Below are 72,089 nucleotides of genomic sequence, written 5' to 3'. Positions count from 1 at the left end.
GAAACCGGATAATCACTGAAGCTGGGGAGCCCTTCAAATAGGAAGATACGTTTGCTAATGAAGCATTACATGATCTATGAAGCAAGACCTCCTTGCACACTAAGGACCCACTTAAAGCCTTCTCACAGTCTATACCACTCAAAAAATCTTCTGTGTCCCTATTTCTAAACCTATATCTGTACGGTAACTCCCAGGTTTCCTGTATGTGCCCTTCACCCAACGCTTCATATCTGCCTAACTGGTGGTATCTAAGGCAGTTCTGGAACTGGAATGTTGTGACTGGCAGCGTGATATAGCCATTAGGCATTAACCATTCCGTAGACTGTGACTCTGCTACTGTGACTCTGCTACTGCTTCTCTAATTTTTCAATGAGCAGCATTGCGTACTTTGCATCTCTGCATGCCATGGTCAATTGTCTGACGGTCAGATTATAAGCCGAAAACAGATTTGTGCTGTTAATGTACCACCATGGCATGTGGCCAGAATGCAGTGATTGTAGCATCCAGCTTAAAAGCATAATGGAAAGCAATTGAGATTGCCCATATTATATAATAGACAAATCCTATTCCATTATGTCAATTGCTGAGGACACAATGTTGCCCAGTGAATAAATATGTGACGAAAGTGTGGTAATTCCTTTGTCTACTACAGCTAAGGCCTTTTCTAGGTTAATTCTATCAATCTCACGCAATCTCTCAGCAGCTTCCTGTTGGGAGACTTTCTACAGTTCATTGTAGATGGCATATAAGAAGCATTTTTCACACGGTTTCTTGGGACCTAACAAGAAATCCCTAAGATCCATGTTATCAGACAGAAGGGACAAGTGTTGTTTTACCTGTAATAGTGTTGAGGTTCTTAGCCATTCTAGACATAACTTCCCAACACTATAAGAAGTCACTACCCTTGGGTCGTCTATGTGTACATAGCGTGGGTCTTGCCTATGGATTCCAAACCCTTCGGTGGTACCCTTGAATCTCAGTTGACACATATTTGTGTCGAGAGGTCAAATCAACCATACCTTCCAATTGGGACTGATGAGGACCTCCTCACTTATCAGTGTATCACTCGATAAACCTTCAACAGGTGTGGGCGACGGGGTGCGTGGTGTTTTCAGGTCTTTTATTTTTACAAACCTGTAACAGGTAGTCTTTTGCACTGTTCTGTTCAGGAGTATTATCTGTAATGATGTGAGGGAAGCTCTAAATAAAGCCTCTGTTCCGTGAACCTGCTATTCTTTTGTCCCCCATATGGATTTTGTGTCTATTGTATCCTTCCAATAGTTGAAACATTGCATAGACGGTTGGGAGATAAAAGGTGCTGAATATATAAGCTTGGTGTTTGTCAGCATAATTTTCTTTGCAGCTGCACTCGTTTGTGCAAGCTTATAGCAATATGATGTTGAGTCTGATGTATTGAACCCTAAAAAGTATGAACATTTCTGTGCGAATGTGGCAGAACTACCTTTTGGTGGTGCCGGGCAATGTTTCCATTGATGGTAAGGGTTAACAGTGCGCGGGACATTTGCTTTGTGCAAAAAGTGAGGACCATAATGTTGGTAACAGTACATGGTATCAAAATCAGGTGTATCTTCATACAATTCCCTGTAAGAAAATGCAGCAGACAGTTCTAAATCTGAGAGCATAGTATTTACAGTTTCAATGTCCCAATCATCAGAGAGTGTACTCGGGGTAATTAAATCATTCAACGATATTTTAAATACATGTGGAATTTTCAAATGTTTACTTAGGACCAAATACATAATATGAAACCCTATCCCAAACTACATCATCAGGTACTGGAACTACTGAATGTTCACTAGGGACAAGTCTCTCTGTTCACGGTGTGATGATGTATGTGGTTTCAGGACCAAGTTCACAGATTGTACTGTAGAGCGGTGTGGGAGGTAAAGCCCATTCAGTAGTAGGTAAAAGACAGTTACTATACCAATCCAAATTAACAGGAACAGGATTTCTAATGCAAACAAAAGATGCAACCAAGGGGACACACCGTAAGTCTTTTTCAGCCAGAGATGGAATTGTCAAATTTTATCTTTTTTGAAAATGGGTGGTGTTTGCTCAGGTTAACTTGGATCTGAAGAAAAGTCATTGAAGTTGATGAAGTAGCCAGATGCAGTTCAATCTATCTTTGGCAGCTCTGCAGGGTTTGTGGAACTGGGAGGAGTTTCCTGTGAAGGCATATTGATGTAGTGGTCATTATTGGGACGAATTTCAATGTGCGTTTCAGTTGTATTTGGATGATGTTCAATTTCAACTAGTGTAATTCGTACTCTTATTTGATACACCTGCATTTTGGTCAGGGGAGTCTTGAAACATTATTAGTCTTTCCATCTGAACTTCCTGTATAGTAGCAAGAGGAGATCTGGGGCTACCCAGGATTCCACGCTGTCTACTGTTGAGAATCAGCCACATAGTGTGGTTTGATCAGATCAATGGAGACAAATCTTCTTTCTTTTTTGTCGGCAAGAGGCGGAAGAAGTACTGTTCCTGTTAATTTGACTGCCAGGAAAAGGTTCAGATTAGGGCAGGCAGAGAACTCTGCTCTGCCAGCAGAATGTGCAAAGTTTTGCCTACTCCGTGCTCCGTTGAGAATGAGGAGTTTAGGCAAAACTCTGACTCTGCAGTGGAGTGGAGTTAGCCAGCCCCCCATCAAAAAAAGGCTCCCCACCTTCACCCTCTAATAAAAAAATATTAAAATACAAATTTAAAAAGAAAAAAGGCAGTTGCCTGTACTGTGGCATCTTCAGGCTGGGCAGTTCCTGCAAGACGTACGCCGGACGTAGGGGTTGCGGGAGAGAGACCACGGAGAGGAGGAGGAGGGCAGGTCAAAGACGCCACAGTACAGGTAAGTGCCTTTTTTCTTTTTTAATTTGTGTTTTAAAATTTTTTGTTAGGGGGTGGAGGCGAGGAGCGAAATGGAGCGTAGTTCCACTGAATTTTTTCCCAACTATGTGGAACTCCGCGTCCTACGCCAACTCCTCCCGGGGTTAGTACAGATGTTCTGTAAAATGGCCCAAACTCCTTATTGTCCATGGTCTTTTCTCTGACCAGGTCTACAATCTTCGCAACCCAGGCAGGTCTTCCCAGAATCTGTTTCACTTTCCCAGTGGCGGTGCATTTTACTTGGACGGTGCTTTGTAATGCACAGAATTCAAAGAGTTCCTGTGAAACAGCCAAATGATCATTCAATTGAAATGGTTTTACATCTGCTACCGTGCTGGCACAATCACGGTTAGGTACCCACATTCTTGTTCCAAACAGAATCTTATAGGGGGTTCGTCCTCCCAAGAATTTTCTTGGCATGTTGTTAAGTGCTATACAACAACAAAGACCTGGCAACAAAGAAGGCACTATCTGAACAATATTTTTATATATATGTGAATACGTGGGATTGCTGGTAGGGTAATGTATAAATCTATTACTCCTACGTCAGTAGTTCTTATCATGAACTATCATTAAATCCCCAGTGCCATACAACTTGATACTTAATAATTCCCAATATGTGAAAAAAACCAGCCACAAATTAAAGTCACTCAGCCAGCACCAAGATAATGACTTATAAAAGTGATAAGGTGCAAGAAATGTATTAAACAAATATGAAAAAATGTGAGAGAAAATGAGAAAGTATCTCACGTGTGCAACACCAGAGGAGCTGCTGGCAGGTTCTCACCACTTTGCTCACGATTTTATCATCATTGATATCTTTCTCATAAAAAACTTTATGTGTCCAAATTAAGAAAGTGTGAAAAAAGAAGCAAACCCCAAAACAATACAAAAAGACCTGTGAAGTCTCAAATAAAATTAGGTCTAACTCACGTGTATACTTCCAACTTCTTTATTTCATTACGTGAGATATCCCAAGGTTAAAAACACAGTCATGTCGTATAACCACATTCAGGAATGGCCAACATGTTTCATTGCCTTTTTAGAATAACGGCAAATTCATCGGGGCATAAAGGGTCTGCATTCACTTTCCCTGGACATTTCTGTTAAAGAAAGAGTGACTGCAAATATGCAAAGAGAAATACAAAAAAGCAAGGCTGGTAAATTCATGAGAGACAACACCCCTCTCCTTCTTCAAATTCAAGACAGGTAATCTGAGTTAAAAACAAGGAAAGGCACTGACCACCTGACTTAAGCCATAGACGTCAATTACCTAATGAGAGCCACGGGCCCGCATACCAGCTCTCAATTAGTTATGGGAGTCTGTGCCTTTTGCACTGTTCATCCCAAATGTAAGCACGTCTGTTGCTCACACCTTCATCTGAAGAGACAGACACATAAAATCAGTACATTCAGATAACATGCCAGAATCATCTAGCTATGTCCGTTCGGACCAGTGTAACCTACAGTATACTGATACCCAGGGGCAGGATCTAAAAAACTTCAACATCTTTCAGTACATTGCCCTCCAATGCACATTAGAAATCCTCACACACATTTTTTCGTATTTGTTTCATACATTTCTTGCACCTCATCACTTTTATAAGTCATTATCTTGGTGCTGGCTGAGTGACTTTTATTTGTGGCTGTTTTTTTTCACATATTAGGAATTATTAAGTATCAAGTTGTATGGCACTGGGGATTTAATGATAGTTCATGATAAGAACTACTGACGTAGGAGTAATAGATTTATACATTACCCTACTAGCAATCCCACGTATTCACATATATATAAAACTATTGTTCAGATAGTGCCTTCTTTGTTGCCAGGTCTTTGTTGTTGTATTTCAGATTGAGTGTAGGGTGGTCTGGCGCATATTTTCCCTCTTCAACTCCTTTTTGAATTATAGTATTGTACGGCGGCTCAGCCGTGAGAGTTTTTGACCCTTTTTGAGTTTTTAAATAAAGATTCATGAGAGCTTCTACCCCTTCAGTCTTCTAGATTATAGACTGGGTGAGTCACTATTTGGAGCAAATCCGAAAGGCAATGTGGATCCTCGCACTCCTGGTAAACAAGGTGATTGCGTTTGAAATTGATTTAGGGTGCCTGGTAAGTAACACCCTCCTGGGCGTAAGGGCGAGAAAATGACAGTTGAAAAAGCGTTATCTCCCACGGGAGTAACGTCTCTTACTCAGCACTCCGTTGTTATGTGGTTTCAACTAATTGTATATCGATGGTACACTTTGTGTTTATGAACACTTTCTTTTATTCTTTTGATTCATTTGATCACTTTAGCGATTATTTTCCCATAATGTTTATGCTATTGCATTCATAGCATTCCAAGAACATTGTATTTTTTCAAAAATAATCATCATATTTCTGCCCTATGCATTTCGGGCAAGCCCTTCGTCAGGGGACTTGAATTCTGAAAGCATTAAACAAATTACCAATCACATAATGCTGTACATGTAAAGCTTCAAACAACATATACAAAAGTACTATCATAATGGTGATGTGTAAAATCTCGGCGGGGTTGTCATAAGTGAAAAAGAGGAAAGAAAGAAGGTTGTCGGAAGGGGAAGTGATAGAATGTGAAAAACGGGTGAAACGGGTTTATATATTGGTGATGGTGTAACAGAGTGAACATACACGACGTTGATTGAAAATGGTGACACATCGTGAATTATTAAGTCTTACGTGCGGAGTCTTGGAAAGAAGGTGATACTGGCCAAACGTGAAATAACGGTGCAACACAGAGCGTGAGTGAATACACAAAAGACTAAAGCGGATTCTGACCTTTTCAGTTGGTTCTATCAATGTCCGAGATGACTATCATGAATCACGAGTTTTAATCACATGAATAATAATGGAAGTTTAAGATTCTCGTTTCTATAACAAAAAGAAATCGTAAACATACTCATGAGTATTCCAAGCGAAAAAACGCTTGTACTTACATTGTATCAAATCAGCATTGTTCCGACGTTCTGTCATGAACGCTTACCAGAATTCTAAATGTAGTTCGGGTGCCCGTGCATTGAAATGTGATGATATCCTGAGTGCTGGGAAATACAAACAGAGTGCAGTCACGTGGTGATAGACTAAGAAAACAGACTGAAATCGCGATCTAACAAAAAATAAGTGGAATCTAACTATATTCCAAAAAATGTCATGTGAATAGCATTATCAAAATTCACTGGTAAGATTTCTGATTGATTGAAAAAATCCGGTATAAAGAAAAGGTTCCGCCAAAGTGTTATTGCGTGATTTGGGAATTCAAAACGTCGAAAACGTGTTATAAAGTGGGTCCCGATAAAAATGAGAGATAAGCGAGTAAAAATGATGTGTTTGATGCTTATAGACTGTTGACATCAGAAACGGTATAGCAGTGGTGAAAGAAACATGTCTGTGAGAAATGTGTAGAAATGAATCTGAAAAGTTGGTGTCAATAAAGTTGGTTGTGAAAAAAATTGGTCGTGAAGGTGAATCTGATAATCACTATAGTTCAACGCACAAAATTAATAAATGCAGTGATAAACGAAACTTAATGGTGTCAATACAGTTCAAAAGAAGATGAATAAAATAAAACTCTTCATGGAAAAAATAATGAATTATACAGGATAATAATAGTGCATATAAATTCTTTGCTGTGTAGTTAGTTAGAGTTTACAAAAAACAATTGAAATCCAATCGTTCGTTAAGTCCTTTAAGCTGAAGAGTATTAAGGTGGGTAATCCAAAATATCTCTCTCCGTAAAAGATGTTGGGAATTGTCTCTTCCTGGAAGGATAGGTACATTCTCCAATATGCAGAAACGCAGTTGGCTCGGATTGTGGTGCTGTTGGTTGAAATGTGTGGCTACTGTGGATTTCGTGTTTTTCAATCTGATGTTGCTCTTGTGCTCAATAATTCGAGTCTTTATTTTTCGCTGAGTCTTTCCCACGTAAGTGCGGCCACATGGGCATTTCAACATATATACAACGTAACTGCTGTCGAAGGTACCTGTGACTCGTAATTTTATGATGGATCCTTTAGTGGGGTGTAAAATTTGGTTACCCCTGATTATGGCGTTGCAATTACTGCAGTTATAACATGGTAACGTGCCACGATATTTGATTTCAGATACATCTTCCTTGGGTTGTAGTAATTCCTTGAAGTTACGGGTGCGTTGATACGCAAATCTAGGAGTGTTAGAAAAGATTCCTTTAAATCTTCTTCAAGTGCTAGTAGTGGCCAGTGTTTTAAAATGATTCTTTTGACATTGTGACTTCTTGTAGAGAATTTAGAAATAAAGACTGCTCTTTGTTCTTTGTCTTTGATTTGTGGAATCAACAACTGTTTTCTTTCCAGTTTCCGGACCCATTCCATAGCTTCATTAAGCGTGGTGTCGGGATATCCTCTTTCTTTGAATTTGTTGATGACGTTCGTTTGAGATTCATTGTAATAGTTCTGTGTGGATGAAATTCTTTTGATACGAAGCAATTGGGAGTAGGGTAGATGCTGTTTTAGTGATGGTTGGTGAAAACTGGTGAAATGAAGAAAGTTGTTTCTGTCAGTCGGTTTGGTGAATACTTTGGTGTCCAATTGTCCATCATTGTTCAAAACGAGTACATCCAAAAATGATATTTCCTGTTTGTTGATGTTAAATGTGAAACTTATTCTGTCATTCACTAGATTCAATTCTTCAATTGCTGTTGTCAGAGCTAATTCTGTACCTTTCCAAAGTACAAGAATGTCATCTATATACCGTTTATATAGAATCAGGTCGTTCTTCCAATGTGGGTTATCCAAAATATGATCCAATTCAAATTTGTACATGAATAAGTTCGCGTATGCCGGTGCGGCACAATTGCCCATAGAAGTTCCTGATGATTGAACAAAAAAATGATCACCCCATTTAAAATAACTGTGATATAAGGTGAAGTGTAGTAATTCCATCAAGAATACTTTGAACATTTCTTCTTCGTCACTTGATGTTAAAAAGAATTCCACGGCTGTTAAACCCATGTCATGGGGTATAGATGTATACAGTGATTTAACATCAATGGTACATAATGTCATATCCTCTGTGAACAGTGATTGGTGTGTCTCCAAGGTGTTGAGAAAGTGAGTAGTGTCCTTGATATAAGTACTCATCTTTTGAACGAAGGGTTGAAGATGCCTGTCTAGGAATTTTCCAACTGGTTCGTGAATCGAATTGATAGTGGACACAATAGGGCGAAACGGTGGTGTGTTGGCGTTTTTATGGATTTTTGGAATCATATAAATATATGGAATTGCTGCATTGACTTTGATTAAATAATCTTTTTATTTGGTGCCAATGATTCCTTGATCTACCGCTGTTTCGATTATCCGACTGAGGATGTGCTTGAATTCGTTGGTTGGGTCCGTATCAAGTTTAAGGTAAATGTTGGTATCATTGATGTGTTCATTGACATTTTAGGAATAGAATTCCGTATCCATAATCTGTATCATTATTTGGAGCCCCAGCGTGCTCTACTTTTACCTGTTGAGGCAGTGTTGTGGATGCAAAGGATCAGCTTCAGAGGATACAAGATGATTTGAATGAATATAAGAACTATATGGTTAATCAAAAGATCAAAGGATTGAGGAGAAATTTAGAAAGATATTCGCATGAGTGGGCCTTTCCCTATACTGAGGACAAGTATTACCAGCAAGGTAGTGAACAGTTGCCACAGAATAGATATCAGTGGGGGGTCAAGTACAAGCTAGATGTACCCCTCAAAACTGGACATTTGACAATACATCAAGTGAGGAGGAAGAGGGGGCACAGGCATCTGAACAAGGGAGGGTAAGATTTAACCCCCAGGTGCAGTCAAATCAGGATTTGGGAGGATTGTTACGTTCTTTTTTAGCCCAAACCCAAAGAGGAAACAGAGGGGGAGGTACGAGGTGCAGAGGTCGAGCTCGTCAGAATCAGTCACAGACATGGCAATCTTTCTCCCCTCGGGTAACCAGGAGCAGGGGCGGGATGCCAACGTAAATAATATTGTAGTTAACCTCTCGGATTACCATCTAACGGTAGATGAACTGAGAGTGCTAAATAAAGGTTTGGGATATGTCCCTACCCCACGTCATGATTCATTCAAGTGTAGAATGGAGTTACAAGAAGTGATGAGAAAAATAAAAATAAGAACGTTTTTTGCTCAAAAAGATTCTGAACCCCCATCAATTTTCTCAACTAACCTCCACCGACCCTCACATTTTTGTCCCCCAAGTAATGTAGTTGGCCCAGAAGTTGCTGTTTTTGAGAGGAAGGTTCTGGATGAGATTAAGACACTTGAGGAAACACAGCAGCAGCTAACCTTCAGTAATATGAGTAAGGGTGATTGGCATGCGATTAAATCCCTACAAGAAAATGCCTCTCTAATAATACAATCGGCAGATAAGGGTGGAGCTGTAGTCCTAATGAACACCGTGGACTATTAAAGAGAAGTAAGGAGGCTTCTAGATGATAAAAAAGAACTGCCAGCCCTTGTCCAGAGATCCTGTTGCTGAGCTCCTAGGGATGATTACAACGATGGTAGGACAAGCCAGAGAGAAGAACTGGATTACAAGCAAGGAGGCAGAGTTTTTGGTTAATACTAAACCTAGGACACCGGCATTTTACATCTTGACGAAAATTCATAAGATGCAACGTCCTCCCCAGGCCGCCCGAAAGTTTCGGGGATCTCCTCTGTGCTTGAACCGTTATCCCTGTTCGCTGATTTCTTTTTAAGAGAGTCAGTGCTGAAACAGAGGTCCTATGTTCAGGATACAACGGATATTTTGAACATCATCCAAGATATGGATTTCGATTCGTCACAACAGTTGTTAGTGACGATCGATATTGAATCCCTGTACACGAGTATCCCCCAAGATGCAACGCTGGTGGCAGCAGCATGCGCTCTTGGGGGACAGGATTGGTTTTATGACACGCCCCAATCCTTTGTGATGCAATGTATCGAGATTGCATTAACTCGCAATTATTTTTCTTAAAAGAATGATCTTTTTTTGCAGGTATCCGGTACTTCAATGGGTGCTACTTTTGCACCGAGCCTGGCCTGCATTTATGTAGGCCAGTTTGAAGAGCATCACTTATACCATCCATCAAATCCCTTCCAGAGGCATACTAGTCTCTGGAAGCGGTATATTGCTTATATTTTGTGTGTGTGGACAGGGACTCAGAGTCATCTTTCTAAATTCCTGGAATGGTTGAATGATCGTGATGACTGTTTAAAATTAACTTGGAGCATAAGTACTGAAAAAGTGACTTATCTGCATCTGGACATGAGTGTAATTGATAACAAATTAAGTTATAGTGTTCATCAGAAACCCACAAATAAAAATTCATTATTACACTACCAGTCATTCCATCCCAGAGCCTTGAGGGATAATCTCCCGGTAGGGCAGTTTCTGCGTTACCGAAGGAACTGCTCTTCCACAGTTGATTTTTTGCAACAGTCTGAGAGTCTAACTGAGAGACTAGTACAGCGTGCATATCCGAGAAGAATTGTCAATAGAGCTCGCAAGAGAGCACATAACACTCCACGGGAGGCCTTATTGGAAAGGAATATAAAAGACAAAAATGAGTGCCTGCCCGTTGTTTTGACTTTTGACCCTTTGGCGACTAAAATCCGTCAGGTGTTTAGGAAACACTGGTCATTGCTCTCTACCAATGAGAATCAAATGCCCCTACCCAGGTTTGTTTTCAAACGGGCTCAAAATCTCAAGGACAGTCTTGTCCACACAAAGCCCACATTACAAGCAACGAATACATCCATTCCACCTGGGCATTACCCGTGTGGTGGCTGCTCAGTGTGTGAACTTACTGAAAAGACAACAAGTGTTCAGTTGCAAAATGAGAGAAGGTGCTACCTGAATAGGTTCAGCAATTGTAATTCAACTAATATCATCTACAGATTAACATGTCCATGTGGGCTACATTACATCGGCCTTACAACGAGAAAAATTAAAGTGAGGATACAAGAACACCTAAGCACCATAAAGAATGGGAAGCTAACCACGAGGCTGGTTCAACACTATAAAGACAACCAACACAACTACAAGGCAGTGAAGTGGGTGGTGTTGGAAAAGTGATGGGTGATCTGAACTATATTGAGAGAACACTTGCAATGAAAGAGGCATGCTGGATTTATTCAGAAAAGGTTGATCAAATTGGTCTTAATGATCAAATTGAATGGAATAAGATCTCCAGATAAATAATGATAGCTGATACAGGGTTCTCGTCTGTATATACATCTATTTTGGTATATACATCAATAGAGTTTGGTTGGTCAATACTGTGTTCTTTTGATTTTGGATAAATAATTTGTGCTTCCTTGTGGATATAGCATTCAGAGATTTAGCATCATAATTCCTTCTGGCCGTGACAATGTGCAGAATTAGCCCTCCAAATATATAGAAATTGTGACTTCCCAATAAATAAAAAAGCTGTCATTGTAGTTGGCTTGCAGCATTTTTAATACGCTAATTTCTTATTATAAGTTTGGTGGCGTCACAAGTGCATTTACATGCTGTACTTGAATAGTAATATCTTTAAACGGGATAGGAGTCCGATCCGTTCAAGATGGCCGCCGAATTGGCCTGTTGCAGAATAGTGCCTTACAGCCTCTGTTTCAACATGCCCCCGGAAGTGTAGGATACGCGCTTCCAGTTTAAATTGAAGACGCGTACTGAGACGCGTTGTTGCCGGGATGAGTGACGGTGCATACTAAGAGCGCTAACGGTGAGAGTGGGGTGAATAATTGAGCTGGAATGAAGTCAAAGGCTGTTCAATTGGCATATATGTTTTTCTACCATGAAACGATAGATGAGATTGGATTTTGAATATGGGCACATTGTGTGAATGCATGTTCTGGCGAGGGATTTCTAATGTGCATTGGAGGGCTATGTACTGAAAGATGTTGAAGTTTTTTAGATCCTGCCCCTGGGTATCAGTATACTGTAGATTCCACTGGTCCGAACGGACGTAGCTAGATGATTCTGGCATGTTATATGAATGTACTGATTTTATGTGTCTGTCTCTTCAGATGAAGGTGTGAGCAACAGACGTGCTTACATTGGGGATGAACAGTGCAAAAGGCACAGACTCCCATAACTAATTGAGAGCTGGTATGCAGGCTTGTGGCTCTCATTAGGTAATTGACGTCAACGTCAGGTGGTCAGTGCCTTTCCTTGTTTTTAACTCAGATTACCTGTCTTGAATTTGAAGAAGGAGAGGGGTGTTGTCTCTCATGAATTTACCAGCCTTGCTTTTTTGTATTTCTCTTTGTATATTTGCAGTCACTCTTTCTTAAACAGAAAAGTCCAGGGAAAGTGAATGCAGACCCTTTATGCCCTGATGAATTTCTAAATTATTCTAAAAAAGCAATGAAACATGTTGGCCATTCCTGAATGTGGTTATACGACATGACTGTGTTTTTAACCTTGGGATAACTCACATAATGAAATAAAGAAGTTGGAAGTATACACGTAAGTTAGACCTAATTTTATTTGAGACTTCACAGGTCTTTTTGTATTGTTTTGGGGTTTGCTTCTTTTTTCACACTTTTTTCACACTTTCTTAATTTGGACACATAAAGTTTTTTATGAGAAAGATATCAATGATGATAAAATCATGAGCAAACTGGTGAGAACCTGCCAGCAGCTCCTCTGGTGTTGCACACGTGAGATACTTTCTCATTTTCTCTCACATTTTTTCATATTTGTTTCATAAATTTCTTGCACCTTATCACTTTTATAAGTCATCATCTTGGTGCTGGCTGAGTGACTTTAATTTGTGGCTGTTTTTTTCACATTTTGGGAATTATTAAGTATCAAGTTGTATGGCACTGGGGATTTAATGATAGTTCCTGATAAGAACTACTGACGTAGGAGTAATAGATTTATACATTACCCTACCAGCAATCTCACGTATTCACATATATATAAAAGAATTGTTCAGATAGTGCCTTCTCTGTTGCCAGGTCTTTGTTGTTGTATTTCAGATTGAGTGAAGGGTGGCCTGGCGCATATTTTCCCTCTTCAACTCCTTTTTGAATTATAATGTTGTTAAGTGCCCTCTGGACCTCATATAGTTGATTGACCAAACTGCTACCCGCACCTAATACCCTTGCTGTTAAGGATTGCGTCAGGTCCCGTTTTTTATTCTTCACCGCCGAATTTCCCTCAAGATGGTAAGGGGAGGAGTACCACAAGGCCACACCAATACTTCCCATGGCTTCCTTGTAAGCCTGTGAGCTAAACGCAGGGCCACGATGGGAATGTAAAGTGTCAATTGCTTATGTCCTGATGAAGACTCGCAAATCCTTTATAACAGTTTGGGCATCAGCCGAGGGCTGAGGACAATCCCACAAGAATCTAGAGCATGAATCCACTGCCACCAAGATTTACTTGTAGGCCCCATCTGAATTTAAGGGGCCGTAGTGGACCAAACAGACACATGCGAGAGGTCTGTCTGAAATTAGTAAAGGTGTTTGTGGAGGCTGTGCTACGGTGGAACCTTTCACCTGCTGACAGTTGTCGCACTTTATGGCATAACACTGGGTTTGTTTAGACACACTTACCCACCAATATCGCCGCTTCAGTAATTAAATTGCAAAAGTGACTCTTGCTTGTACTGAGCCCAAACTCTCATGTGCATATAGAATCAAAACTCATCTGCGATCCATGTTTGGTATAAGTCTATTCCCCACTCCTGAAATTTCAGAATATGGTGTATTTTGCGCATCTAATTTATAGGAGTACTTGAGTGGAAAGCCCTTTGGCATGGCAGAGCCATTTTTCGAGGTATTGACAGCTATCAGTATGTCTCCATCTATTCTTGTGCGAGAATGCAAGTGATTGCAGCAACAGTAGCAGTTCGCACTGTCGCCTTGGCGGCTTCATCAGTCAGTAAATTCCCTTCAACGTGTACGCCAACACACTGATGACTCAAGGTGTGAGTAGCTTGAGCCCGTGGCAGGCATTCCTTCAGTTTTGCCACTTGTTCCCATAAAAATGTATGCTTAATTGTGCAACCCTTGGAATCTCTAAATCCATTCTGGCCCCAGTTATGAAGATGTTCATTATAAGACTCTACACAGTAGAACGAATGGCACACTATCAGTACGGAAAATTCCCGATCCGTATATTGTAGTGCTAGTATCAGGGAGTTCAGTTTTGCCAGCTGCGCTATAAGGGGAATAACCTTTACAACGCAACTATTACAACGCACTACACTTACAACGCAATTTTTACAACGCAACATCCACTACAACGCATTCCATTACATCGCATGACACTACAACGCATTTTTAAAAACTACCTTTACAACGCATTCCATTACATCGCATAATATTACATTAAAACCCCTACACTATCCAACACTTACCCTACTGTTGCACCCCCTGGAGTTAGAATAGTAATTTTTACCCCCATACTATCCAACACTTACCCTACTGTTGCACCCCCTGGAGTTAGAATAGTAATTTTTACCCCCATACTATCCAACACTTACCCTACTGTTGCACCCCCTGGAGTTAGAATAGTAATTTTTACCCCTATACTATCCAACACTTACCCTACTGTTGCACCCCCTGGAGTTAGAATAGTAATTTTTACCCCTATACTATCCAACACTTACCCTACTGTTGCACCCCGTGGAGTTAGAATAGTAATTTTTACCCCTATACTATCCAACACTTACCTTACTGTTGCACCCCCTGGAGTAAGAATAGTAATTTTTACCCCTATACTATCCAATACTTATCTTAAATGCAATGTAATATTATGCGTTGTAACGGTATGCGTTGTAAAGGTAGTATGCGATGTAATGGAATGCGTTGTATAGGTAGTTTTTAAAAATGCGTTGTAGTGTCATGCGATGTAATGGAATGCGTTGTAGTGGATGTTGTGTTGTAAAAAATGCGTTGTAAGTGCCTGCGTTGTAAAAGTATGTGTTGTAACGACATACATCCGCGCTATAAAATCTTCTAGAGATTGTGTAGTTGTATTGCTGGGATGGAACTTACCATCCCGCATATGTCCCTTCACTATGGCACATGCTGCACTATACTCTTGTTTACTTCCCATGGCAGGGTTAGGAGAACCATCAGTGTAAATGATGTACTCATATTTTTCTAAACGCAAGTTTAATTCGGGAGAGGGTATTCTTGTTCGAACTGCAGGAATGCTTGTGTCTTCAGTGTAGGATCATATTTGTAATCTAGGTCTGTTGCAGTGAGACAATTAGTCCATTGGCTCCATCGTGGATGCAGTGCTTTGGCATTTGGAATGCTAGCTCTGGTAACAGCTTCTAAAGTTGGTACCAGGGTTGCAATGATTATGCGTTTCCCCTGTGCTAGTGCTTTTTCTCTTACTACAGCAGTCTGTACTGCTGTCAGTATTTCTTCTGTGGCCGGAAATCGCATTTCAGCATTTGTGTATAAATGTGATTTGTAAGCAATTAGGACTGTCACACCTTCATTGAAAGTGATGTATGTATATCCTGATAAACCCAGGAAAATCCAGATCACCAAGTTGGTAGAATTGACACGTGTGTGCAAATGTGTTGATGCTATCATGTCAGCCTGAAGACAACGGAGACTATTTGTTTGTTCCTGCGTTCACTAATGTGCTTTGATATCAGGTCTGATTAAGTCGTATAATGGATTTACTCTTTTTGCATAATCCAGAATGTATGGTCTGCCAAAATGTGGAAATCCTAAATTGGATTGCAAACTCTTCAGAGTCTTCGGACGTTGGAGTAGCGCAAACTTTCCTAAAAAGTTGGCTGCCAGGCTCTTGCCTTCACTTGATAGCTCATATCCCAAAAATAGGACAGTGAGATGGGCACTTTTTGATTTCTTAAAACTAAATTTGTAGCCCAAATTGGCGAATCCCACAATTATGTTGTTCACTCTGTACAAGTGTTCAAGTAATTCATTGTCCGTCAGATAAATGTCATCTACATAAGACACTGCCTCCTCGTCGCATGTTTGTAATAATTCTGACACTCTTGCCAAGAATAGCCCCGGGCTTTTCTTATACCGCTGGGGCAAATGACAAAAGTGACGCTGGCATAAAATGCCATCAAATATCTGCTATCTGGAGCTATATTTTGGCAGAAGAATCCATTTGAGATATCTAATGTCATTTTGTATTTCTTCCGCACTATGTTATTCACTAATGTAGCACTATATGCATTTTACTTTGCAAATGTTTATGTGCATGTGTTTCAATGATGGCAATCTAAAACTAGCCGATATGAGTTGTCAGGTTTCATTACGGGAAACAAAGGATTGTTCATTGGGAAGGTGCAGGTCTCAATCCCACCTTGGGATTTAAGTTGGTCTAAGATTTCTTTGATCTGTCTTTTTGCATCATTTTTAATAGGGTACCGTCTCTGTGGATTTGGAGTAGATTTTAATGGGATTTTGTGGTGAGTAGACTCCACGTCCCACCCTACATGGCTGTGGTATAATGCCAGAGCTAGTGCTAGCTCCCACTCCTGCACATATGAATGTTTTAAAGATTCTGGAATAATGGTAGAGAAAGCAGGCAAAATGACACTTTCCCCTTTTGGGCAATCCATCACAAATTCTGGTGGCCAATCTTTTTCTGCTAACACGATGTCATATCCAAATGTTAAGTTATCCCAGAAGAGACCTTCAACTTTTCTTGAGATGTCCCCCTCTATTTGGAGTGTTATTTTGTACAGTCTATGTGGGACACTGACTCTTGTGTCAGTTGTTTCCACCGTGATATGTTCATTCAACACTGCTGTCACCAGAAAATCCTTCAGGTTCTGGCGAGCTATTGTTACTTCTGCCGAGCATCGTCAGAGCCCATTCCCCGTTCAGAAGCTGAGTCCTCAGTAACCTGGGCATGGCTAATTTTTAAGCCAGCTACTTTCTTCTTTTTGAATTGAGGATTTGCTTTATGTTGTTCTTCCTGCTGTATAATGTATTCTGAAATACGATGTGTTTTAATTTTTGTCTTTGGTCGATCTTCTGTCTTTTGTTCTGATCACCCATCCCTCTCCGATTTTTTTGACGAACCCTGAAAGGAACCTACTCCTAATGTTATCACGATTCCTAAGGTTATACCTCTTTTCAGAGGACTCCCGTTGGGGAGGCCCACCCCTTGATTGTGAATTCTTTTCTGTATTGTTATTTTTGGATAGTTTGTAATCCCATTTCTTTTTAGAAGAAGAGGGTGCTTACTTCGAGTTGTCCTTGTCAGGACTAAGCCTGGGCAAAGCACTACCCTACGCTCGCGTAGTTTGCGATACTTCGCACTACGCGAATTGCACGTAGCACAGTGCAAACACGCGTAGCATAGCATAGCATAGCGTAGTGCAGCTGTCATTTTTTACTTGCTCACGGTCCTCAACATCAAGTTGGCGACCGCGAGCAAGCAAAATGACATCCCTGTGAGACTTTTTCCTCGTTCGTAATCAGCAACATCAAGTTGCCGATCGTGAGCGTGGAAAATAAACCTCCCTGCGAGATTCTCAACGCGGGGAGGTCAGGTTTCTCATTGCGAGTGGTCGCGTATGCTCGCGACCTCTTGCGATGAGAAACTACCAGTCCGCCTTGAGAAAGCTGCTGCACGAGTAAAAATCTACTCGAGCGGCAGAAAACGACAGCTCGCACTGTGCGAGGTGCCGTTTTCAATGATTGCACAGTGCGGACAAGCATTCGGCACTGTCCAATCATCCCCGAACAGGCTACTACGCAGTTTGCCTAGTGCTACGCGTAGCTCGCGTAGTGCGAAGTGCACTTCGCGTTACTACGCGTGACGCTACTTCACGAACTATGCCCAGGGTTAGTCAGGACTACACACCATTTGTGGTTTCCCTGGTTTGGCTCCCAAACTATCTCTACCTAACGCGGCATAGGTTTCTTCGATAATTTTTTTGTATAGCCGCTGCTGCCTCCCCTTTTATGTTGCTCAGCATGATTGCAGAGACTTGGGCAAAATTACCCATCAGTTTCATCCCCAAGTCCAGGGCAGGTCCTGCCTCATACTCATTCTGTATCTTTTTCAATATCTCTCGAATTAATGCTATGGAAGGGTATCTGTATTCTGATGTAAATTGCAGCAAAGATTGTTCTACAAGTAGTACAATCCTCAATCCAGGGATCCATTCCCATTGGCAAGCAAATTATTAGCTTTCCATATTTTTCCTGCAGACCCGTATAAGGAAATACTGCTTCCAGCTGTGCAATTTTTGTGTGCTATCCAGAACAGAATTTGCTCTTGTTTGGAGGGGATTTCCCCCATTGCTGATTTTAGTGGCTGGGAGTTAATTATAGGTGTGATATGATGTGGACCAACTGGAGCATTTCTCGCAGGTTGGACTGTTAATGTTCGCATGACAAACTGAAAAATGTGTCTGTATAGCCGGACTATGTCTTTGTATATTGTACGGACTTCATCCACTGGTAGTGTATCTATCTCAGGATGTGGAGTGTATGTCACTAAGACCAGCCAGGTCACTCCTTCTATGCTGAGTGGACCCAGTCTTACGACAGATATTGTGTGTGCGAGGGTACCTTTAACCAAGTTTCTGTGTTGCTAGTAAGTAACCGGACTTCAATGTCTTCATACGGAATGTATGCTTCTGGTGGTTCAACTACAATGTATGTGTGAAACAGTTTAGTCTATGTATCTGCTGTCGGGAACAGAACCCAAGAATAGAATACCTCTAATCCGAACACCATATGTGCCTCAATCACAAAGGTAACACAGCCACCTGTTGTGAGCACGCTGTGGTCTAACAACTTTATAGTTACTGCATGTCTGCAGTTTTCTGTAATGTTGAAAGCGTTTTCAAAATTGTCTTCCCCCGAACCCGAACCACTTCCGTTGTCCGGCATTATCAAAAGAAGAAGAATAAAAAGATTTAGTAATTAAGGGTTTTGCAAAATGTGGGATCCTTTTATCCTTACAAGCTTGTTTAAACCTTCAGCCAATGCAGAGGGTATATCTGCTCAGCTGAGGCGGTTCTCCCTTCCCACTTCAGAAATCTCTGAAGAGTATGAGTACAGCTTTCTGAAAAAGCACGGCTGACCTACTCATATTTTAACTGATAATAAGAACCAAACCAACATTTGAGCGCCATGTCATGAAGTTCCTAGGAATCCCCAGGACCTGCGTGTTTTAAATAACCTAAACTGGGGGCTTGGTGTCCAAACTGCTTCCTGACACCCCCACAGGATATGTCAGTTGGTAGACCAGCTAGCTCTACAGTGCCACTACCATCCCCGTGTATCTTACAGTGGTGTGGGTAGTTTCTGGCAACCACTGAACATGACAACCCTGATTCCTCAGGGATCGTGGAAAACAGTACAGTACCTTTCACTTAGTAACTCGTGCTTACTTATTCTCAAAAAATACACAGGATAGCAATTAGGACATTTCAATAAGAATTTCTTGGCCCAGCATCAGTCTTGTGTAAAACATATTTGCTGAGACAATCATGAGACAGAAGCATACAAAAGAAATCGTAAGTACTAATTTATTAAACAGTAGATACATTTCTACCATAGTGCTAAAAAGATGAACATATACAGTTCAGATAAGACAGTAGCACTTGCATACTCCTATAATGCGCGCCCTAAATAATTTGCCTAAATGTACCTAGCCTAGATATGTAGGTGTAGCATGTACATGTGTATAGATATATGTATACGTGTAGCCAAGAATCACCTAGGGAAGAACCAACCCCCTCACTTGATGGTAGAGAATGAAGGACCACTTCTCTGTTCCAAGGATGACACCCCGCAAGGGATGTCAGACCGCTGCATGTCTCAGATTCAGCATTCAGGACCCCATGTCAGCGTGGAAGGAATTATCCTCTAATTTGCAGGGGGAATAAGGGTCTTATATACTAGAGTGGTCAATCCACGGTTTCTTCTAATATTTATGTTTTGAAAACAATCATAAATGTTTTGAAAACAATCATAAATGTTTTGAAAACAATCATAAATATTTTTCTAAACAATTCGATTACGAACAGCGTGTCTTTTGGCCAAGGATGAAAAAAGTGATGACCTTTATACAGAATAATTATGCAGTGTCTTAGGATATGTTTATGTGCACTAGGTACAGAGATTATGATGAAATACTAAGAGCTTGGTGTCCAAGAGACATGAGCAAACCCCTAGGTAAAAGGTCACCTATTCAGAACCGTAATAGTCAGGTGGGTGGGACAATGTATGTAAAAAGGGGTATACATGACAGGACTAGCCTACACAACATGACAGTCTGTAGAAGAAAGTTACTGGTATCTACATCAGTTTGTCCCATTGCCATAGTGATGTGTCAATCTAAGATCACCATGACACCTTGCCCTACAAAAAGCATTAGTTTTTGGTGACCACAAGGTATATAAATATCCATTTCACATGTTGGAAATTCACTACATATACTAAGAAAATAGCCATGCTATATTAAGTGAATACATGAAATGCTGTGCTGTCATGTATGCAAGCAACAACAGCAGAGGTGTCGAAAGGACAAATTTATGTGTGAGTGCCAAACATGTTGGCACTGTCACAACCTACCTAGGACTGAATATATGCCAGAGATTCTGCTAATTAAGTTATCACTTAACACATTTAGCGAGTGAAAATACCATAGAGAAGTCAAGTACATTTAAAAATACCTATCATAGTAATCTACTGCCTAGACACAAAAGTCAGCATGTAGAAGTGTCCAAACTATCAGGACATGGTCAACATTTGCAATGACACATAGAACTTGAAAAAACATGTGTAAACCAATGGTCAACAGCATCTAACACATATTATTCTAAACTTCAAGAAATGTGTATGAATTTTCCAGAATACAGAACCTACATGGACAGTTATGTCTCTGTAACAATGTGTATAATAATTTACTGCTGTATTTTTGCACTTTCAGGTGACCAAGAATATGGGTTGCAGCCATGGGCCATAATCTCATACGCCCACCCCCAGAGGGAGGCTGAAAAAAGGTATAATATGGTACACAGGAAGATGAGGAATGTTGTAGAGAGGATTTTTGAAGTCCAAAAGTCCTGGTTCTGATGCCTGGATATGTCAAGGGGAAGACTGTCATTATCCCCCTCTATGTTCTGCAATATAATTCTCATTGGTGCTATATTGTTCAACATCTGTATGAAACCAAATGCCCCATGGGACTTTGAGTTACAACAAACAAATGATGGACGGAATGCTGACAATGCAGACATTCTCCCCCAGTCAAGAGATCTGGGTTAAATCCATCGTTCTTTTGCCCACTACACCACCCCAGTTTAGACAAGGCCATATGCAAATCAGTCTTGACCCTGTGCCTCATGGGAACAGTCCAGCCCGAACTGCCAAGCCATGTCTTCCCTGGACCGGAATCAAGCATCCTAGGACCGGTTTCTGGCTATCAGCCGTCATCAGCCAGGATAGCTTGACTCCAGTGGCGTAGTGAGCACGGGTCCCACGTCTGGGAATACCCATCCCACTTAGGGCGAAAAGCGTTACAACAAACAAATGATGGACGGAATGCTGACAATGCAGACATTCTCCCCCAGTCAAGAGATCTGGGTTAAATCCATCGTTCTTTTGCCCACTACACCACCCCAGTTTAGACAAGGCCATATGCAAATCAGTCTTGACCCTGTGCCTCATGGGAACAGTCCAGCCCGAACTGCCAAGCCATGTCTTCCCTGGACCGGAATCAAGCATCCTAGGACCGGTTTCTGGCTATCAGCCGTCATCAGCCAGGATAGCTTGACTCCAGTGGCGTAGTGAGCACGGGTCCCACGTCTGGGAATACCCATCCCACTTAGGGCGAAAAGCGTTACAACAAACAAATGATGGACGGAATGCTGACAATGCAGACATTCTCCCCCAGTCAAGAGATCTGGGTTAAATCCATCGTTCTTTTGCCCACTACACCACCCCAGTTTAGACAAGGCCATATGCAAATCAGTCTTGACCCTGTGCCTCATGGGAACAGTCCAGCCCGAACTGCCAAGCCATGTCTTCCCTGGACCGGAATCAAGCATCCTAGGACCGGTTTCTGGCTATCAGCCGTCATCAGCCAGGATAGCTTGACTCCAGTGGCGTAGTGAGCACGGGTCCCACGTCTGGGAATACCCATCCCACTTAGGGCGAAAAGCGTTACAACAAACAAATGATGGACGGAATGCTGACAATGCATGGGACTTTGAGCCACTACATACAGAGGAAATGAATGAGGATGACAACAATGAAGGAGACATACAGCGCATATTGGCTGGGCAATAGAGATGGGACCATATTGTAGCTAATTTCTTTAGCTAAACTACATCACCACATGGTAAAATAGACAGAAATCATGTCAACTTTTCAGCATCTAAATAAATATCTGAACTTACTCATCGTGTTGTCTCTGTGTGAAAGTCAATGTAAAAATCAAGCCACTTAAATCTTCTCAACTAGATGAAGGCCTCAACATGTAACAATCATGTTGTCTGAGTTCTTGATCAACTTGGGGCCATAACTCAAATAATTAAATTGATCAATGCAGAAAGCCAATGTGATGCAGTGAACAGTCTTGCTGTGTTATGCAGCAGTAAAGTGTGTTTCATATGGTACTCAGTGATAGATGGAACACAAATCTCCAAAAATGCCAGTATCTGAGGCAATCCCTCTTGCAGTGTGTCTCACCAATGGACTAACATGCAGAATGGCAGCACTTTGTAGGAGAAAATGTTGTTGCTGATACCATCATAGAGCATGAGTGTCAGTTGTTATGGACAACTGCCTAGTCCCAGGTGTAGATGTGAAAATGTTATATTCAAGCATCTTTATTCGATTCTTGGAATCATAAAAGCATCAATAAATACAAGGACATAATAAAGAAAAAAGAAAAAAGAAAAGTATATATATAAATGTATACAGTACATTGATCCTCGTACTGATGAGTTGCAATACAATACATAACATCTAGTTCTTTCATTAGCAGCAACATAATTAATTCCATAGAGTACAAAGGATACTTTGTCATGTGGATTACTCCGCAGTGCTTCAAAACAGAATTTTACAATTAGTATAAATATAGTTAGTTCCATAAAGTGCAAAGTGCAAAGTATTATACCTTTTGCATGACATAGTGCAAACATGTTTTTAATCTACACTGTAGATATATGCTGTCATTGACTATCAACAAATTGGCATTTTGGGTTTCATCTAGCTCTCATGAAAATAAAACATATTATTCAAATTCATAGAGTTAAAATTGTAGCCCTTTCTTCATCCTTATAAAATTAACAGCCAGTAAAAACCTACTAATATCAAATACAATAAGCCTGGAACTGTCAGTGTTTTCTAATACATAATTTCCTGCCTAGAGGTTTTATCCATTTGTTTCTGGGATTTCCATATGCAGGGCAGAAGAATAAAACATGTGCAATGTCCTCTTTACTTCCTAAATAGCACTGGGTACACCTACAATCATTTCCCCTTTCTGAGTTGTTCCCCACTTGGATGTAAAAGACTTTGCCTGGAGAGTGCCGTACCTAAATTTTAGATACAGTACCTTAGCAAGTAGGGTTCAATCTCATCTAGAAATTGTTCGAAGCAGGGGGTTATTTTGAACATCAAAAATTGGGTTGTGAGTGTACCAAATCCACAATTTAAAGTGATGATGTGCTTAATAAAATTCCAATAAATGGTCTAGATTTCCTGCTTTGAGTCAGGGGTCAGCGTACTCGGTTGTTCCCAAAACCTGCTCAGGCCCAGATCCAAAAGCCATTTACGGATATGGGCCAACCACGGAAAGGTGACATGAGTGTCAAGGGCTAATAATTCACTCAATGCTTGTCTGTAAGTATGCAGTTCCTCGGTGGTCCATATTCTTATCCAGTATGACAGGGTCATCCAAACGGCCCTTTGTCCAATTCGTTTTATGCCCAAATCAAGTATTAAGGGGATCACGGGTGTGTTTTGGGGAAGAGCAATTAACCTTCTCAATATCTTGTTTTCCCCCACAGTTAGGTTCGAAAGAAACCCCCCCCCCACATCTCTGAGCCATATAGGGCAGCAGTTTTGGCCCTGGACTTGTAAACTTCTAGGGCTGGGGTGATAGCGTTTGTCGTAGTTGCAAAAAGTTTCTTTAAGACTGGTGCAGAGTTTTGTATTAAAACTGATCTCGATTTCGTTATCTGTGGATTCCAGGAAAGTTTAGAATCGATGGTTACTCCAAGATAAACAAAATTAGAGACACGCTTTAGGATCGCTCCATCCAACTTTATATCGTTCTTAAAACACTTATGGGGCCTTATAGACATATATTTAGTTTTTACTGAGTTTATTTCCAGACCTTTTAATTTGCAATATTCGTCAAGTGAATTGAAGAGGTTTTGCAAGCCCTTTGGCGTTTGCGACAGCAAAATTGTGTCATCAGTAAATGTTAATGCACAAACATGATTCCCACCCAGTTTCGGGGAATCATGTTTGGATTTTTGCAGGAACTCAACCATGTCATTGACATATAAAAGAAAGAGAGTTGGCGCCAGGACACAGCCGCCCTGGCGCACACCTCTCTTAACTGGTATTTCGTCTGTGAGTTCACCCCCTTTGCCCCAACGCACTCTTGCAAAGTTATTCTCATGGAGCCTGACCAGCTGTACTAAAATATTTTTGGTTACCCCCTGCTGTAACAAATTTAACCATAAGAGGTCTCTGGGAATTGAATCAAATGCAGCCTTTAGATCAATAAAGGCCACATATAAATGGCCAGATCTTAGCTTTGTGTATTTCCAGGCTATAGTTACCAGTCTGAACACTTGATCTATAGTACTTGTCCTTCTTCTAAAACCTGCTTGGCATGAAGAAAGTGCATCATTTGCAGTCATCCAATCATTTAGCCTATCTAAAATCTGTTTGGCATAGACCTTTTGCAATATATCTATCAAACTGATAGGTCTATAATTAGCGGGATCGCCCCTACTGCCCTTTTTGAATATCGGGACGATCTCCGCGCCCTTCCAAGATTCGGGAATGGGCTGCCCTCTTGCGAATGCATTGCATAACAAATTGATATATGGAGCCCACACCTCAGGCGCATGTTTAAAAAGATCACCAGGTATCTTATCAGGGCCAGGGGCTTTCGATGGCTTAATAGCAGCTATGGCCAGGGTGGTATCTTCTACGCTAAATTGTAATGGTGCAATCTCATTTGATGACATGAGATCCTCAATACTACATGGATGATCTCTGGTCATTGAGGCCAATGGAGCATATAGATGGGCAAAGTGTCTATGCCAAGTACTAGGGTCCAAATTGTAATCTTGAGCCGGGTTGCTTGATTTGCTACCATTTGCAATGATTCGCCAGAACCGAAATTGATCACCTGACTTTGAGGCTGTTATCAGTTCTTCCCAACTTGCATCTTCCCAGTTTCTACGGGCTGCTTTCAAAACTTTATTGTATGTTTTTCTTACTTTCCTAATCATGATTATATCCTTGGCTTGCAAGTCCTTAATTAGGCATTGTTTGGTCGCTGCACATTCTTTATCAAACCAAAGGTTAGACGACCATATCTTATTTTTATGTTTTGTCTTTGCAGTCACCGATTTAGTTAAATGGGGTTTTATGTTTTCTACCAGTTTTTGGTGGATCTGTGTTATAGGTATTGTCGTCTCAGGGCACTCATTTGAATAGAGCGATACCAGGTCACTAAAGATGTTATAAATACAAGTGAGCGGTTCTACCTTTCCCAATATGGATGGCCATTTTACTGCCCTCCTATTATTACTCACTATGGGCTGTATAACCTCTGTGCCCAATCCAAGATGAATCAATGGGTGTAACTGAAAATATTCCCCTGTGAGATCTAGACACAGAGGGAAATGATCACTTTCCCTTCTGTTATCAACTTTAAAATCCTTGACATAAGCCCAGTGAACAGCACTTATCATAATATAGTCAATGCGAGATGAAGAAAGGCCTCTCGAAAAAGTGTTAGAACATTCAAGATCAGAGGGTGTTCTACCATTGCATGACCTTAATCCTTTCTCTACAGTAAAATTGAGTAGTTGCAATGTAGAGACAGAGCAACCCAGAGTTTTTTTCACCCTAAATGACGGGATACCCAAAGCTAGGTCTTCTTCCTCAAAGATTGCATTTAATCCCGACAAGGGTTCGTAGCAACAGTTAAAATCACCTCCAATTATGATAGGCCTATTAGATTGGATGGAATCCAGGGCTTCTTCTAGATGCTGTATTAATAGTGATTCTTTTGAACTTTCTCTTGGTCTTATGTATATATTAAATAGATATAACCAAGATTTGTTTGGAAATTTAAAACTTAAGCCCAGGATATCATCTGTGGTAGTAGGTTGTTATATGTAAAGAAGGTATACATGTATTAGGTCGAGATCCACTAACCACTACACATGTGACCCCTTTCTGGAGCAGATTGATCTAACCACCACATCTGGTCATAGTTGACAAAATACTCATTTATCATGCTTTGCAGAGACAGAGCATCCCAGAGTTTTTTTCACCCTAAATGACGGGATACCCAAAGCTAGGTCTTCTTCCTCAAAGATTGCATTTAATCCCGACAAGGGTTCGTAGCAACAGTTAAAATCACCTCCAATTATGATAGGCCTATTAGATTGGATGGAATCCAGGGCTTCTTCTAGATGCTGTATTAATAGTGATTCTTTTGAACTTTCTCTTGGTCTTATGTATATATTAAATAGATATAACCAAGATTTGTTTGGAAATTTAAAACTTAAGCCCAGGATATCATCTGTGGTAGTAGGTTGTTATATGTAAAGAAGGTATACATGTATTAGGTCGAGATCCACTAACCACTACACATGTGACCCCTTTCTGGAGCAGATTGATCTAACCACCACATCTGGCCATAGTTGACAAAATACTCATTTATCATGCTTTGCAGAGCAATGCAAAGAGGCTCAAAGGCAAAGTCCAATGTAGCAATGTGTGGCATTAACAAGAGAAATAAGTTAAAGGAGATGTTTCCCGAACATCACATCACCTCAAGAAATACAGAGATCGTAAATGTGTTAAGTGCCCATGGCAACAGCCAAGCACAAATGTATGTGCACATAAACATTCACACTGGATATGGTGCAATGAAGATGTAGAGTAAGAAATCACCCGTGTGTGTTAAGAGTACTGTACCCCTGCCCTTAGGGTAGAACTGAAAAGTTGTGTGCCTCACCAAGTCTGATATATAACCAGACATATGCCTGTTTAAAGGATTGCAGTCTGTTAGGACCAGTAAGGCAACACAAACACCTGCCTTCATTATATATGTAACATACTGTCTTTGCAAGGATTAAAACAGAGCTAGAGTGGGATGGCAGCATGTTGTGTAGATAACAGTAGTAGCGTACATTTATATTAAACCCTGTGTCACTGCAGTGTGGTATACTGGCTCACACACCTCTTCCAAGGGTCTGTTGCTGTGTGTTACACTCACCCCTGCCCAACAGCAGGTTGATCAGAACATGTGAGCATGACAAAAACACGGGCAGAATGCATGTGACTGTGCAAGGCACACACAACAACAAGGAATTTGAAATGTTACACAGTGTGCACATGGGTAATGTGTGTCCGCTTATACTTTGTGTTCCACGTGGCACACTCTTAAACAGTTCAACGGTAGTGTAGAACTAATCAGTGGTGTAGATCAATAAGTATTGTCACGCAGTGAAGCAAGCAATTTGCTGTGTTGCACTGCACTGCATGACAGGGAAAGGGCAGTAATGTGCTGTTTGTAAAATATTATTGTGTATTCCTGCTTTTTCCCCTGCACTGATGCTGTTATTGTTGCCTAACGCCAACTCAGATACCCTTGCACCATTGTGCAAGGGTGCTTGTTTTCGATGCATTAATGGTTTTCATTCATGAGGAGGCACTTTCAAGAAAATATCAAATCTTGATAGGCATATTCCTTTAGCTGTGTGTGTGGCTCAATGTGGCACACATTGAAAGACAAAGAACAAGGATAATGAATTGTATAAGTCCTTGTAACACCTCTCCTGCTAAGGTGTATCTTCCTAGCATATTCCAGGTCTACAAGGTCTTGGTAATTCTAAAATCCAAAAAATTGCTTAGGAATATCCTTGCAACACCCATAGAATGCCTTCCCAGGGCAAAGTAAGGTAACACCACACTTTTCGCTGCGTTGCCTTACTCCTAATTTATGGTGCCACTCATGGTCACCCAAAGTGGCTTGGGGTGCCATCATAAATCTCTTTTAGGACTTGCGTTGCTACTGCACAAGCTTGCGTGGTGCAAGACCTATACTACTCCTCATGTAAATAGGCCCCTAATTATCAGGGATATGAAAGAACTACCAATCACCATGCGTCACCACCTGGACACTCCAATCTGACCCTCTTACCTGCCAAGTGTGGCCACCCCAGTCCAGGAATTATGGAAGTGCTCCTAAGGTGTTTGGGGCATATTATCAAGGTCCGGCGTTAAAATTATCGCCGCTTTATCGGCAGAAAACTGCCGCTAAAACAGCGATAATGGGCTTGATAATATGCTCTATGGAATTCCAATTGAAGCCCATGTTAGATGTCCTTGACATCTAACATGGGCTTCAATTGGAATTCATCAGTATTCACTTCAGTCACAGTATCATTCATTCATATTGTCCCTAGTGTTCACTATTGCATACTTAATTTGGAGTTCTTGCTTATCGACGATACAACATTTTTCTTAGGTACTTGATGGTGTGGATATCAATAGCACAATATATCTATTCAGTGTCTATACAATAAACTTGTTTCAATCGTAGCTCTTTGTAGATGTACCAACAGTCTCTTATATTCTTGATCGTCCTGTTTCGCCTATCTACACGCATTTCAGCAACATAGCAACTACATCAGGAAAGCCGCCATCAATACTGTATCTTGTAGGTATCCTATTGTGCCAGGTTCTCATGACCAAGAGGTAATTGACGATATGCCGTGGGGTGCACCAACACATCAGTCACAACTGCAACAATGCTCCAAGGCTCTGGCACACTCAAAGGTGTTGGGTTTATGAAGAAAATTATGCAGATGCACGGATCACATCGGCTCTTATCTCTATATGAGTGCTACCCGAGGTCCATAGCCTGCATGGGCAACAAGAACCAATGTCGGCCAGGGACATGTTTGGAAGGGGTAGGGGTAAGAAATGTGCTGAGGGAGAGGTGGGGTTCTCCTCTAACTCATTGTGCACTACCTGCACATGATGCTGGTATCTAGGGGTAGAGTCAGCCAGGGGTACCTACCCAAGGACCAGAAGGACAGGTGGGAGTATGCGTGTTGGCACCTGACTTAATATTTTGGAGTGGATCGCACTGTCACCCAAATCAAACATTGATGAGCTGATGTAGTGGCATGGGAGGCTGATCTGATGCACCTGCTTGGAAGATTGGAGGCCCCATAGGTATGAATGTATGTACTATCTGCATATAGTAATGTAGTTATAGCAATCACACAAAATCTAAATATTCAAGGACCATAATTTGAAACATTGCACCATGTGGGTTGCCGTGAATAAATTGAATTTTAGAAGCCACATAAGGGCAATTTGTGTGCCTCAGAGAGGCTCCAGACAGCTAGTGTAAAGCTACACAGAGCAAATAGCTGTGTTGCCAGACCCTGGCCCAAGGGGCTGATCAATGGTTTGTGGGTGGTTGTAAACATTGAACACTCATGGAATTTTAATTATTTCCTGATTAAGCAAATGTGAATGACCAGGAAATGCTACAAAAATGCAAGAGTTCCACAGATGAAAGTTAAGAAGCAAATATATGTTCAGTCTCCATTTATGGTAAACATTCCATGTGTGCTGTATTGTGCAGCATACGTCCAGAGAAATGCAAATGTGCATGAATGTGGCCCTTACAGGACAAAACAAAACAAACCTGCTTAGAAGGCAGACACTGTTGCACCATGTTGCAAGGTAGCATGCATTGCCACTAGTCAGCACTCTGTGCACCAGTGCCATCATAACTGATATTGCCCTTACAATGTCACATACGATGCATACCTGTCCTTTCCCATCACAGCACTACTTTGGCCTGCCTAGGCCCAATGGTGCCACCCATGTGTCCTGATGCAAGGGGTGCAGACATTATGACTAGCAGTACTGAAAACATCATGTGCCTGAGGCATGCTTCAGTCATGTAATGATAGATACCTCTGACCTTCAACATACAGCCATATCAGTCCTGCAAGGTGACTAGCAGCATCACATATAAATACAATTGATACATATGTGTGTCAAGAGTATTGTACATATCTTAAACACTGGGGTGGCAGAGTAATTAATGTTGAATTTTGACCATGTGTAACTGCACTATTTACAATGCAATGCCCATATTGTTGTCTTCTAGGTGGACATCTCCCATTCTACCAGGGTAAGGTCAACCAATGCTTCCAGGACCCCAATGCAAACAATAAGTGTAATAGCACACTGATGTAGCTTATTGACATCTGTGCGTGATCCATGTCATTGGTAACATTATGAAATGAATTGGGAGGTATCAATCAGCTACATCCAACCTCCTGTCAGTGTGCCAACACAAGAGAACTTACCCACAGAATCAATCAATTGGAACTGACGAGGAGGCATGTCATTGTGAATGTTGGGAAATGTAAGCAGGCCCACAGGATATATGCATGTTTAAATCTGTGGTGATGTAGCATAGCTGTAGTGTTGAATTGTTTCGCACATGAACCATCATCTGGTGCAAAGTTTTCAGATGTACACCACAATCAAATGTGGTTGTATCACAATTGGCACAAACATTACAAATCATATTTCAACAGATTAAGCAGCAAAGTTAAATGAAGGATAAATAAAAGTTAAAGTTGTATGGCCAGGTTTATCTTGCATATGTCCATATGTGTGTATTACACAGGTGCTGATGATGGGCACTCATCATTCACAGAGGCTGCTTCCAAGTGTGAATAGCAAGGTATCATGAAATCAGATTACAAAATGTGTGTCAATATGCCACAGACATCCTATCATCATGCAGCATGTTATGCTTATACGTGCTGCATGCATTTGACCTCTCCTACATAATTCCAGTGTGACTGACCATAGGTGTGGCTAGCGATACCTACTCTTAAACACGTACAATGTTTGTTGATACATACCTGTCCCTGCAGCTGTATGTCAAATCAAAGGCCAAATTGTTACCTTATATAGAACAGTGTCAGCAGAGCAGCCATCACAATCTAAACAAATTTACTATGATAGCTGCTCTGAATGTTGTTCTGACAGGGCAAAATTGTACCCAATTGTGGATTTGGGCCATGACAGAAAACAAAAGACATGTCAACAGGAGTAAGGGTGTTATTACATTCTCATAAGGACTTAAACAGCTTCATCTACTTAACTTGCTGCGAGGTATGGCTGTTGTAATCCAGCCTCAGGGGTACTTGAACCTACTTCAGAGTAGTCCATGTCATCACTATGTGAAATGGCGTGACAGAGGAACATTTACACTGATGACCTGGAGGCAGTAATGATGAAGCCTTGCTACTCTAGGTAACCATGGTGTTATACAAATTGTCACCAGAATGCCTGGCTGATGCACATTGTGAGTGTGGATGGACATATGGCAGGGTTCTGGTCATATGAATTTGCTGGTCTGAACTTGATGGCAGCCTTATCTCTGTCCAATGTTGTGTGCATATTTAGGAGCACATTGTTCTAACGCAATTGCTGTTAAACCTATGGAGCACCAGAAGGCCTCTATGCATGTATTCAGTGTAATTGGCATGGTTTAGCCAGCTGTAAAAATGCCCCAATCTGCACATGAATTGGCATTGAAGAGACAAAATCATGCTGCGTATATCACCTTTGTTCCATTTCTGGGAGGCATTCATACAATGCTAGATATATAGTAATGTTGCTGCACTGTGTAAAGGTTCACATGCAGGAATGCATCGTGTTAGCAGCATACAGCCCATTACACTGTTCAACCTACTGGTGGCCTAAGTTAGACTGGCTAGCACCAATACAGTCAACCTACATCATAGTTCAAGAGTCCCTGCATTATGTGCCACAAAGTTATTGTACAGATGAGTTCTTCAGCATGCATACACACACTACTGAGATGCCTTGATTCATTTGAAAATGTGGTAGGACGAATGCAGCCCTGGGATAAGGAGTGCACAGAAATTTGCTAACGTAAGGTTTAACATGGTATTGATAATAATGTATACCAGAAGCTATATGTTAGATATCTGTGCATTAGCCTGAGGGTAACTTAGTGCAGTGTACCCCAGTAATGTTATGCAGGCGGTAGTCAACAACCCTCCATCCATGTATTCGCTAAGTGACACTGAGTATGTAAAGTCAGTAATGTGTGCTGCATTGTGTAACTCCAGATGAGTTATGCAATGCAGAGGTACACTACCTCGACTGGCTTACCTCATCAACATCCCCATGCATGTTGATGAGCAAGTGGCAGGCCACTTGCGTGATGCAATACCAACACCTACATTTTCAATATATGAACCATGTGTTCCACTTCCAATCAACACATCATCATGAGTGTTTTCACTGTTCAGAATGTTATGGTTGTAATCATATTGTGACTATACTTCCATTTTGTACCCCTATACTAAATGTACTGGACTCAGTTTGCCTTGTTTGAGAAGGAACTGTCTTTGTACAGAAGGTATAGTGTACATATCTCTATCTCAAATGTTGGTGTTGTCTGGACAGCTACATATGATTGTATAACGTTAGCCTACTATCGCACACATCATGTACATTTACAACTTGAGCTAATATTTTTGTCCTTTACCTACCTAGATAATATGACAGTTGACGATGAGAAAACCTTTACACTGCAGAAAGGATGCTACCACCACATCCTCCATATTGCAAAGGCTTTCAAGAAGATGGGCATTCTTTATGAAATAGCCAAGGGATTGGAGACCTGGAACTCAGGATGGCCTACATACACTACATACACTACTCAATCCGATGTTGATAAAATACTGAATGGTAACCACCAGCAGCAGCAGCTGGACCCAAAACAGGACACACCCAGACGATCTACAGCCTCACAGCTGCCAATCACACAGGCCAGGAGCCCCTTACCTCGCAGGGGATCCATTTCCAAGTACTGTATACTGAGTAACTCCGGGCAGAGCTGGCACTTCATGCTGCTCACTTAGGTTAATTACTTTCAAAATATCATGGCCATTGGTATGACATGTCCTCTTCACCTGGGAAGGTGTTGCATTGTTTCAGGTTTAGTTGTCTGGCTCTTATACAAAAAGTGGTGTGTACAATGTACAATAGATGTAATGTGTGGTTGTACTCACACTCAAAACATAGGAGGCCTCTCAGTCGCAGAGGTTCACATTTACCCAGCGTATCCCAGTGTAGCATTATTCACTATTTATCAGTTGACCAGAAGCCCTTGCATTTCATGCTTACTAATAATCAAGGTAATAAATAAGCTTGTGCATCATTGTGGGGCACAGGTATGATGCTAATTTATGAGGAGTATGAGCATGAGTATCAGGCTATTATTAGTACATCCGTGCAAATGTATATACTGTAGAAACTCTTCATTGTGAGCAATGAGGTTATCATATTAGGGTGTTCATGCTGTTGTGTTCACTGAGCTAGATATATGTGAATGAGTGGAACTGTGTTATGGACTCACATGCCTCACACATCCCCTTTATATCAGGTAAGTATTTGTGTGTTAAGAAAGAGTTCCTCACTGTGTGTCATTCCAGTAACTGCAGCTTGTTGTCACACTCTGACATTCCACTGGGAGACAACACATTCCTCAATATGCCATTGCAGTGGATGTACTTGCTGTAGGTGCATCTCCAAAGTCAGCATATGCAAGTGACTTTACCTCACTCTTCTTGAGATGCAAAGAAGTAGGTCATTATTGTACACTTCCGCCATGGGAAATGTAGTCCTTTCATCAAAAACATACATAATACTCTTTGCGGTACAGAAAAATTGGTGTTTAAGAGTGAATTTTATACAAGATTGTAGGTCCCAAACGTTGTTTATTGCATGTTTACATGTTCAATTTTCAGAAATACAAACCCTTACTGAAAACTTAGATGACCAGAGTCCATTTGGGAGACATGGCATGCGACAGGTTCAAGTGAGAAGCATTGTCATGCGACGTGTGGAGGTGAGGAGTGTTTCAGAGAGGGGATACAAATTGCCATTAGAGAAGGTATGGTTGTTTCAAAGTCCATGAGTGGATAAGATCAACATGTGAATAAACAATAAGTTCAGTATTGGGTGACACAGCAGGTAGCATGATAATAAACACAGGACCACTATGAAACTGGTCAGGAGGCACTGATAAATGTAATTGCATAGATCGCATAGATCCTCTAACATGTGACTCCCCTGTCCCCACCAGCATTCATCAGTGCCAGTAAGGCAGCCAACGTGAATCTCTAGGCACAAAATAAATGTTGCGAGCCAGAAATTACCTTTTGACTCACAAAATGCCTTTTGCAATAACTGCGAATTGGAAGAAGAGGGTGGCTTTAACAGAGCATCTCCATCCAACCTATTATTTGCAATAAGGGTCAGACTGGCCTATAGTCCAATAGAGCCCGAAGGGTTGGCCTGACAGATCAGTGTGTGGGTCGGTTTTGGGGCCTGTTTTATGGTCTGATGGGCTAACATTTGTTTCTCTGGTACTAACACAAACATTGCCTACAGCAAGCATAAATGCATGCAGTTGCCCATATGTTGTAATACACATAAACAACTTATTTTTAAAATTGCAAAACTTCCCGGATTTGTAAATTGTGGGCCACTTTTTAGTTATCTGATTCACTAATGAGAGCCACTTTCATTTTGGTGTTTTGGCCTATTTTCTGATTGAGGCTAACCCTCTTTGCAAAGGCATGTATTGGTGATTTGCAACCACAAATGAGGTTTCAAACCATTGATGGAATGCAGACATCTAAATGTAGGTCGCAGCCATTCCCAAAGTGGAAGCTGTCCATGATGGATAGTTGCCACTTTATGAATGGCAGTTGCGGACATGAGGTGGAGTCAGCAGCAGTTCTAGGGACAGATGTATGCTGTCATTGACTGAATGCCAACTCTTATTTATGATCGCAGAGCCTACACTATCAAGGGCCAGGGACTACTTTAAAAAATGTAGGCATTCAGTGAATGTGAATGGAGAGATGAAGGTCTTAACTCAATAGCAAAACTCCATCCCTAGATCCACCACAAAACAAACCTTGGCACTGTGAACTGTGACTGAATAGTACAGTAGGTGGGCTACAAAATAAAGATTGAGTCACAAAGCATTCGTGTGCAAAAGCACCAAAGGCCACATGTATGGCCATTTTGCATGCGCAAATTCGGTCGCAAACTGATTTGCGCATGCTAAAATGGCCGTTTATGAAGGAGGGTCACGTTTTACCATATAAATTCCCAACACAACATTCTGCTCTACCCAGGCAGCATGAAGCCCCCTATATAGGCCCCACCACTTAAAACCTGGAAGATGAGTTGTCTTGGCCATTTTATCTTACACAGTCACTAAGTGCAATAGTAGCTCACACCTCCCTTGATACATCTACATAGGCCAGTGCCTCATTTTAACCTCCTCAATAATAAAATCTACTAGGCCCCACTAATCTCAAACATGAATTTCTCTTGTGCACAGCATGGCGAGGCAACCTGGCCAACCACAGAAATTTTCCACAGTTACAAGAATAGCCTATAGTACACATAGACAGGACCAGCTGGTACATTCTCGTTATTTCATAAGTAGTGTTTGCCTTTCCAAGCTAGCTCAAAAGACGAAACCACGACGGCAAATTGGCATGATAGCACCTGTTTCAAAGTTCCGCTTACAGATACTTTTTCCGAGATATTTATGATAAAAATATTCTTTGTTTATAAGTTCTGGTCAAGCATTGCTAACCACCTGATCAAACACCTGGTCCACTATGATACCACTTCTGTATTCTCAGGATTTTAGCAACATAACTGTATGCTTGCGGTCAAGCACCTACGTCAATGTGGTTTAATAGTTCTGCATTAGATAGGTATAAAAGACCTGCACCCTAGTTGGTGCACAGAGCTCTTCTGCAGTGCCATGCGGGGATCCCGGCCAGCTGTATATCTTCATTGGGCCTAAAAAGCCTACTCTCAGGTGCCAGAGTCCAATCTAGATTAAAAATATAGATTAAAAATATTTTCTTCTCTTATTCTCGGTTTCTCATCCTCACCCAATTCATTGCATTTAATGTACTTTAAATATTGTGACTGATGGTTAAGTTTTCTCATGTCAGGTTTGCCTTCTAGGCACTTGAACGTTTATTAATATGTATTTTGTGCTACTATTTCTGATTGATTGTAATTGTGATTTAAATTTTCTCTCTAAACTAATGTATTTAATGAATATATATATTTTTGCTGTGTTAATGACTTAATGAATAAAAGTGCCACTTCAACGCAAGGTCTTCGTTTCACGCCCGTGTTCATTATTTTTGGGCAAACTGTGTTTGAGCTGCAGTACACCACACCAGGGGGGGTCAGAGTTACCCTTTAACAGCTGGCAACCACGAAGGTCTCATGCGGGCTGCTCTTGCCTACGGCACGGGCCTGGGACATGCCGGCAATTAGCTCCCAGACTGACTGCCCCCACCTCTCCCCACCACCGGTTGCTGGGTAAGTCAGCGACCCTTTTATTTTTCCCTTGAATTTACTCCAGTCTCTGGTGTGTGGTTGGGAGGGGTGAGCCCCCTGGAGTGCCCCTGCCTGGTCCTTGGTCCCCTGTAGCAGTCTGTTCTGCCACAACCACTATCCTCTACATCTGTGTGTGGTCACTGTTCATGTGTGGTCACGGTTCTTGTTTTTTGCTTCAAATGTTACAGTGTCGCTTTTAGTTGAATACGTCTTTTGATTGAATATGTCTTGTGGTTACATTTCTTTGTAGGTATCCCGGTTTGAGTCCGGAGGTGTTCATGGTTTGAGTCCTTGTGGGTATCCCGGTTTGAGTCCGAAGATGTTCACGGTTTGAGTCTGTGAACGTTCATGTCACATTTAATTGTGTCTTCAGGTTCAAGTCCTGATTACGGTTGTGCTGCCTTTATAAATGGTTGTGACATTATTGGTGTAATCATTGATCGACTGTCCAGGCTTGAGTCCTGAGTCCTGATTTCGGTTGCCCTGCTTCCCTTACTTCTATTAGGTTGGGTTTAAACATTTAACTTTTTACATTTTTTTTCTGTTCCTTTTTTTTTATCTTATCTGTATATTTTACAACTGATTCATCATCTTCGTGGTTGTGGTTTCCTGAAAAGGCTCCTTCTTCAATGCGTACTTTCTTCTACTGTCCTTTTTGTCCTCTCGGCTCTCATTGTTTCACGAGCTTTCCGACTGCATTCGTTTCTTCTCTTTACGACTTCGTTCTGCATGGATTGGGGGAAGTATTTTTTTCTTCCATGAAAATACTTTTTATCTGTAAACATCGTCTCTCCCTCTGACAGTCACCTTTTTTTTAACTACGTAGTTCACAGACACAAAAGGCGAAGTTTGTCATCGCTCTCTGCAGCATCCACACTCCTTTCACTCTTGTGGTTACTCTGCAGCTTCCACCCGCCCTGTGGTTTCCAGACCGGCTCCCACAGCTGCGCTGTCCTCGCTCATCCCTTTCTTCGTGTTTTCTTCTTAGTCCTCGTTCATCTCTTTCTTCTTGTTCACTTCTTTATCTACAACCCTCTTTCTACATCCTACAATATACGCTGCTCTCCCCTTCCTTACAAAGCCTCTCCCTTTTAACTTTGACCCACTTTCTGCTCTTCTGATTCCCATCCCCACCTCCGCCCTGCCCATCCTGTGGTCTCTTTCTCTCTCTCCTTTGTGCTCTCTCATTTTGGTATCTCTCTCCCTCGTCTTTTCTGATCTCTGGGGGTTTTTTTTGGCAGTGAGACTCAATATCTAGGCTGTGCAAATATTTGTGAATTTTTCTTCACAAATGCCTGATATTTATTGCTTCATCATTTATTTTTCATTTGTATATTCTGTTTAACGTTCATTGTCTTTGTTTTATGTTTTGCTCTTTTCATATCTCAGCCTCTGCCACTCCTGTTTCTGCCTTAACACTTTCACACACCCCCTAGTTGGGTGTCAAGGCCGCTAGTTAAGAAGTTGTACCTGTTGCTGCCCTTGACACTTCCACACACCCTAGTCGAGTGTCATGGCTGCTAGTTAGAAGTTGTCTGGGTTGCACTCACATGTCTCTCCACACCTTATGCCTGCAACCCCGCTAGGCAGCACCCTCTACCTCCTCGAAGTTGTTACTGCCTTGCCACTTTCCTACCCCACTAGTTGAGTGTCATGACTGCTAGGTAGAGGATGTCTGGGTTGCACTAACACCTCTCCACACCTTAGCCTTCATTTTTTCTCACATTTTTTGTCTGGCATTTGCATTATTTTCTACTGCTAGCCAAAGGGGGGAGCTTCACTGCGCCCTCCTTGACCATGATGTCCAACCACCTTCCACTTTCAATCACATAATTCCCCTTACACAACATCAGAGTGACATCCTATCTGTCATGTGGGATATCCTGGGGGTGACCTTCACACCCACCACCCAAGTTCACTTCTCTATACTCTCCTTGACTGACTTACTTCCATCCCACACACGCACGTCTCCCTCGCCATCCCCGGACACCACTCTCCCTGGTCTGCTCTGGCCTAACCACATATCTAATTCTTCCACCATGTCCACCCCCCACTCCGCTCCTTCTGAACACTCTGCTACGTCCCCAATTGTGATTATCACTGACGGGGAGTCTTCACTAGACTCCACACATTCTGTGGTTTCATCCGAAGCAGCCAGTCTCCCGCATCCTAATGCCCCTGCCTCTCCCACACTCTCCACCTCTGCCTCTTACATTTCAGTCGACCACACACACTCTCTAGACGACTCGTCAACCCTCCTGTACCACGCACACTCTCTAGACAACCCATCACCCCTCTTAAGGGCACTCCTGCAGGACTACTCACAAGACTCTGCACCCCTGCCAGCCCTTCCTAGTCCACCCCCTTGGTCCAAATCAATATAAGGGAATGACCGACAACTCCCACAATGATACACCACCTCAACTCACAGGATACCTGATTAACAATAACGTTGTGGGTCTTTCAGACGGTCACCCATCTTGCTTTATCCACGTGACACCCTTAACAAGTACTGTCCTTCTCACTATATTCCAAACATTAGGTATTGACTACACTCACACACGGCAGGTCACGCTCACCATAGCGCCGGCATTTGCTTACCCCATTGCATCAAAAACGAGCGCACCAAAGAGCGGCAAAAAAAATAACATCTCCTGTTAGACGCCCCCACACAGAAGGTCCCATGAATAGAATATTAGGCACTTCTATACATAAAACACCGGATTACATTTACGTACGTATTCGCCTAGTATCTCCAGGCTTAGTGATACCGGCCACATTGACCACTTTGTGGCCACGGAACCCACTACAAAGTAAGGTTATTGCCGCCCTTTCCCGCAATCACTCTAATTCTCTGATTTCTCCCCTGAGGGAGTATAAACCGGACCACAGAACCTGGACTTAAGAGAAATAATTTACCTTATTGTTATTGACGCTATAGGAGACTAACTTGTGAAGGACCTGCATCCCCACAATCCCAATAATTGAACAGGAAAGCATGAATAGGGTTCGCCCCCCTAGCAGCAACCACACTGCTCCCCTCAGGCTTATTCCGTGTCACTCTCACACTAGTATCCCCATGAGTAGAATATTGAGTTCTACAGTATGTAAAACAACCACTGAGTTTCACATATATTTTATTATTCGACTCCCAGGCTGGGAGGGCCCCACCATACTATCAAGCTCTTGGCCCAGACACCCACTTCAGACTAAAATTGCTAAAGCCTGTTTCCTGGTAGGACTCCTGCACAGGAGCACGAATTACAGGACGGTGTATACCTCTTTGTCCTTAAAGCTGTACGAGAATAACTTATACAAGATCTCAATAACAGCCACTGAGAAAGAAAAGCATAGGTAGAGTGTGTTTCACAGCAACACCCTCCTTCCATTACAAGATTTATCTTGCGTTTGCACATCAAACTACGTCACTATGGCCATGCTGTTACAGCACATGTTGAAAACTTGTGGTGGGCAGGAACTGCGCATACTTAAACATTGAAGAAAACTTCACAAACTTACAAAAAATATGAGCCACCCATGGCCCTCAGAAGGTAGTTTCGATAGAATTATACAAGATCATGCTAACACCTTCCTAGACACTAAGTACTGCGGAACCAAGCTACTGAAGAGGAAGGCTACCCTAGATCTCTGGCGTATTTTCAAAGACAAAGCGCAGAGGCACCCTGACATGATGCACACGGCCATGCCCACTGCCCCTCCACCAGCGTATCATATGGGAGGAATGTACCCTGTCCTTACCACAGGTTCAGACGCAGAGCCAGCATTAAATGTCAAAGCTCTAGTGGAGGTGTATACTGAAACAACAAGTAATGCAGATTTAGCGCCCACATCCAATCACAAAACAGCAGTAGGCCACATTGCCATATGTCCAGAAGACACCCCCTTCACAAAGCAATCAATCAATGGATCGCACCTTAACACCACCGTCCCTCAACGCCCAGCACTTGACAGAATTGCCAGGTCAGATTGACGCACACTTTATTTTCAAAATGACACCAGCAAACAACAGTCTAGCACAGCAATTAGATGAGGTTGAAGATTGCGATAGATTAGCGACTGCCTCGCATTCCACCTCGCACACCTCACATCCTAGTCCTCATACATCCTCCAGTGGTGAGCACCAACTCGTCACACCTATTGACCAATCGCCAGTTCTTCACGAAGAATACGGGATGGATAGGCAAGACCAACACAAAATAGTTACGCCATTAGAATTGGCACAATGGATGAACGAATCAAAGCTGCCCTCTGTGCATAACTCTTGCTCCGTTCAGAAGCCCGCGACTCTCCCCTACCCCAACCCCTTGTCTCTTACCAAAGACCAGCACCACCCAAGCCCACAATGTCAACTAAATAAGAAGTCACCCGCAGTCGCCTTTTCCCAATGTGAGGACAGGCCCCTACTGTCTGATCATCTGATGAATACAGGCCCCAGCTAGGCCCACAGGACACAAGGGTTCGCTCTCCTGTAATGGAATCTATAAGGAAGTTGGCACGGAAACTGCAAAGTACAAAGACAGCATTTATTAACCCTTAAGGGTGGTCCTACAATCCACACAACACTCTTCAGTATTGCATAGAGTAGCACAAAGAACTTACGTACACGGTCCCCTTTTATACACAATAGAGGGGCTCATAAGTGGGTGGATACAACATGAGGCCAGAGAACATTACCATTTATGGTCATTTTCAATACTGAATCAATATGCGGGCGGAGCTAACACACTCCTTGAGCCCGCGAAAACATGGTCAAGCAAGGCTAACTGATAACAGATGTGGTCAAGTCTGGGCATGCGCCAAATGGACAAAGGAGCTATTTATAGACTGTTACTAGGCAGATTACAAGAGCAACTAACACAGAGGTTGGACTCTTCTCATGGGGAACACGTGGAAGCATGACAATACAAGATGGAGTCCGAACTTCGGTCAACATAACAGAGAAAACATGATCTAAGGAAGGGAATTAATGTCTTTAGTAAATGCTTAATCACATCGTGGTTTCAATTTACAACAGACGACCCTTTCAGCATTTACTGAAGACATCCGGTTTTGTTAGGGTAATCATCATATATGTCAATTGTCATCATTTCTTCGACTTCTTTAGCTAAGCGTTTCTGATGAGCCACATTGGCAATAGCTTTCTTATCGGGGATACAAAATGATACGCATAAGGAGCAGAGCAAGGGACCACATTGAACACAGATACAGCACGAAAACAGAACTGCTACAATAATGCAGAGACCAGTTAAAACCTTCCATCCCCAGGCAGTAATTAACGCCCAAAACCATCCAGAAAAGGACCAAGTGCCGTTTTCTGTATGGATCTCAGCTGCAATTTTATGCAGTTTATTGATGGCATTATAAACTGATGGCGTATGATCAGGGATAAACACACAACAGCTACTTCCAATAATTTTACATGCTCCTCCTCTGTCAGCTAGCATAACGTCTAATACCATACGATTCTGCAATGCAACAATTCTAGTGATTTGCAATTCCTCTGTAAGATTCCCAAGAGCAGCAGCAGTCTGATTTGTCACAGCCTCTACCACTCTTGTTAACCTTCGGATCTTTCTACTGTTCAGAGCAGCTCCAACAAAAAAAAACAGTCCTAAGTTAAAATCAATATACTGTTGCAGACTGGTATCAGTCTGATCTACATCATCAATTGATAAAGTACGTTTATACCTATTTACAGTCACGTTATTCAATAATTTCAGATCCTTATGATAAGATGCGGGTGCTAGGAATACAGGAGGTAATAGGAATGATACATAGCATACCCCAGACCACCCAGCCGGCAGACGGTAATAACCTTTATTTCCACACACAAAGTACGTATTATGGGAGGCTAAAAAGGTACTCTTGTTCAACCCATCAATGTTCAGAACAGTAATACAATCACTAACACCAACAGGAATAAAACCCACACTCTGGACACACAGATCCGCTTGAGCTTGCGCTACTTGAATCACAAATTTGTCCTTTCCCACAGTGTCTCTTGTGTTCGTGAAGATGTAGGGAATGGATTCATTGTCTGGTCGATACTCTTCCCACTCCCAAATTGTCCCATTCGCTTGTGGATACCCATTTTTATCTTGATGGCATTCTTTATTGAGTCTGAAGAGCAATCGTCCCACTGTCGGTTTCCGAGTGGCAAAAAGCAAAGTATACCATGCTCTACAAGAGCCATTATGAGAGAAAGGAAGTGGTATAAATGGCGTTCCTCCTTTCTTCTGATGAGCTGGCATCATCCCACATATCCAACAGTTCGTAGCGTTCGTAGCAACGTGGGTATGATGCAGCATCTGGATGAAAGTGTTGTTCAAGTAAGACTGTCGATGCTTCAACTCTTGATACGGTAATGTATAAAAGTAGTGCTCCTCAGGCGCCGGAGTTGTCAACACCAAAATTTTCCGAGCGGGAGTTACATTCTCCACGAACCATGTGGTTATCCCAACAATGGCTACTGTCAACATGAACCCCAATGCACAAAAGATTTTCTTTTTCTCCATATCAAAGTAAAAAACCAATATCTTCCTGAAGCTAAAAGTCTGTCAGAACTCTTCCCCTTGGGCAGCGGTCGATTTCTTCACCAGCGGGCCAAGACGGGTGTCGCTACACTAATGCAGGGCTGATCCCCCCCCCTTGCCTCATCGGCTCTCCGTTTCACTAACCCAAGGGCCGTTCTGACAGTATGTCCCGGTACTGGAGAACTCACTTCCTTGGTCGAAGATGATATCGCCTTCCTCCAGAAATCGCGTGGTCCGGTAAGAGCTCCTCAGTGGCGTTTGGCTCCGCAGCACAGCCTGTCTCTGCAGCCAGGATTTCTCGTTGATCGGTCAGCACGGCAGGTTCCACCAATCCGGGCGGCACCTTCCTACAGTTCAGGGAATGGATCCAATTCTTTCTGTTGGAGACTCGCACAGCCGTCCTCGTTGCGAGGAGGACCTGCTCAGGACCCACCCATCTCGGTTCCAAACTGTTTGTTCTGTCAAAGATTTTCACCATCACGTGGTCACCAGGTCGGAGACCATGTCCTTCACCGGTGGACCGATCAGGGAGCGCCTCTCGGACCTGTTGATGAATAGAAACCAAGTTATCCGTTAACTGTGCCAGATAATCGTTCATCATTACACAAGGTACATCATACACAGCTTTAGGTTTTGGTGGACCCCAAATATTCATTGGGCGTCCAAAAACAATCTCGTACGGCATAAGGCCAGTTCGAGAGTGTGGTACCGATCTAATTGACAATAACGCCAGTGGTAGAGCATCTGGCCAAGTCAAAGACGTCGAAGCTTGAATTTTAGCGATCTTGAGCTTCAGTGTACCATTATACTTCTCGACTAGTCCCGCAGACTGAGGGTGGAATACCGCGTGAAACTTCTGGGTGATGCCCAGGCCCTTCAAGACATACTTTATAACATCCGCTACAAAGTGAGGCCCATTATCACTCCACAGAAGTCTACAAACGCCATATCGAGGGAAGAACTCTTTCAGCAGCAGCTTCGCAGTAGTCATTGCAGTATTGTCTTTCGTAGGGTACGCTTCAACCCATTTACTGAAGGCGCAAACCACTACTAGAACATACTTCAAGTTGTTACAGCGCTCAAGCTGGATGTAATCCATCTGCAAAACCTCGAAGGGTGCAGTGGGTGTCACGAATCCTCCTGCTGGAGTTCGAGTACCCTTTCCTGGGTTATACCTCAAGCAGATCATACAAGTCTGCACCACCCTCTTTGCCGTGCTAGCAATCTCTGGATGCTCCCAGACTTGGGTAAGCAATTTTACAATTGCGGAAGCTCCAACATGTGCTAGCCCATGTGCCATCTGAACCATAGGCTGTACAAAAGCCGTGGGTAATTTCCATCTATCCATCTGCTTATTTCTCCAGCAGCCCTCATCGTCCAGCTCTCCCTCACTAGCCCATTGTTCCCGCTCTTTGTCAGAAGCGGTCCTTTGCATTTCCCGCACTTCCTCCTTCGCATCATGCCATCTCTCCACCTGTGACTTTACTACATACATGGCAGTAGCACCGGGCTGCATCGCAGTCTCCCGTGCTACTCGATCTGCTAACGCATTCCCTTCTCCAACTTTGTCAACTACTTTCCTATGGGCGCTACACTTAACAATGGCAATTTTCTTTGGGTATGTCAATGCAGTTAAAAGATTGTGAACTAACTCTCCATGCATTATCTGTACTCCATGTGACGTTAAAAACCCTCTCTCCTTCCAGAGTAGGCCGAAGTCATGCGCTACTCCGAAGGCATAGCGGCTATCTGTATAAACATTCACACATGATCCTGTACTGAGCTCGCATGCTCGTGTTAATGCTATCAGTTCCGCTGCTTGAGCTGATTTCTGTGGTATGCGTGCAGTCTCCACTATCGTTTGCAACGTGGTAATTGCATACGCTGCTGAAGTCGTACCATCTGGTAGCTTCAGACATGATCCGTCCACCCACAGTTCTCCATCTACATCTGGAAAGGGCGTATCCTGGAGATCAATACGACCCTTTGTTTGTTCCTCGGTCACGAGAATACAATCATGTACTCTCCGCGCCTCGGGCTGGGTTTCGTGGTATGGCAACAATGTTGCCGGGTTTAACGTTACGCAACTTTTCAACGTAATATGAGGAGCCAAAAGCGTCAACTCATATCCCGTTAAACGGGCACTGGTCAAATGCTGCATCTTTGTTTGATTAAGCAGGGCATCGACAGCATGGGGGACTAATACCAACAACTTATGAGATAACACAATTCCCTCACTTTGGCGTATTGACACAGCTGTCGCCGCAACCGAGCGAAAACACCCTGGTAATGCTCGGGCGACAGGATCAAGTACAGCCGAAAAATATGCACAAGGGCGCTGCTTATCGCCGTGCATCTGCACTAGAACTGACAATGCACATCCATCTTTCTCATGCACATACAACGAAAAGGGTTTTGCATAATCAGGGGTCCCTAACACTGGTGCTGAACAAAGGGCCTGCCGTAGTTGCTGAAAAGCAGTATCACACTCATCTGACCAAGGGATTGGGATAGGCGTGTCCTTTGTCAAGAGGGCTAACAATGGCTTAGCTATGTGTGAAAACCCCAATATCCACTGTCTACAAAAAGAAACAAGGCCCAAAAATGCACGCACATCCTTCTGTGTGGACGGTCTCGGTGTGTCCAAAATGACTTGGATACGATCCGGTGTGAGTGCACGTCCCTCCTTAGACAAAAGGTGACCCAAATAAGTCACCTTTGGTCTACAGAATTGCAATTTCTTCCTAGATACCTTATGATTGTGGGATGCTAAAAAGGAAAGCAAGGATAACGTACTTTTTTCACACAACTCCAGGGTGTCAGCCGCCAGCAAGATGTCATCGACATATTGAATGAGGGCGACCCCCTCGAGCAGAACAAAGGAATCCAATTGTCTTTTCAAAGCCTGACTGTAAATGCTAGGGCTTTCTGTGTAGCCCTGGGGGATCCTACAAAAACGATAAGATCTATTATTTAATGTAAACCCAAAAAGATATCGGCTATCAGGGTGAATGGGAATGGAAAAGAAGGCATTCTTCAAATCGATCACTGAGAACATAGTCGCCGTAGGTGGTACCAAAGTAAGCAACGTCGTGATATCAGAAACCACTGGGTACTGAGGTATCACGATCTTGTTTACTTCTCTCAAATCAATTATAAACCGATAAACTCTGGCGTCCGTATCCTTTTTCAGTATGGGAAGGATCGGACTGTTACAAATGTTGTAGGGGACTTCCTCCACGACCCCTACCGCCATCAAATCCTGCACTATCTGCATGAGAGCCTCCTCACCCTCCTGTGAAATACGGTACTGTGGGAGGCGTGGTAACACCGCCCCCTCCTGGACACTAACGTGGACCAGTGGAATCACCATTTGTCCCACATCAGTATCCGACGTTGCCCACAAAGCACGAGGGAGGGTAGCTAACAGCGCATCTTCTGACATCGCACACATCCGTTCAGACCGGGGGTAATTGTCATTTAATATTACCCGCACACCAGCAGGGGAGCAGCGGATCGTAGCCCTAAAATGTTTTAACATATCAAGGCCCATAATGTTGTCCGGTGTGTACGGGGCAAGCAGAAACGGACAGGGTGCAGAAAAAGAATCAACCTTAAACATGAGGGGCTGCGAAAGAGGGCTTCGGGAGAGTGTACCGTCAAACCCTACCGATGTGACCATTAAGCCGGATGGGGGAGCCCCCGGAACCAATTGCTTAGACAGCGCACTACGTGTCGCTCCTGTATCCACTAGGAACTGATCAGTAGAGCCCAAAACCTCAGCCGATACATAAGGACCCTTCTGATCGACCGGTACCTCAACTGATTCTAACCCCCATCCAACGCATTCCTATGCATGCTGAGAGTCATGGTACCCTGATCGGTCAATCCCCGACACTTGATACTGATGCTGTCGATCGAAAACATTTGATCTATCTCGGTGCTGCCCAGCAGAATCAAAACGAACCTGTTCGTTAGAATTCCCTCTAAAGTTCGAAAAACCCCCTCGACCTCGCGGGCCACCCTGGGTATGCCCCTGACGCGATGCATGCAACACCGGGCAGTCCCTAACCCAATGACCCGATTGCTTACAATACGCACATTGGTTCCTATTCAAATCAGATCGGCCCGAGGGAGGACCATAAGATCCTCCCCTACCTCTGTTACTACCTCGTCGGGGCGGGCCATAGACTTGTGCCAACATCACCTTTGTTTTTAAATCTTTCGATTTCTTTTCCTCCTGGCCCTTTGCTTCTTGCTCCTGACGCTCATAATACTGGGCGATAGTCAGGAGGGCCGTCGGTGTTGCGGAAGACCAAGAACTTTCGCTCGCTTTCAAACGGGCCGCAACTGCCGGCAGCAGATTGGCCACATATTTATCCGCAAAGAGGTGGCGACCCGTATCATCAGTAAGCGACTGGCCACTAAAATCATGAAACGTCTCCTCAAAACGCGTAAAGAAGTCCGCAACCGACTCGTCAACTTTCTGTTTACATGAAGCTAACATATTCCAATCAATCTTTTTAGGGGGGATAATTGTCTTCAACTTAGTCAAAATAGCAGTAGGGAGGTCTAAGATACTCTGGGGTGGTTTCTGCGCGGGCTTCCGCTCACTATCCTCATCCTCAAGGTCAGACCACCGAGCCTTAAAGGCAACTACATCATCTACCTTTCGGACAGATCGCCACATATCCGGTGGTAGAATAAGGCCAAAGAACAGGTCTATATCTGCTAAGGTCATAACGCAAGAATTCAAGGCCCCCTCGACTTCTTCGTAGAAGGCCGCTGGATTCTTGCGGGGATCAGGCAACGCATTCTTTAATGCCATGACGTCAGCCCTGTGCCAGGGAGTATAAACCCAATTATACACAAAATATCCCTTAGCATCGGCGGAGGTAATATCCGAGCTAGTCCCCGCTCCTTTAGGAGGAACATACAAAGGCGCCGCCTCTCGCATTGGTTTAACATGCACTATGTCATCCTTATCTGACTGGGAGGTGGATGAGTGGCCTTCTGCTGTACACGGATCCGACTGCTTCACCTCCCCTGCTTGTTGGCGCGCCTTTCCTTTAAGGGCCAGCACCGCGTCCCGCAAAGCGAACAGCCGCCGAGCCGTGTCAGGAGCCTTAGAGGGAGAGAAAACACCATTATGCAATGCTTTAGCATCCAATGTCACATCATCAGGCTCAAAAACACTGGAATATTTCCGGTAAGCAGCAGTCACTTCATCAGCAAAGTGACCCAAAAAATACAATTTCTCTCTCTCCTGCCACGGCCCCCAAGTATGGTACAATTCATCCAGGGACACCTTGCCCTTAAGCGCACGGAAGGAAACTTGCCGAAGCTCAGCCATTTGCTCAGCCGATAACATGGACCGCGTGTCCACCTTACTCAAACCCGATCCAGAATCTTGTGGCCCCGGGGCAGACGCGCCGACATAAGGAGGCGGAGAACGATCTAATAAATACAAATCATCATCAGGATTATTAAGGACAGGATAGAGTGGCTGACGAACAGCGTATTGACCCGAGACTTGTAACCTATGCTCTTTCTCTTGTTTCTCCGTCTGTTCTCTTTCCTCCCGACGCCTCGCTTCCTGTGCTCGCACATGATCATTCTTCCGTTGTTCTTTATCAAACAGCGCTTTCTCACGCTTCTCTCGCTCCCGCACTTCCTTCACCCACAACTGCACACACTCAAACATATCCTGCCGAGCACGCCGTTTGCACATACACTGTTCCACATACTCAATCTTACGTATATCAAACGATCCATACAAAGGCCATCGCAACTCAGGATCTTTTTTAGTATATTTCCTCCATACTGTGCTGTACATTATGGAAGAAAGACCATGCTTCACATACATATCCCTATTAGGGGTCCCCTCTGGGGGAGCCGGAGCAGAGTCCTCGAGGTTCAACCGGTTTCCAAAACAGCAACACCACTTACGGAGTGCGCTAAAAGCAGGCATGCTCAAAAATAATGCAAAATATGCAATATTATAAGAAAATGGCACTTAATCGTTGCGCCGTTCAAGGTTACACAGCTCCGGAGAAATCTCTCCACATTACCTGCCTATATGTGTTGCAACGCATATATTTTCACAAAGACAAATACAAAATATGACTAGTCATCACAAATCAAACTCAAATAGCCAGGCCAGGCTTCAAAAACTCGGAGCAAGTAACGTACAACGGTTCTTACCAATCAAGAGTCCAGATTCCAACTGCCAAGCTCCAAAATCGCCCAAACGGCTTTCACGGCAGGACCGACAGAAGAGGTCTCAGTCGAGGACCGGCGCCACCCAGACGGTCAGCTCGGAAGGGAAGGAAGAAAAAACCTCGGGATGCCAGGGCTAAGACGCCGCTGGCAGTGATCACGTCCCTGGCCAAATTCCTCACCTTCGTCGCGACCAGTCCTTCGAGCATCCGAGTCGCCGATGAGCCCCACGTGACGGGCGCCAATTGATGAATACAGGCCCCAGCTAGGCCCACAGGACACAAGGGTTCGCTCTCCTGTAATGGAATCTATAAGGAAGTTGGCACGGAAACTGCAAAGTACAAAGACAGCATTTATTAACCCTTAAGGGTGGTCCTACAATCCACACAACACTCTTCAGTATTGCATAGAGTAGCACAAAGAACTTACGTACACGGTCCCCTTTTATACACAATAGAGGGGCTCATAAGTGGGTGGATACAACATGAGACCAGAGAACATTACCATTTATGGTCATTTTCAATACTGAATCAATATGCGGGCGGAGCTAACACACTCCTTGAGCCCGCGAAAACATGGTCAAGCAAGGCTAACTGATAACAGATGTGGTCAAGTCTGGGCATGCGCCAAATGGACAAAGGAGCTATTTATAGACTGTTACTAGGCAGATTACAAGAGCAACTAACACAGAGGTTGGACTCTTCTCATGGGGAACACGTGGAAGCATGACAATACAAGATGGAGTCCGAACTTCGGTCAACATAACAGAGAAAACATGATCTAAGGAAGGGAATTAATGTCTTTAGTAAATGCTTAATCACATCGTGGTTTCAATTTACAACACATCCAACTACTAACATGCATTCTAAGGATAGCAGACAGGGCCTACCTGATGACCCCTTTTCTCAGGCACCTTTCAATGAATGGAGAGGTGACTTGGATATGAATATAAGTAACAATGGCATCTCATTTGGTGATGCAGGCACTGATGTGATACCAGAGAGCCAGTCGCCTATACCACTCGGTAATGCTGACACCATAAGGCGCATGTCAATGAAACTGGGACAAGCATGTCACCAGATTAAAGACCTTACACAGCTAGTGAACAATGTGTCCATCACAGCTCCCTGGTCTCAGGATGATGCAGGGCCAGACACGCAGTCACAGATGACACTGCACGGAGACACTCATAAGGCGACACAGGGTGCGACTGGAACACACAGAACTGAAGGTTGCATTTCAAATAATTCCCAGACGCTTGCCCCAACCGTTAACACAAACCCCTTTCACGGTCCAATGATCAACCAAAAAATAATGCCCCATGAGATAGAGGGAGCTAAACCTAAAAGAAGGAGAAAGACAGAGATTGAAAAATTGGACGTTTTATGGCTGCATGGTAGGCCGTATGACACACTATATGATGTCACAGGTACGGCATCATTGCGCTCTATCAGACAAAGAAGCAATCGCAATTGGATGTTGCTTAGCAAAGGCATGCCATCGCCATATACCGAATTAACACCTAATGAAATGGTGACACTTACAGAGGGCTCCGACTTTCATGTCAAACGCTTCTCTGAAAATTTGTCTGACTGCACTAGCAAAGAGACATTTCAATGGCCAAGAGGGGGGTCCTTTCACCCCCAACATTTGGGCACAGCCCAAGACTACGTAATACATACAGAGGAACAAGAAGATTGGGACTATGCTCATATAGCAGCCAGTCTCAAGGTGTGGCAGAAATACGCACGTGATTATGACCCCACCTTGCATACATCCCTGACCGTATCGGCCCCTAGGGCAACTCGTCAAATGCCCCTATTGTTCAAACACACCAATTACCCACCTGTCTATGTTCCGTGGAGCCAAATGAACAAAGAAAATTTGAAAAAACAGCTCCCCCCCTTGACAGAGGGCGCTGGCAAATGGATAGCGGCCCTGGAAAAGAACACTGCAGGTAGCAATTTAGGAATAGGAGATATAAAGAGTCTGCTGATCTCCATCATGGGAGAGGAAGCAGAGGACATCTTTAAAAATGTCAGCAATAACAAAATAACTATGACAGAGACGCAATACGATGGGGACTCATTTAAAAAAATAAGAGCTAACGTCTGGTCCCAATTACGTAAAAAGTTTCCAGATATCCCGGACATTGGGTCACTTATGTCACAGACACTGCAACCAAATGAGGACCCAGCTAATTACATCTCAAGACTAAAGGAAAAATTGCATCAGGTGATAGGAGACAAATGGAACGCGGCAGGAGGTAACAGTAGGCTTTTCTACCATGTGGTAAAGAGAGGGCTCCCAACTGACATCCAGGATAAGCTGGATGGAATTGTAGCAATGGAAGCAAAACCATGGCCTGAAATACAAGATCACATTATCCATTATTGCAAAAAGAAACAGGAAAAGGAAAAGGATAGACAGCTAGCTCTAGAGAATGCAGCTGCAAAATTGGTGCAACAGAAACTTAATAAGAAAAAGGAAACACCAGACACAGCCATGTTAGCTGCCACCTGTCAGTCAGATGACGGCAGTCACCACATTTCCACAGGCTGCCATGAATGCACTTGCAGGCAACATACAGCCTGCCCCACAACAGATGCAAACACAGTCTGCTGTACAGTACGTACAGCCACAGCCCCTCATACAATACATGCCAGCACAACCTGCTTACATGCCAGCACAACCGGCTTACAGCAATGACCAACAACCTTATTACAACAACAGAAACAATATCAATCGGAACACAGGCATGCGGGAAAGAGGTAGTGGAATGGAACAGCAGAGGTTACAACTACAGCCAGGACAACATACCTGTTTCTATTGTCACAAATAGGCCACATGCAAAGGGATTGCCATACTAGAATTCAAGATCAAAATCAACAGTCCATGGGTGCCGCCCAACAAACACTGCCACAATTCCAGCAACAGCAGATGCATACACAGCCCCTCCAGCCCCAAATGCCATACTCCTACGCCCAACCAGTCCAGCAGCAAGGCATGCAGCAAGCACAGCTCCAAGCACCCATGATGGCCCAAGCTCAGCCACCACTCCTGCAGATGCAAGTTCCAATGCGACAGCAACAGCAGGCACCTACATACCAGACAATACCACAAACACAAAATGCTGTGCCCCAAGGAGGCACGGTGAGCACCCCAGCAATCCGTTCACACAAGGCACCATCCAGCAATACCAAGCAGGAGGATACACTGGTTAGGATAGCCCACAGATAACTCTTGTGTGCCCAGTTTTGTCATGCCCTATGGATGGTGAAGACGACCCCACCATCCTGGTCACGATAAACAATAAAACATACAGCTTTCTCATTGACACAGGCGCTACGTACTCCTGTATTACAGGCGGACCATTGCCCATTTCAGATCAGATAGCGGACACACAGGGATTCTCTTGGGCAATAGCAAGGGTCCCTTTCACTAAGCCAGTACCCATAGAGATAGGAGGCCATGTGGTGGAACAATGATTGCTCTACTCACCACGATCTACAGTGAATCTCTTAGGACGTGACCTCATGGCAAAATTAAACATGACAATCCACTTCGATGAGAACGGAACAATGACCTGTTCAATACCAGGTACACCACTGGCTAGAATGATGGCAGTCACTGTAGAATCCTCCTTGAGCAGTCAGGTTAGCGCACGTCCAGTGGATGAGCACGCCTTTTCTGTGGCAGTCCACACAATAGTTGCCACCACTCCAGAACTAAAAGGTCGCACTGTTCAGCTACCAAAAGAGTTCCTTTTCAGGTCCCAAGCATCAGGCTTGCAAATATCTGACAAGCACCTGATCCTAGACATATGCATCCTTGAAATAACACCTACATATGGAGCATTTCAAGCGTTTGACGATCATGCTCGTACTTGGGCTTGTGTCATCTTCATCGAGCCAGGAGGCTTAGTCAGGCATATCTCAGAGGACCAACTCTTTGTACCCCCCTGAATACTATACAAAAAGTGAAATCGTCTATCTAAATGAAGTTCCCCTTTCAGTGACAGTGGAAATGAGAACACCCACTGCCGTAACAAAATATGACTGTACGTGAAGCAGATTTGGCTCAGGTCCTGGCACAATTGTGGACTACAGGCCCAAATGATGTAGGCCTTATTCACTCTGCCGCACCATTCAATATAACACTGAAACAAGGTGCCATCCTACCCAGAATAAAACAGTATTCATTATCTAAGGAAGCAGAGGAGGGTATTGCCCTCACCATACAAGCCCTGCTGGACCAGGGAGACATATACGGGGAACAACATTTACAACGCAACTTTTACAACGCACTACACTTACAACGCATTTTTTACAACGCAACATCCATTACAACGCATTCCATTACATAGCATGACACTACAACGCATTTTTAAAAACTACCTTTACAACGCATTCCATTACATCGCATACTACCTTTACAACGCATACCATTACAACGCATAATATTACACTACACTATCCAACACTTACCCTACTGTTGCACCCCCTGGAGTTAGAATAGTAATTTTTACCCCTATACTATCCAACACTTACCCTACTGTTGCACCCCCTGGAGTTAGAATAGTAATTTTTACCCCTATACTATCCAACACTTACCCTACTGTTGCACCCCCTGGAGTTAGAATAGTAATTTTTACCCCTATACTATCCAACACTTACCCTACTGTTGCACCCCCTGGAGTTAGAATAGTAATTTTTACCCCTATACTATCCAACACTTACCCTACTGTTGCACCCCCTGGAGTTAGAATAGTAATTTTTACCCCTATACTATCCAACACTTACCCTACTGTTGCACCCCCTGGAGTTAGAATAGTAATTTTTACCCCTATACTATCCAACACTTACCCTACTGTTGCACCCCCTGGAGTTAGAATAGCAATTTTTACCCCTATACTATCCAACACTTACCCTACTGTTGCACCCCCTGGAGTTAGAATAGTAATTTTTACCCCTATACTAACCAACACTTATCCTACTGTTGCACCCCCTGGAGTTAGAATAGTAATTTTTACCCCTATACTATCCAACACTTTCCCTACTGTTGCACCCCCTGGAGTTAGAATAGTAATTTTTACCCCTATACTATCCAACACTTACCTTACTGTTGCACCCCCTGGAGTTAGAAAAGTAATTTTTACCCCTATACTATCTAATACTTACCTTAATACTTACCTTAAATGCAATTTAATATTATGCGTTGTAATGGTATGCGATGTAATGGAATGCGTTGTAAAGGTAGTTTTTAAAAATGCGTTGTAGTGTCATGCTATGTAATGGAATGCGTTGTTATGGATGTTGCGTTGTAAAAAATGCGTTGTAAGTGCATGCGTTGTAAAAGTGTGCATTGTAACGACATACATCCGACATATACCCTTGTATTTCTACCTGTAACACCTGTCTTTTCCCCGTACGCAAGGGAAAGACCAACCAATGGAGGCTAGTTCATGATCTTCGCGCCGTTAACAACATAGTCATACTAGAGCTTCCCATCGTCCCAGATGCCTCTGTCCTCCTCACAAATGTCCCCTCGGATGCACAATACTTTTCCGTCATTGACCTGAAAAATGCATTTTTCAGCGTACCCCTACACCCAGACAGCCAGTACCTATTGGCCTTAACATTCAGAAATGTGAAAATGACGTACACAAGGTTAGCACAAGGTTATTGTGAGTCTCCCAGCATCTTTAACAGAGTTGTCAAAACCAATTTATCAAATTTCCAATGTGACAGCACATTGCTGCAATATGTCGATGATATCTTGCTCTGCAGTCCCACAGAACAGCAATGCAGGAAGGACACCATTTCTCTACTTACTACCTTAGCACAAAGAGGTTACAAAGTGGACAAAAATAAACTTCAGTACTGCCAAAAGGAGGTACACTACCTTGGCCAATTACTGTCAGCATCAGGGAGACGAGTTACGCCAGATAGAGTTGAGGAAATAAAATGCACCCCTGAGCCACAAACAGTCAAGGACATGCAGAAATTCCTAGGACTAGTGAATTATGTCCGTCAATGGGTCTTTGATTTCTCAACAATAACCGCCCCTTTGCTGAACTCAGTTAAAATGGCCAAAGACAGACACAACAAAATAGACTGGACACCTGAGATGAGGGCATCCTTCACGTAGTTAAAAGACATAACAGTGTTAGGCTCACCTGACTACACAAAAGAATTCTACCTATTCACTCACTGCGATGGCCATGTCATGACTGCAGTGCTTACGCAAAAATATCCCATGGGCCATAAGCCCATCGCCTACTTCAGCGGCATGTTGGACTCTGTCATGAGAGGCCATTACCCTTATGAACAAGCTCTTGCCGCAACAGCATTCGCTGTAGAGAAAAGCACCCCAATTGTCATGGGATACCCGTTAACACTGTACACTGAACACGCCGTTTTTTCCATAATTCAGAAAGCCAAGACAACATTAACAACACAAAGAGTGTCAGGTTACAAAGTCATAGTTACAAAGTCAAAGTCACCTGAAAATTGCCAAATCTCACACAGTCAATCCTGCCACGTTCTTTGCCCATCCCATTGCAGCCTCAGATGGCGACACTCATGACTGTGCCACATTTTCTCCAGATGAGCCAGGAACAGCAAAAGAGGACCCCTTGCCACACAGTACAATATATTTTGTCGACAGGTCCTCCACCATTGACCAAGAAACAGGGGTCAGGTATGCAGGAGCTGCAGTGTTTGGGCCCAACAGCATGAGACCTCTGATTCCCTAGACATCGTACAGCAAATTGCATTACCTCCACATTATTCAGCCCATGCAGCCGAGTTAGTGACACTCATCGCCGCTTTAAACCATGGGGCTGACGACTGCATCACCGTTTATTCAGACTTTGCATATGTCACAACAAAAACACACTACAGCATTTTGCGCTGGAAAAGGCGTGGATTTCTTAAATCAGATGGGACACCTGTAATCCACAAGCAGTTATTAGAAGAACAATAGAGGCCCTCACACTGCCAGCTGAGGTAGCTCTAGTCAAATGTGCAGCACACACTAATGGTCAGGACTTTGTCTCCAGAGGTAACGCTTTGGCACACTGGGCAGCAAAAGCTGCAGCCAGGGGCCCCCACCTATAGCTGCACCAGACGCTCAGTACGCCCCTATCCTACTTGCCCAAACAGTACCTCCAACAGAGCACATAGACATAGATGAAGGAACGTCTGACGCAAGCACCCCTTACACTATCGATAATACGCAACAATATGATCACATCGCCCAACTACATCTCAGAGAAATACAAGAAAGTGCACCAGATCAAGAGAAAGAGTTGTGCAAGAAGAGGGGAGTACAGAAGGACCCTGCTGATTTCATTTATATGCAGACCATGACAGGAAAGCCTGCCATATCACTGGCCTTACTACAAGTGACACTGATCAACTACACCTTCCCACACATGTCTCCCGAGATAATATGTCCACAACGCTTCAAACAGACTGGTTCATTCCTAATACCCATGAGCAGATACAACTCTTTGTTAATAAATGCCTCATCTGTCAACAATATTCACCAAACCCAACTCTCAAAACAGTCGCCTCCACCATTCCATTCCTAAACCCTCTGATTGATCGATGCCAAAATTATCGATATCTCATTGTAGTAGTGTGCCCATTCTCACGTTGGATCAAAGCTGGACCATGTGTCCACTGTGATGCCAAAGCTGCAGCCACATTCCTACTCCATGAGGTCATTTCCCAGTGGGGCGTGTCCAATGCCATCCGGACCGACAACGGACGTCACTTCTCGAATGGTATTTTTTCCTACCTGACAACAATGCTAGGCATCAAACACAAACTAACATCAGCCTACCACCCACAAAGCAATGCCATTTGTGAATGCTTCAACGGCTTGCTCAAAAGTAAAATAAGCAAAATAAGCGCCACGATTGGTAAGAAATGACTCTACTGCCTCCCAAATGCCCTCTTTTCACTAAGAAATTTCCCAAGTTCGGATCATCACCTCACGCCACATAAGCTTGTCACCGGACGATCCATAAATGTAACTGTCCCTTCTACTAGGCCCAAAACAGATAGTGAATCATCCTCTGAGATTGTTAAATCAGAGCTTTACAATTATTTGTGTACACTAAACCACGCTGCGCAGTTCCTTTTAACCCAGGTATCCAAGAGGAAGGAGAAGGGCCCCATTGATCCTGAGCTCCCACCAATCCGTCCTGAAACTTTGATATTTGTCCGGAAACACGTCCGACACTGGAAGGACCCAAATTTCGAGGGCCCGTACGCTGTCACGGATTCCTCACCAACTGCCGTTCGAATAGCTGAGAAGAAGGCAAGGATCCATCGCTGCGATGTCAGACTCGACCCTGCACCTCAGCAGCACCAGACAATGGAATTAAAGAAGGAAATGACATGCCCTTGGTCCCACTGAATGAGTACAGCGGCTTCCCTTCCACTGTCGATGAAGACGAAGATGACACTCACGTGCTGCTCCATGAGTACAGCAGCCGCGATGAAAAGATATGTATTTTTTCTATCTTGATATTCTGTATCATTGTTGGAGTGGCACTATCAACATTTAATTGCTACATTTTTTACATCACTGTAAGTGTTCACTTTCCTCAAAATGCAGCTAGTAACAATGCCATGGCATCTACAACACCACCCCCTGTACCAGCGGTCACCCATAGCCGAAAAGATTCACAAAACAACACACTAGGTCCATAACACCCTGACAGTAACACTAGCAGCGCCCACACTAGTATGCATCCCGGACCCCCAACTTCCATCCCAGGCGACAGAGATACTACATGGAATGGCACTGTTGATCTTACAATACAGCCACCAGCATTTCGCCAACGCCCTTCCCGCCACCGCAGAGTCCATCGATTCGCTATTTCTCCCCACAGACTCCACAAACCCACGTGGCAGAGGACCGGGTACAAGACATTCCAAAATCTAGTAGAAATACAGGAGGGTCTAGAGCCCATACTAGGTCCAGAGCAGTCAATAACAGATCATTGGGTCCACTCCTCCCTATTAGACAACTTGTGGTATAAAGATATGACAGCAGTGGGAAAAATTGTAACAAATGACTCCTGCTACATGTGTTCTTACATCCTCCATGCGGTTGGTGCAGACAGACTACTTTTCCCTAAAGAAGTCCACCCAGACATTACCTAATGCCTCCTGCACTTGTATCTTTGCCTCATAGAGGGCCAAATTCAGGTCATTGCAGCCGACATATCGACAGCATATGTAAATACCACAAAATGGGACTACACGTACAATATACAAAAAGGTATCTCAGACCCAACTGGCCTCGAGGAAATGTTAACAAGCGATGCGTAGGTCCCTGGTAAGAGACATGGACACTAAGGCACATTTAATTAGGGAACGTGGATGGATATCATCAACATTGCCCCCTTCCTGATGCAATGGGTCAGTAAAAGGCACATACACATATGCCAGCTGGCCATGTCGAAATAGAACAGTGCTACGCATGTGGTCACATATCTTCTACGACAACTAATGGAATGGACCCGGCTTCATGGTCTGCAAAGCAGCGTCTTTAGGCCACCCTTGGGTGGATTCAGATTGGGAGGAAGGGATTGACTGGGACGTTGAGGATGAATGTGAAGGAGTATGAGCTCAGGAGGGCAAGAGATACACCTGGGGAGGGGAGAAAACATACATACCTAAAAAGGTATTGAAACAAAAAAATCCTCTTCTTTGCTTCATAGGTAATGGCTCTGTACCTGTTGGCCGTAAAACAGATTGCAACAACGCTATCTTTAATTTTGATATGCAGTTCGGCACCTCCGCTCTGATGGACTACTACTGGGCTTGCGGAGAACGCCTCCATCTCCAACTACCTCCTCAATGGAATGGCCTCTGTTCCTTGGTAACTCTACATGAAGTACACCTGGTTGTCCCGGCCACCAATGCCTCCCATATCAATTTGCACCCAATCACTGGCGACATCACCTTCCTCCACCGCCACCGGCGATCAGCTCAATACTTTGCGAACGATTCCTATAATGACATTCCTCAAGAATTTTGCCTCTTTAACGATGCCCAGCTCTTCTTTGGAGGGCTTGTTCCACTTTTCCAGACTAAAGCAAATGCCTGATGGCTCGAGGTAACACGCTATGAGGTAATGAAGGCCATCAACAGCACTAGGGATGGACTAAATGCAATTAGAGAAGAGCTACGCCCCTTAAGACTAATGGTTCTAGAGCACCGCTATGTTCTAGACACGCTGACTGGTAAAGATGGTGGAGTCTGCCACCGGATAAGAAAATCCTGCTGCACTTTCTTACCGGGAAACAACTAGGAGAATGGATCAATCACAAAGGCCATTGAGGAGTTGACTAACTTGGGAAAGAAGATGGCCGAGGAAGGAGGTGCCCCTGCAGACATTTTTCCAGACTGGTTCGACTTTGGCTGGATGCCTTCCTGACTGACGGCAATCCTGAAATTAATAATCTCCATAGTGGGAATTATGTTGCTTCTGTGTTGCGTCTTTCAGATAGGGAGCCACTGAGTAAAAAAATTCAGCACCAAGGTGGTAGGTATGAATTACGCTAGCAAAGGGATTTACCAGACAAGACAGTATGAGGACATGGACTGTGCCCCAGGGTACGGGAATGTAACACAATTAGATATGAGTGAGCTCACAGCACCTGACGCTCATTACAACATACCCACAGCTCCCCCACTTCTACCAGGTAGATAAACCATGAGAGAGGGCCTTGCCGCTGCTCAATATGAATGTCTGAATAACAGGTACATCGCTACCACCAGCATCGGGGGTCATGCTGACATCGCCGCCGTGAGGGCAATGGGCAGCATTGGACTACACCTCCCAGATGCCCCAGCAAGACGACCGCTGTGACGTGGTAGAGCACGCCTGGAGGCGCTTAAAACAGCCAGCAGCCTCCCGCAGTGCGGGACATCGCTACCGCCAGCACCGGGGGTCACGCTGACATCGCCGCCGTGAGGGCAACGGCCAGCATTGGACTACACCTCCCAGATGCCCCAGCAAGACGACCGCTGTGATGCGGTAGAGCGCGCCTGGAGGCGCTTAAAACAGCCAGGAGCATCGCACAGCGCGGGGCGCGCGCGGGCCAGGCCCGTCTGTGCCCGTCTGAGTCAGGAGGAGGCAGGGCTGGGCCACCCCCGTGGTTTGCGCCACACACGTTCCAGCCTGTGAGTATATTGTAATTTCAGTTGCAAGCTAATTTCTTCTGGGAGTTTGCTAAAATATCAATCAGTGGACTTTTTGACAGCTGGAAACTGGGTATCTCTGTAGTTTGCTCACCGCTGTAAGCCCAATAGCTTATTTTTGTTCGTCACCCACCTGTTTCAAATGATATGGGGAAACGAAAGTCCGAGATAATAAAACCGCCAGGGAAATTCCTGATTCAAAAAAACGGCCCCAAAAAACTGTTCTTCATTATTGAACTTTTTGACAGGTGCTGTGGGGGCAATCGAAAAACAGATAAGTACAGTGGAAGAGACACTTAATGCAGAAAGCCGGGGAGAAACACAAATTCCAACTACTCAGGACGGAACGGGTCAAAAAGAGAAACTTGTAAAGAAAACACTGCCTAGAAATGGCTGTGTTCAAATAACAATTGATCAAGTGTGGGTTAGCGATGATGATGTGGATGGATATCAACCTCCCTCTAAACGTATGAGAAACCCTGAGGATGAAGAGGGGATAGATAATGGGGGGTTACGAGCCTCTAATACAGTGCCCATAAGGAAACCAAATAAAACCCCAAAAAGGAAGAAGATAATAGCCAAACCCAAACAAAGGCAGACAGGGAAAATCCCATACAGAAGGAGCCATATCATAATAGTGAGGTAAACGTAGTTCCATCGTCGATAAAGGACCTTGAAATGGTAATGAAAGAAGCACTGAGTAAGATGGATGAAAGTTTAAAAAGTATTGAAATGATCCTAGATAAGATCTATGAGAAAACCATAGCCAGTGATAAAGAGGAGGATAACAAAAATGAGACTAGAAGGAGATCAAGATTTCAAGAAATAGTAGCAACGAGTCCATTAGTAACAAGCACTTCACTAAATAAGAACAATATAGATATGAGATGCAGAGATGAAAGAGATGAAAGAGGGAACCTAGGTTATAAAAGGAAATACGATCGTCAAAGCATTAATGCCCAAATATTTCCAAATGGCCAAAATCTCCCATCACAGTATACAACGAGTCAATTAAGTGATGTTAATAATATGTAAAGTCCCGCCCAGAGAAGTGTTACTACACACAAGCTCCAAGCTAATCAGCCGCTTCCAATCTCTAATATTGGGCAATGTATAAACTCTTTAGAACTTCCTCCTGAGGCAACCCCATATTCTATAATTTTAACAAATGTCCCGCAACTAATTGATCAAGAAAGAGAATCTTGGGAGACCGTGAGAAACAAATCCTTAAACTGGCTGAATACAAAGACAGGCCTGGATAGAGTATTATTCAGAGAGTTTAAAATGGCGAGAAGAATAGCGTGGGTGGGGAAAACGCCCAAAAATATAGCTGGGGACTGTATAGTTTTAACATTTGCCTCAACCCACCTAGTACATATAATATTGGAACGCCTTGGGAGTTTTTTAATTGACCCTCGCGGTATTAATGTGGTCCCTTTAGGATTTTTTTTATAAACCATCTACAGTAAGGGATCCTAAGAACCAGCTATACCCAAAAAGTTCCTGTTATAACATCCCTATAGCAAATAGATTCGAAAGTCTATATAGCTTAGAAGACCAGGATTGACTCGAAGAAACTAGTCCATTACAATCCCGATGCTTAACTATGACCTCTGAGGAGCAACCGGCAATTGATCGATTTGTATTAGAACATAAACCTACTACTTTTGCGGACGAGGTAGCTACACTAGACGGAATCTGTATAGACGGCAACAATTTGCTAAAACTGATGTTTTGGAACATGGCAGGGCTACTAACAAAGTTAGAAAACACAGAGTGGCGCAGTTTTGTAGGCGGTTTCCAAACTTTATGTCTGCAAGAAACGTGGGTAAAGGAGCCTGTTCATTTGTGTGGTATTCGCTCCTATCAAAGGCTTGCAGTTGGAGGAAAATATGGGAGGGCGAAGGGGGGGCTGACTACTTATGTCTCAAATATGTTAAATATAAGGAAAATTACAGTGAATTTTGAAGATGCGAATTATCAATTAATGGAGATATGTATGGGGAGCAAGCAAAGTATAATGCTGGTAAATTTTTATAACAATGTATCGTCAGATAAAATTGTGGGAATTATTACGAATCTACTAAATACCTTAGTAAAAATTGTAAAAGAAACAAGCAGGGGCATGTCTATTATTTGGGGGGGGGGATTTTAATATTGCACTATGTGCAAAAATTGGCACCGATGTCTGGGATTGTAAATAAAAATGGTGAATGTCAATCTCACTTCACTCACACCCAATATGGGAATATTTTAAACGAATTGATGCATGAGCTTGACTTAGGCTATGCGAATGAATTATGTAATAAGTGTAATAAGTGGGTTCCACTGTGATAGATTACATCTTACTCTCTTCAAATTTGGCGTCAAAAACGTTTCAATTCGTTACCCACGATGTCACATTGAGTGATCATTTTCCTTTGAGTTTATCGCTGAACTTGTTGACTAGTACAAATAACCAAGTTTTTAAGAATACATATCCCCCAGAACAATTGGAATTGAACAAGAGAAATGGATACTCTTTAAAATGGCAGCTGGTATATCCGGTAGAAATATCTCACAAAGTAGTGGTGAAAAGTAAAATATCAATAGAGGCACTACTAGCGGAAAGTGTAATGAATGATAAAATCTTGGCATCCTTTCAAGAGGTTACCAGAGTTATAAACGAGGTGCTATGGAAAACCAGTAGAAGTTCCGTGAAAAAGGATAAAGGATGGTTTGACTCAAAGTGCACCAAAGCCTATTCCAAACTGAAAAGAGAGACCCATACAATCCCCCGGGACCAACTTAAACTGAGAGAGGCAAGGAAGGATTATTCAAATATAATAAAACAACATAAAAGGGAAATTAGGGAGGGGCACTGGCAAACCTTACAGGAAGCGGCCAAGTCTGATGACGGGGCGGCTTTCTGGAAAGCAGTCCGGGCACCCTTCCTGGAGTCAGATGATACCCCAAAAATAGAAATAGCCATAACGGAAGACAAATGGGTAGAGCATTTTGCCAAAATTTTTAGCAATCACGTTTCCAGAGATTTACAAGAATTCACAGATAAAGAAGACTCTAAACCTACCTCATTGCAGCGAGTACAAACAAATAATCTCCAAATTACATTAGAAGAAGTTAATATGGCAATACTAGCAAGTAAGGTGGGAAAGGCACCAGGCCCGATGGGATTCCTCTTGACTTGTATAGGACAAACGTAGATTTATGGGGACCCATACTGACACAAATATAAAGGGCTAGCAGCCCACCTAAATATATCGAGAACTGGAGCCAATCAATTTTGGTCCCAATATTTAAAAAGGGTAATAGACACGATCCGGCATGCTATCGCCCAATATCTTTATTAGATTCTACTGCGAAAATTGTTGGGTGAGTCATATTGGCTAGACTACAGGAATGGGGGGAGGAAAAGAAGATTTTGTCAGACCTGCAATACGGTTTCCGTAAGGGATTGGGAACCATCGAACAGAGCCTTAATCTGAGCATTCTAATGGGGAAGTATGCTCATTTAAAAAGAGGAAAGCTATATTTAGCATTCGTAGATGCTGTGGGGGATCCTCGAAGGCATAGGGGTAAACCGTGACATTATAGACTTTCTGAGAGATACGTACCAGAATGCCAAGGCGAGAGTACGCTATGGTAATGATGGTGCATGTACAAGATTTTTTCCAATAAAGAAGGGGGTCAGGCACGGGTGTGTCCTGGCTACCTATCTTTTTAATCTTTATACAAACGGTCTGGAAAACGCTTTGCTTCAATCAGGTCACGACTTTCCAGTAATCAATGGTCGCCCCATTCCATCTTTAATGTATGCGGACGATGCAGTTTTAATGTGTCGAACCCAGGTAGGATTGCAAAGATTATTAGATAGCTATGTGGATTTTATGTCTGAGTTGGGTCTAAGGGTTAATACATCAAAAACCTTTATCATGAAATGTGGCAGAGGGACTAAAAAATGTAGAGACCTTCTCATAGATAATCATAAAATTCATTTTGTCAAAACTTTTAGCTACCTGGGTATTTATTTGATCATAATTAACATGGGTTCAAGCGGTTCAAATGAGAAGACTTGTTTTTATTAAGACAACTGCTGCTCTATATAACTTCTCAAAGAAATTAGGTACAAGGCCCCCGCAAATATTGTTACAAATTTATAGAGCGTAATGCATATCCTCCGCTACGTACCGCTCTGGATTATGGGGGCATTCTAATGTCCAATCACTCCAGTTAATTGAAAATAAATTTTTGAGATATATACTGGCACTTCCCAGAAGTACATCATCGTACGTCTGCCACGCAGAATTAGGCGTCCCATTTCTAACAGATATAATTAAGACAGAGCCAGTGATGCTGTGGCACAGGCTGTGGACAAACGAGGAAACTCCTGTAAATCAAGATGTTTTTAAGGATGTTATGGGAATGACTGATGTAATGAATTTAAAATGGTTAAACTATGTTCGTGACTTTTTAAATGACTTAGGACATCCTAATTTCTATAAGGACCCATGTACTATGAGAATGATATCTAGGAAGGAGCTGAAAAGAAAATGTATGGCACTCCTAGAATCACGACGGCTATCGAAAGAACTATCTAAGCCTACGATAGTACATCACCAAATGACAATGACCACATATAACATGCAACCTTCTCTTATTCTGGTTTCTAGCCAATATGAAAGACTACTGCTAGCCAGATTTAGATTAGATATTTTTCATCGCATGATAAGCTTCCCAAAAGCGAAGGAATGGTCACAAGAGATGCAATTATGCCCCTGTGATGATACTTCAATACAATCTACAATTCATACCGTTTTTTTTTGTAGATTTTATACTTAGATAAGAAAAAAATGGTTGTTACCAATTTTAAAGAAATTAGATTTTAAAAAATGTCGACCAGTGTTTTTAGTATTACAATTTTTAAATAATGAATTCGTTACTTGGGGGCATATGTATGAAACCAAATTGTAGTCACAAATGCTGCGAATCGCAAAAAACAGCGTTTGCGACTAAATATTCGCAATTTCATATGTATGACCCACATTCCTAGTGCAAATTAAGAAATCGCTAAATTAGCGATTTCTTAGGCTGCGAAACTCCAAAATTGCGATTATGCTTGCGATTTCTTAAATTGCGATATTCTCAGTTTGCAAAATTCGCAAAAAGGATATCGCAAATTAAGAAATCGCAAGCAAATGTATGAAAACCTCGCTAATTGCGAAATAACAAAATTCGCAAAATAAGAAATCACAATTAACACCAAGTGCATGCAGGTGGTAAACAGGTGCAAGGTACTTAATCCACCCCACAATGCAACAGAACCAACCACAATGGCAGCACTGTTTGTGATAGCCAGGAGGCTGCGTATTCGGGCTCTTGCACAGAGGACAATGAGACAGGAACATATATTCAGGCTGCGCATCACTCTGTTCCAGCCCACTGAAGAGGACATCCATGACAAGTACAGGCTGCACCCACAGACCATATTGGACCTGATTGAGGAGCTGAAACCCTACTTGGAACACCCTACACGCAGGACACAAACAATTCCCACACATGTGCAGGTCCTGTGCTCCCTGCACCTCCTGGCGTCAGGGAGTTTTTAACTGGTCATAGCGGAGGATGGTGGGGTGTCACAGAGTGCACTTTCGCGCTTCTTTCATGCCTTTCTAGATGCAATGCTACAGAGGCTCTCACATCACATATACTTCCTCACCACCCAACAGGCATTACAGCAAACAAAACTTGACTTCTACCAGATTGCACGTTTCCCCCATGTCATTGGCTGCATCGATGGGACCCATGTGGCCATCACACCCCCATCAGCAACTGAATATGTCTACAGAAACCGTAGTAAATGCTACCATTCCCTCAATATACAGATTGTGTGCAACGCAAAGTATATCATCAATGACATCGTACCCAAATACCCTGGCAGTACACATGACTCTTTCATCTTTAGACACAGTGGAATACACAGACGTCTGAGTGCTGGAGAGTTTGGGGAGGAATACCTGCTAGGTAAATACATGGCACACATCCATACATCTACTACATCACTGGGGGGTGGGGACATTGACTTACCTATTGTGTCTATCCCTGCAGGTGACAGTGCCTATGCAGTGTGGGACTTCATCCTGACCCCGCATCTGGATCCAGCCAATGCAAGTGAGAGGAGATACAACAGGGCACACAGATCTACACGCTGCTTAATTGAGCGTACGTTTGGAATCCCTAAGAGCCGGTTCCGGTGCCTGCATAAAAGTGGAGGCGCACTGCAATACAGCCCTGAGACCTGCTGTAAAATCGTGGCAAGCTGTGCAATGCTCCATAACATGGCTATGAGGAAAGGCACCACAATTGATGTGACCGATACAGACACATTGGATGACGATTGCCCTGCTCCCCCTGGCAGACCAGCGTCAGGAGTCGGGGCAGCTGCTGGACGCCAGAGACGGACTGAGATCACTCAAAACTACTTCTAGGTGAGCAATGATGACATGAGACAAAAATTATTTCTAATGTGTGCTGTGTTTATTCACACTTCACAATCATTAAAAGTATAGCTGTACCCAGCACATGTTATGCACACAGTGCAGGTATGGCACAAGTAACTGTGCAATCTGCATAGTTGGGTTACTTCACCCTTTTTTGATTAATTGTCACTGGACAGTTCACCTCCTTCGGTGACGCATTGGTGGTGTTTGGCGTCCAGGCTGAGTGCCCTCCATGGTGTTCCTGGGTCCTGCACCCTGTCTCGAACTGCGCTGTCTTTCTCCAGGCAATGTAGGAGTGATGCTGCTCCTACTGGAGGTTTCTTCACTCTCGCCAGAGGCCATGAGAGCGCTGCCACCTGAGTTGGCCGTCTGCAGCTGCTCCACTGCACTGGTGACCTGTGCTAGCCCCCTGGCTATGTCCTGACAGCAGTGCGCCATTTCCACCTGCATTGTGACGCTTCTGCGTGTCAGAGTGCTGGTGGTGGTGCAGAGGCGGTTCACGGCCTTGGTATATGTGTGCAGGCGTGCATTGGCACGTCCGGCAGCCCTGTCACTGGCGGCTTGGTTGTGCCTCAGAGTGTCACACAGGTCACAGATGGCACCTGCCATGGCCATGATGCCCTCCCCCATGATTTGCTGATCTTTGTGAATACGGCATAGCTGCCTATTTATTGACCTCAAAGATTTACTTGGCAGGCGCTGTTCCTGCAGCATGCTGTGTTCCAGCCCAGAAAATATGGTTTCCTCCGCTTCAGTGGCAGTGCTGCTCCTGGGCCTTGACCTGCGTCTATCCTGTGGTGGAATGCTTGGCCTTGGTGTGTCCTGACTGGGCATGTTTGACACACCCTGACTCCCCTCTCTTCTGTCACTGTCCTCCCCTGTGGCCAGTATGTCATCCTCAAATGGAGGCAGTGGGGGCACATGTGTGCGCTTCCTGCGCAGGATTGGTGTGTGCTCCGTATCATCACTGGAGTCCTCAGGATGTGCAGGCTCCTCTCCCTCTGCACTGTCATCACGTGCCCTGGATTGTGCTGTGGATGTAAAGGGGACTACATGAGTTTGTGTCTTTGTCTGCAATTTGCACTCAATAAAGTTTCTACAGTTTGTATCGGCTAACTTCTGACACTGTATCATTCACTTATCCCCAACCCACATGTTGCATTAGATTTCCTATGTCTCATGGACACACTGTCAGACATATTACTACAAGTTCCATGATGCATTGCTGGGTGTGCTGTAAGACTTGGACTGGAATGACATTTTGTGAGGATATGTAGCGCATTTGGGGAAGTGTGCATGGGATGGGGATCAGTGCAGATTGATTTTGCATGCATCTTACCTTGGCTGCTGGATGCAGGGTCGGAGCTGTCAATGTCAGCCACACCACCGACGCTCTCAGACAGGAGAGTGGACTCCACAAGCTCCTCGTGGGGTGTTGGCTGTGCTGCTGTGGATGGTCCTCCCCCGGTCTGGTTTGCATCCTTTAGTCTGGCTGCCACCCTCTCCTTCGACCTCTGCCGCATATCAAACCATCGCTTGCGCAATTCCTCGATGGTGTGATTGGTCAATCCCACAGCATTCACCTTCTGTTGAATGTCCAGCCAGATTTTGCGTTTCCTTGTTTCTGGGACTCGCAGTGCCTTTTTCCCAAAAAGGAGCTCATGGCTGCATACCATCTCCTCTATGAGGACCTCCTGCTCCTTGCCAGAAAACTTGTGTTTTCTCTTCCTCTTCTCTGCATCCTTGTCCTCATGTTGCTTGTTTGACTCCATTGCTGTTTGTTCTCTCCTGGGATGCCTCCTCACACTCTCCAAACAGCCTCTGGGTGTGGCTCAGGTAAGCAGGTGCAGGAAATCACTCCAACTTCCTGTTTGTGATGTCATCAGGCTGCACCTGTATTGCAGATTCCCGTTTTTGCGATTTCTTAATTTGCGAATTTCGCAATTAAGGAATCGCAAATGATGTTTCTGAGACTTTTTTGCGATTATTAAGAAATCGCTAAACCTTTGCGAGTTTTTTTTTACATACCGATTTGCGAATCTCAAACTGGAAATCGCAAAATATCGCAATTTGAGATTCGCAAAACGGGAGTTTCATACATATGCCCCTTGGTGCCTGACAAATTTTCTGAACAACGTGGTAAAATGTAGGAAATCTATTACATTATGAATGAGCTGGATTCCCTAAAAGTAGGAATACTCCTTACCATGTAAATATGATGCCCTTTTTGTATATGTATAAATTGTGCATTTTTTTAGCTTATTATGTATTTATTTATGATGATGCTTTTATGATTATTGTTAATAGTAATCAAATAAAGTTTTTCATTCATTCATTCATTCAACAGGTCAGATGGTGAATATGTCGAAATAAGGGAACAACAGGGCAGGTACAAGTGCTACGTTAATGACACACCCTGGATGCCCCCGCTAGAGGAAGGGTCACCAAGATACTCTGTGAAACGTTTGTTCAAAAATGAACAAGATGAGGGAAATGAGGGAGGGTCACATTTTACCATATACATTTCCAACACAACATTCTGCTCTACCCAGGCAGCATGAAACCCCCTATATAGGCCCCACCACTTACAACCTGAAAGATGCGTTGGCTTGACCATTTTATCTTACACAGTCACTAGGTGCCATAGTAGCTCACACCTCCCTTGATACATCTACATATAGGCCCAAGGCCAGTGCCTCATTTTATCCTCCTCAATAATAAAATCTACTAGGCCCCACTCATCTCAAACATGAATTTCTCTTGTGCCCAGCACGGCGAGGCAGCCTGGCCAACCACAGAAATTTTCCACAGTTAAAAGAATAGCCTAAATCACATATAGACAGGACCAGCTGGTACATTCTCATTATTTCATAAGTAGTGTTTGCCTTTCCAAGCTTGCTCAAAAGACGAAACCACGACGGCACCTTGGCATGATAACACCTGTTTCAAAGTTCCGCTTTCAGATACATTTTCCGAGATATTTATGATACAAATATTCTTTGTTTATAAGTTGCGATCAAGCATTGCTAACCACCCGATCAAACACCTGGTCCACTATGCTACCACTTCTGTATGCTCAGGATTTTAGCAACATCACTGTATGCTTGCGGTCAAGCACCTACGTCAATGTGGTTTGATAGCTCTGCATTAAACGGGTATAAAAGACCTGCACCCTAGTTGGTGCACGAACTCTTCTGCAGTGCCATGCACGGTGTGGGTTCCCGGCCGGCCGTATATCTGCATTGGGCCTAAAAAGCCTACTCTTAGGTGGTGAAGCCCAATCTAGATTAGCACTTTTTCATTTTTAGCCTATTCTCTTATTCTCGGTTTCTCATCCTCACCCAATTCATTGCATTTAATGTACTTTAAATATTGTGACTGTTGATGGTTAAGTTTTCTCATGTCAGGTTTGCCTCTAGACCCTTGAACGTTTATTAATATGTATTTTGTGCTACTATTTCTGACTGATTGTAATTGTGATTTTAATTTTCTCTCTAAACTAATGCATTTAATGAATATATATCTTTTTGCTGTGTTAATGACAATGAATAAAAGTGCCACTTCAACGCAAGGTCTTCGTTTCACACCCGTGTTCATTATTTTTAGGCAAACTGTGTTTGAGCTGCAGTACACCACACCGGGGGCGGTCAGAGTTACCCTTCAACATTTACTATGTACAAAAGCCACTCGCAATTAGCCACAAACAATTTGTGAGTAAATACAGACACGAGAAAATAGCTCATGCAATTTGCGACTACCAAATTGCGAATCGCAATTTTCAAATCTCTAAATTGCATGTACAGAACAATCTCACATTGCGAAAAGTCGCAAAAAGGCCATTTTGCACATACAATTTACCACTAAACAGCAACAGTTCCAACCCATAAAAAGACACCCAGAATACATCACAAACCTTTCCACAATGGCTGCCCTGTACTGGTTAGCAAGGAGGAGGCAGATAATGGCAGCATGGCAGAGGAGAAGAAGACAGGAGAGGATTTTCAGAGTCAGGCTGATATTGTTGGATAAGACTGAAGAGGAGATTTATGATCAGTACAGGCTAAGTAGCATGGTCATACTAGAGCTCATTGACATCTTAAAGCCACAACTTGAGAGTAGTACCATGCACAGGCAATGCTATTCCCACACATGTGCAGGTTTTGTGCTCCCTCCACCTCTTGGCCACTGGTAGTTACCAGGATGTCATTGCAGTGGCTGGTGGTGTATCTCAAAGTACGCTTTCACGTTTCTTCCATTACTTCCTATTCACAATGCTACACCACATACATCAACATACATGCCCCGTAACAATCAGGATTTAGACCAGACAAAAATGGATTTCTACAGGTTAGCATGGTTCCCACAGGTAATAGGGTGCATAGATGGGACACATGTGCCCATATGTCCACCATCACGCATTGAATATATTTTTCAGAATGGAAAAAGTACACATTCCCTCAAGATACAAGTAGTGTGTAACGCAAAGAACATCATAACAGATATTGTAGTCAAATACCCAGGAAGCATACCCATACCCATGATGCATTCATTTTCTGGCACAGTGGCCTACATAAAAGGTTAGAAAGAGGTGACTTTGATGATGGATACCTCCTAGGTAATGTTATCACCTGTTTCCCAAACTTTTGTAAATGTCATTCAACATCAACATCATATGTCTCACAACAGGTGACAGTGCGTATGCTCTGCGTCCGTGGATCCTCACACCATACCTGTCACCCACCAACATCCATGAAAGGCGGTACAACACTGCACACAGGCACACAATGACAGTGATTGAGCGTACTTTTGGTATACTGAAATCACGCTTTAGATGCCTACATAAGAGTGGTGGAGCTCTGCATTATGTGCCAGAGACAGTCTGTAAAATTGTGGCAACATGTGCCATGCTGCACAACATGGCCTGCAGGGGTGGACTGCCCATCGATGTGTCTG

This window comes from Triturus cristatus, chromosome 5_1 (assembly GCF_964204655.1).
Source record: "Triturus cristatus chromosome 5_1, aTriCri1.1, whole genome shotgun sequence".
NCBI lineage: Eukaryota > Metazoa > Chordata > Amphibia > Caudata > Salamandridae > Triturus > Triturus cristatus.
Note: the sequence above shows the minus strand (reverse complement) of the source record.